Here is a 72,089-nt window from a genome sequence, read left to right as displayed (position 1 = left end):
CTTGGTCGTACAGCCTAGGTTGAAAGCTAGACGACCAGTGAGGCATCCCGATGATCACCATCCGCCACTCTTCCACGGGGAGTGATCGGCCAGGAGATGGCTCGCCCATGCAGCCCCCAAACGATCACTCGAAGATGGTTGTATGTGATGGTATTTTAAGACGCTTGGTCCGCGACTTATCCGGTCATGCTTTAAAACATCGATGCTTCATACATGATGATTGTTTGCGATGCATTACATGCATTGAGCATACACGATATTTCATAATTGTCTAATCCTTAGTTATTTTAGCATCACATGATACTTCCTACAGTGGGTCCCACGATCCACTCATTCGAGACATCAAACATGTCATAAACTGGGGGATACTTACTGAGGTATTGGTCTGGCGGTTTACAACATGCAGCATGCAACGCGCCATTACAAGAACGTGTCAGGAAAATATGGACGGTTAGCAGTGATAAGGGAAGTGGGAAAAGGTGTTATCGTGTGACAATCACCACTCCTACACGACCCCACTACTCCATCACTTCACCTCCTCCACTTCCTACGAGATGAGAGGTTGCACTCAATGACTTGTATAAATAGATCCATCACCTATTTCCAAATAACACAGGCAAGCACAGAAAACCAAGTGTTGTCATCTGTATCCAGAAAACACCAGAACTGATAGCTTACATTATTGCAAGCCAGTTATTCTTTCTAATACAAGTCATAAATAACTAATACCTCCACAATCTCAACACCTTCTTCGCTTGCCTCCCTAAGATCAACTCTATCTCCTTCACTTTGTGACCGAAGCAAGTCTGGAACGACCATTTCTTAGTTTAGGCCAGAATTGTATAGATTGATCTCTCGAATCAAAAAGCACTCCCGTGCAGTGCATTTGTTTAGGGTTTAGATTCGTTTCTCATCCACACACACCCAAATTTACCAAAAACAGCAGAAACAATTTTCACCCATAAACACCTGCTCTCAAAACGAAGTCCATTGATGACCTCCAAATACAATGTGTTCTGGAAGGGTAAGTTTCTCGCCCTTCATGGGTTTGTGAATGACGTGATGAAAGATCCCCGCGGCAGGACTTCCTCTTCGGTTTTGGTGGAACATCCATTGTTGAGGGAGCTTCCTACGGCGAAGCGAAAATCTCCCCGCCCGGATGTGGGCAGTCCCCAGAAAAAGTAGCGAAGGTCTAAAAACCGTGCGGGCGGTTTTCATTCGGATTCGACGGCTCTTGTGACTTTTAGTTCTTCCAATATGCGAGTACGTATGATTTTCTTCCTGACTTGGTCGTCTTGCATAAATATTCTGAATCGTTGCCAGTGAACATCTCTTCCCTTTTGATTCAGGGTCTCAACAAGATAAACGCCTTTACCAGACTTGCAAGTGGCCAATAGGTGATGCCTTCTGAAGAAAAGTCTGGCGATACTGAGCCTCTCAATAGTGAAGATGAATATGAAGAATAAGAAAACTCAGAGTCTGACGGTAATGGGGGAAGTTCTTCAGAGCGGGACAGCGAGTCCTCTTCTAACCCCAATGGGCCCACAGATGAGTCGGTGAGTCTCTCACACGTTTTCCTCTTGGACTTTTTATTTATACCGAACAGATATTCAATTGGTGGTGTTTACAGGAGGAGGCTGCTTCTGAAAATAATTTCGAGATGGAGATTCACGGCAACGAAGATATAATTGTGTCTCCAATCATGGAAATTGTACCCGCTGGTAATCTGGAGATGGAGATTGATCGTCGTGAATATGTTGTTGTGTCCATGACGATAGAAAACGCTCCCATGGCTGCAGGTGCGATTGTCTCCAAGGAAACCCTGCTGGTCGCGGAATCAATTGCAGGCGCCACTTTTTACCTTTCATTTTTGACTCCTCATGAAGGTCACGTGCTGATTGGAGGTTTCAGTGTATCAGTTAAGTATAAGGCGCTGTATACCAAGATATGGGAATGGTATGGACATATTGCCACATCCAAAAAGATCACTAGCCTATTTGTGCTGGTCAAGCGCGTGGAAGAAGCTTTATCCTCGATTCATGACATGTGCAATGTGACTGGCCATACTGTTTCTGAAGATGTAATCTCAAGATGGAATTTTCACAGGGACATGTGTGGGGGCTTTGAGTTCAACGTCTCCTGGTTCTGTGAAGGTCTTTCTGAGGTCCAAAGGTTGCAGGATTAAGCGGATGACGGCCCTTCCGTGGATTTGATTAATCAACATGAGGCAGAAGTCGAGAAGTTATCCTAGGAGTTGAAGCTGAAACAGGCGGCTCTCCAAAACGCGAAGGAGGCTTTCTCTAATAAGATCAATCCATTGCCGAATGATACTTCTTTTTGCTTAGTTTTTTTTTTTTGAAAGGCAAACGAAACACCTAGTTTATGGTTTGATTCTTTTTTTTTTTTGGATTGATAGATAATTGTTACCTATGAGGGTTTTGGATTATTCTTTGGAATGAATTTTTTTTTTTAGAATAATGCCGTTTTTGATCATGACTTCTAGTAGCACAAATATCCCAGGAGAGTCATGGAACCGTGAATGTTGTATGACGGTAGAAAGTATGGGATGAAATTTTGGGGATGACATGGCTATCGGTTCCCATTATCAACGTAAAAACTTGAAGTGGCAGATTATGTACTTTTTCTAACATGACTTACTCGCTTTTAGGGTTTCCCAACAAAATGGATCCTCTGGGCGTAAGTCCAGTTTCATGAGCAATGCCGTCCTGACCGCAAGAAGTCCCAAGTCATTCCTCGTCGTGATGATGGCTGATAACTGAGTCGATTGATAACTGAACCGCTAGATGACTGAGTTGTCGATCCCTGAGCGGATTGTTTGCTTCTATCGTCCTGAGACCTGAGTTGAAAAATGAAATCGGGGATTGAAGATTGATATTGTAACCAAGAGATTAATCTCCCATTGTGGCCGCCAATTGTTTGTGGGTGAAAACCGTTTCTGCTGATTTTGGTAATTTCGTGTGAGTGAGTGAGAACTTTGGTCTAAACCCTAAACAATGTACTGCATGGGAGTACTTTTGATTCGAGAGATAAATCTGTACAATGCCGGCCTAAACTAAGAAATGGCCGATCCAGTCTTGCTTCGGTCACAAAATGAATGAGAAGGGATGGTATTAGGGAGGGAAGCGAAGAAAGTGTTGAGACCAGAATCGTCGTTCTGGATGTGTGGGCGTTTGTGACTTGCATCAGAAAATTGGACTGGCTAGTTGAGTGAAAATCTATCAGGTGATTTCTGGATGTGTATTGTTCTCTGACCCCAAAAACTTGTTGTTTGGTGTAAGTAGGTGAGATCTATTTGTACAAGTTGCAATAAAACGTACCCTGGTCTCGTAGGAAGTGAAAACGGTTGAGTGGTGGAAGAAAAGAGTAATGGGTAACGCCTGGAATTGATGTTTCCATAATCAAAGATACGTTTCACCATTACTTCTTTCCATTACTAACCCCTTCGCTTTATGACACTTTCTTGTAACGGGCGTATTGCACGCCGCACGCTGTAAACCTCCAGAACAATACCCCGATGAGTATCCCCCAGTTTGTGACATGTTTTGATGTCTCGAGTGTTTTCGTGGAAAACATGTAGCACTTTGCTGCGTGTGGCAATTTGAAATTTAGAGGCTTGCCGCAGGTAAATAACATGTGATGTTATTAGGCTCGTCTTGGCTGGTCGCCTAAAACTTGTCACAAGCTCGCCGGCTTGGTGGCGAACTTGGATGGTTGAGATCGCATATTATGAAATAAGGGTAGTCGTTGATTGTGGCCACCTTGTATTGGCGCCTGAAGATGGCGCAGTGGCGTTTTGGTGCACGCCAGTAGCAATGCGGCATGGATCATGCATGCCAGTGTCACGGTGGTGCAAGTGGCGCTTGGTGTAGCCATGGCCATTAATTTTAGGCGGCTGGTCACTTGGAAGTTGCCAAAGGTCTGTCAGCTCGGTGGCGAACTTGGATGGATGAGGAAGGATAACCGTTGATTATGGCTATCCTCTGTCGGCGCCTGAAAACTTTGTCTAAATTAGGGTTTGGTACGCCGAAACCCTAACTAGCGTATATGGCATGCCGTTTGGCATGTGCGCCCGGCATGCGCGTTTGGCAAGTTTAGGCATGCCGTTTGACATGTGCGCCTGTCATGCGTGTTTTGGCGAGTTTGGCATGCCGATTAGCATGTGCATCTGGCATGCGCGTTTTGGCGGGTTTGGCATGATGCTTGGCATGTTTGGCATGCCGATTGGCATGTGCATCTGGAACGCCCGTTTTGGCGAGTTTGGCATGCTGCTTGGCATGTCGATTGGCATGTGTGTCTGGCACGCGCGTTTTTGAGGGTTTGACATGATGCTTGGAATGTTTGGCATGCCGATTGGCATGTCCGTCTGGCATGCACGTTTTGGTGAGTTTGGCATGCTTCTTGGCATGTGCGTATGACACGCGCGGTTGGTGAGTTCGGCGTGCTGCTTGGCATGTTTGGCATGTTGATTGGCATGTCCATATGGCACGTGCGCTTGGTGAGTTTCGCATGCTGCTTGGCATGTTTGGCATGCCGATTGGAAGGTTGGCGCGGGTTTTTGGGAAACTATCTTAGTATGGCAACCTCTTTTAAGGCTGCGGCGGGTTTGGAGCAACCTAATTGGTCAATAAAAGTAGGGGGTCGGCCAAGCATGGGCGTGGCTCCTCTTTTAGTGCGCGTGGCGGCTTTAAAGAGACCTGGTTGGTCGATCGGAAGTGGGGCCGGAAATCTAGGGCGTGTCCACACTTCCAGTGCGATGTGGCGGATTTAATTGCCTAGTTTGGCTAAGCATAGTGTGCTGCGCGGGGCGCGAAACCCTAATTTTTGCAAGTTAGTCAGGTTTATGAGTTTTTGGTGAGTCATCACAATAATTGGTTGGATTTTGTATGATGCCACAAAAATCCTTATTTACAGAATGCAGTGTGCTTTCCGTCTGAGCATTTTGTGCAATGGCCTTAATTTTGGTACTTGTAGGTTCATGCTACTCTGCTGTGAGCGAACACAAATCCGTCATGCCATACCGATATTAAGGGTTCTGCTAGGGAACATAGCACAAGAAAGTACTCAGTGAGTCTTGTATTGGCGAGGTGCCGAAATTTACAGAGCGTCTGGGATGGTTGCTACATTCGCCAGTCTGGATAAATTTCATGTAAATATATTGAATGGCTCAATAAGTATGCTGGTAGAGAGGTTAGCACTCACGACACCGTTTACTTGCATAGTGACGTCAGATGCAAGGTTTTACGATTTTGACCCTAAGATAAAAACCACCATCAACACTTGCATATCGGAGATTAAATCTCGATCAAATCTTTGAGAAGATAGTACTCAGATGATAGAATCGGGAAAAATCAGAACACGAAACTACAGAGAAAATAGTTGGGTCTGGCTTCACAGTACCAATGAAGTCTTCAAGTCATTAACCTACAGGGTCTCGTGAGAAACCTAAGGTTAAAGGAGAATCGACTCTAGTTATGCAACTAGTAACACACAGAAGTGTGGGGATTAGGTTTCCCAGTTGCTAGAGTTCTCCTTTATATAGTTTTTAAATCAGGGTTTGCAATCTAAGTTATCTTGGTAACAAATATTCAATGTTCACTGTTAGATGAAAAAACTGATTCAACCAAGATAATATCTTTCAACCGTTAAATCGAACTTATCTTGTTACACACAAATGAAATGTACCCTCATTTGGGTTTATGTAACCGTACCTAAACGTGTACACCATGTTGGCTCAACAATAGTTAACTGAAGTTAGCCATATGAACACTCTCACATCAACCTTGTTCATCTTAACCATAACTAGTTCAAATGACTCAAATGAAACTAGTTAAAGAGTTGTTCAATTGCTATATTATCATAGAAGTATAGAAGAACACAATTGAAGCAAAATCGGTTTGATTCACTCGAATCAATTGCAAAGATTGCATTCCTTATTATATAAATGTTTAAGTTCATGAACACAACAGATTTTAGTAATTTAACCTTCAAGTATGCAAACGGGTACCCATAATTGAAATACCCGGACCAAGATTGAGTTTTGCCAGTACGGAAACGGGTACGCGTACTTCCAATCCCAGCAGAAATATTCGTACATGAACCTTACGTCAGTACGAGAACGGGTACGCATACTTGGGTTCCCGAATTTCTCAAGCCAACAGGTACACATACGGGTACGTGTACTATGGTTCCCGTACATGGATTACATATGTGCAAGAGTACATAACATGTCATATCCAATAATGGTTAAGTTTCTAAACTCTTATTTCAATCATTGAAACTTTCTTAGAGGATGACAATAGACGTTTTCACACACTATTAGCATCAAAGCAATTTTTAAGTTATTGAAATAATCATAACGAAATATTCTAAGTCTACACCAAATGATTGTATCACACAAACCATGTAAGATGTTACTCGACAATTTTCACATGATCATCTTTTGACTTGCGTCAAGAATATAAGATGAACTTGGTCGAAGCGAAAGATTGCCAACACATATTTCGAGAAATATGTAAGCGAGTTAAACTCAGCTCGAAATCTCAAGTGTGTATAATAAAAAACTATATCGTAACACGACTTATGTCTCAATATAGGAGATAAAGTATAAATATACTTTCCAAGTGATAGATGAGTTTCAGTCTCCTCATACCTTTTGTTGATGAAGTTCCACAAGCTCTCCTTAGTAGTTCCTCGTCTTCAAATGATGAACGACGTGAAGTCTAAGGATCAACTACACAACCTATGTCCTAGACCGAGACATCTATAAGTAGACTAGAAATTAAGACTTACAGTTTTTATCACTAACGTTGACAAACATGCTTGAAATAGCAACGCATGCGAGTTCGACCGAGCAGTGCTCTAAAAATCTCCCCCTTTGTCAATTTTAGTGACAAAACTATCAATACATATAGATTACAAAATAAATAAAACTTTGTAGCTTCTCATCCAAATGCTTGATCTCCTTGGCATGTTCAACATGACTCCAAATCTTCGTCACTTCCAAGTAATCCATGATTCTAAACGTGTTCAACTCAGCATCATAGTTTTTGAATATCCGTAGCGATAACAATGAGAAAACAAATGCTCTCAATCATTGTTTTACAGTGTCATAGTATCATTACACAACATCAAAGTTCAATTTATCACAACTTTGACAACAATACTATGATGATATTTATCACTCCCCCTTAGTCAATAGTTCACCTCGACATGAAAACCACTCTCTCTTACATAATGATCCGTAAACCATATGTATTTGTAGTATGAGACTACACATTAATTCTCCTCCTTTTTGTCAATATAAATTAGCAAAGGTACGAAAACTAGTGGGATCCTCATGAAATTTTCATGGATATACTTTATTGTTAAAGCATTTCTCGGTGGAACTCGCATGCATTGCTATCTCAAGCATGTTTGTCAATGTTAGTGATCAAAACTATAACTCTTGATTTATAGTTTATTATAGCTAAGTCTCGGACTAGGATAGAAAGTGTAGTTGATCTCAAGGACTTCATGGCGATTCATCATACAAGTAGAAGAACTACTCAAGGAACCGGTGGAACTTCTCTACAAAAAGGTACGTGAAGACTTGAACTTATATATCACTCAAAAGTCAATTTACTCTATATCCTACTCTTTGAGACAAGAAGTCGTATGCTATATATATAGACTTTGATTATACACATTTGGTATTTCGATCCGAGTATACCTCGCCTATCTATATCTCGAAATATGAGTTGGTAAGCATTTCGCTTTAACCAAGTTTATCTTTACCATGTGAAGAAATTCATGATATGTTTCAATCATCTTGAGAATTGCTTTGACGAGAAATGGTGTAACAACTGTATAACGTCCTCTAAGAATGTTTCAATGATTGAAATGAGAGTTTAGATTACATAACCAATGGTGGACATAAGAATTATTGAGGAAACACATTTATGTATAAGTCCTATTTCTTGAACCAAAGTTTGCGAACTTTGTTGATCAAGAGAACCGGAAGACTGGCGAGAGCCAAGTCCGCGAACTGCCGAAGTTCTCAAACCCGAGAATTTCTGCTGGAGTTGACAAACTACTTGCGTGGAACTAAGTCCGCGAACTCAGTCCATGAAACCAGTTTAAGAACCGGCGAAGTTCTCATACCAGAGAATTTCTGCTGGAGTTTGTAAACTTTGCGCGATAACTTAAGTCCGTGAATCTAGTCTGCGAACTTGAGAAGGTTATAAATCTGAAGACGATTTCTGAACTTAAACTTAAAAAGTCTAAGGAATGCAGTTTTCAAACCGTGGCTATAAAAGTTCATGAACCGAGTCAAGTGAATCAAATCATCTTTGCTTCAATTGTGTCTTGTGTAGTACATGAGATTTCCTTGCAATTGAACAACTCTCTAACTAGTTCATTTGTAATCGTTTGAACTAGTTATGGTGAAGAATAACATGGTTGATATGGAATGCTCATCTGGATAACCATTGGTTAACTATTATTGAACCAACAAGTGCATACGTTTGGGTACGGCTAACAAACCTAGAAGCGTGCATTGTCAAGTGTGTGTAACAAGCTAAGTTTTCGATCTAACGGTTGAGAAATATTAGCTTGAATCTAAATTAGGTTTTCATCTAAAGGTGGATATTGATTGCTTTTTTACCAAGGTAACTTAATTGCAAACCCTGATTTGAAAGACTATATAAGGGGAACTCTAGTATTGTGCAAAACTAATCCCCACATCTTACGTGTGATACTAGTTTTCGTGCTAGAGTCGGTTCTCCTTTAACCTTTGGTTTTCTTCTTCTAAAACCAAGTTAACGACTTAAATACTTTACTGGGATTGTGAAGCCATATCGGTACTACTTTTATCGTAGTTGTGTGATATGATCTTGTATCTTCTATCGTACGATTACAATCATATTGATTGGCTTGAGATTGATATCTCCGATATGCAAGATATAAAAATTAATCACAAACATCTTCATCTCGTTGTTTGTGATTCCGCAACATCTTGTTTCGCTACCATACGTTTAAGATTGTTGCGAGGTGATTGATAACTCTAGGTTGTTCTTCGGGAATATAAGACCGGATTATCAATTGGTTAATGTTCACCTTGATTATTATCAAAGACGGAGCAAAACCTTTTAGGGTTTATCTGTGGGAGACAGATTGATCCTTTGATATACTTGTCTATGTGAAACGGATTTGTTTATTGTTAAGTCTTCGACTTTGTGTCATAGAAACTCTTGGTTGTGGATGAGATCAGCTAAGTGAATCAAGTGTGCAGTATCCTGCTGGGATCATAGGTGTAGGGAGTATAACTGTACCTTGGATCAGTTGGAGACTGATTGGGGTTCAACTACAGTCCAGTCCGAAGTTAGATTGGAGTAGGCTAGTGTCTGTAGCTTCTTAATACAGTGTGTATTCAATATGGACTAGGTCCCGGGGTTTTTCTGCATTTGCGGTTTCCTCGTTAACAAAATTTCTGGTGTATGTGTTATTTCTATTTTCGCATTATATTTTTTTATATAATTGAAATAATACAGGTTGTGCGTTTGAATAAATCAATTGGAAATCGGACCCTTGGTAGTTGATTGATATTAATTGATCCTTGGATATTGATCTTTGGTACCATCCAAGTTATTCCTTGTGTTTGATTAAGAACTCGCTGATTTCTATTAACTCGAGTAAATCAAAACAAGAGAGAGATATTAGCTCCTCGATATACTTAATCTAGATTGAGTCTGACTATCTAGTTGATTATCTAGCAAAGTATATTGGAGTTAGTCCATACAGATTGCTAAGGCGAAATATTGGGTGGTGTTGTTAGACCCCCGCTTTTTCAATTAGTATCAGAGCAGGCAAACACGGTCAAGACCTTACAAGTATGTGTTTGTAGCAATCTGACTCTATGGAAAGTTTTGCTATCTCAATAAATACACCACCAGATCCAGGGATTTCAGAATTCTCTTCCATGACTGATTTATTAAAATCTGTAGAAGAAATTCTATCTAAACCTCCACCAGATACAAAATCCCTTGAAATCTTTTCTGAAATTGAAAATAAACTTGAAAGCCTGTCTTCTGATATTGATATGTTTCTCCATAATGAGCAAGAATATCTTGAGAGGCTAAACCAAGCTATGAAAAATAATATTTATGTAGAGGTTGACATTGATTCAATTATCAATGAGAGTTGTGCTCCTCTTCTGGGATCTTCTAGCAATAACCCGCAAGTCCTGGTTCAAGAGGAGTTTAAATCTCAGTCACATAATTACCTCATTATGAATAAATTTTGTCATTACCCGATTCTTGATAATTATTCTCAAGATAGTTTCAGACAAAACTATTTTCAAGAACAATTTCTGATAGGATTGAAAAAGAGAAATCAGATCTTTAATTCCTTAATTCTGATAAAGCTCTTTGATAGTTCTATTATAATTATGTTCTGGGATGGTCTCAATACTTCGAGGTGTAAGAGCCGTTAGAGAGAACCTCTCTCATGGTTTTATGATATGCAAACATTGTTTTTAGACTAATGGTCCTCGGTGTACCAAACATGTCCTTAGTTGACACAAGTCGTTCACACATCTTGGTTCAGAAACCGTCTCATGTACGAATCCAGTACTCGAACGTGTCAAATTGGTTGCTTGACATCTTCAAAAGTTTTTTTCTTTCTCTTGTTTCTCATTCACTTCACCTTCTTCTTCAGTTCGAGAACTCAAAAGAAAAACCAACAGTTCGTATACCCTTCCTTTCTGATCATCCTTCTTCTCAATCTTTTTGCTAATTGGGTGTACCTTCGGAATCGTAAGAAGATGCTGCATCTTGGTTCAAAAACGGTTTGTTCTTATAAGCTCGTGTTTGTAATTCATTATTAGCACCAGTTCACAAACCAAGTAAGTTTTCGTTTTCGTTATTGTATTTTTTGCAATCATGAGTAGAATAAGAACTAGGCATGTAGGGAGTTCAATCCAACAAGCCAGAGATGAATCATTCTTTGACCCTAGTATCGGTGCTGGGTTCATCAACCCTTCCGCTCGCGAACTGTACCTAGTGCTCAAAAACAAAGCACCCATCTGTGAAAGGTACTATGATGCTTCCAAACTAGATGTTCCTGGTTTGGTCGGTTTTTTCAATAAGCATGATTGGGGAATAATTCATAAACCTTTAGAGAGTGTTCGTATTGATATGGTCGCTCAATTTTATGATATTATTCATGATGAAGACACTGCTCTCAGTTCATTCAAAATCATGGTTGGAGGCACTATTTTTACTGTGAATCGCTCTGTCATATCCGACCTGCTTAGTGTGCCTCTAGGTGGTGATAGTTATCCCCCTCATGAGTTTGGTAGACTTCCCTTAGGAGTGTTGTCAAACATCTTTGATAAATACCTCTCTCGGAATGATGGCAAGGTTTATGTAAGAGAAGCAGGATTGTTCCTCAAAGTTGCAGCTAAACTTATTGTGGAAAATATCATGCCCAGTACTTGTGACATCAACTCTTGGACCAGGGGGCTTACTGAGTTCATCTACTACATTTTTGAAGAGAGAAATATTGACTTCTGTGGAATTATCATTGATCAAATGATGAGTGTCAGACACAACACAGGAAAGAAACCAGGTTTCCCTTGTCTCATTTCAAGAATTTGTGCTAACTCTAATATTCCTGTCTTTGGCTCTGATATTGGAGGACCAACTGTGATGAGCTCAAGGACTTCATGGCGATTCATCATACAAGTAGAATAACTACTCAAGGAACCGGTGGAACTTCTCGACAAAAAGGTATGTGAAGACTTGAACTTATCCATCACTCAAAAGTTTATCTACTCTATCTCCTACTCTTTGAGACAAGAAGTCGTATGCTATATATATAGACTTTGATTATAGACATTTGGTATTTCGATCCGAGTATACCCGCCTATTTTTATCTCGAAATATGAGTTGGTAAGCTTTTCCCTTTAACCAAGTTTATCTTTACCATGTGACGAAAGTCATGATATGTTTTAATCATCTTGAAAATTGCTTTGACAAGAAATGGTGTAACAACTGTATAACGTCCTATAAGAATGTTTCAATGATTGAAATGAGAGTTTAGATTACATAACCAATAGTGGACATAAGCATTGTTGAGGAAACACATTTATGTATAAGTCCTATTCCTTGAACCAAAGTTTGTGAACTTTTTTGATCAAGAGAACCGGAAGAATGACGTGAGCCAAGTCCGCAAACTCAGTCCGCGAATTGCCGAAGTTCTCAAACCCGAGAATTTCTTCTAGATTTCACAAAATACTTGCGTGAAACTAAGTCCGGTAACTCAGTCCACGAACCGGCGAAGTTCTCATACCCGAGAATTTCTTCTGGAGTTTGTAAACTCTGCCCGGTAACTTAAGTCCGCGAACCTAGTCTGCGAACTTGAGAAGGTTATAAATCTGAAGATGATTTATGTACTTAAACTTAAAAAGACTAAGGAATGCAGTTTGCAAACCGTGTCTATAAAATTTCATGAACCGATTCAAGTGAATCAAATCATCTTTGCTTCAATTGTGTCTAGTGTAGTACATGAGATTTTCTTGCAATTGAACAACTCTCTAACTAGTTCATTAGAAATCATTTGAACTAGTTATGGTGAAGAAGAACATGGTTTATATAGAATGCTCATATGGCTAACCATTTGGTTAACTATTGTTGAACCAACAAGTGGAAACGTTTGGGTACGGTTAACAAACCTAGAAGCGTGCATTGTCAAGTGTGTATAACAAGCTAAGTTTTCGATCTAACGGTTGAGAAATTTTAGATTGAATCTAAATCAGGTTTTCATCTAACAGTGGATATTGATTGCTTTTTTACCAAGGTAATTTAATTGCAAACCCTGGTTTGAAAGACTATATAAGGGGAACTCTAGTATTGTGCAAAACTAATCCCCACACCTTACGTGTGATACTATTTTTCGTGCTACAGTCGGTTCTCCTTTAACCTTTGGTTTTCTTCTTCTAAAACCAGGTTAACGACTTAAAGACTTCATTGGGATTGTGAATCCAGACCGGTACTACTTTTATCGTAGTTGTGTGATCTTATCTTGCATCTTCTATCGTACAAGTACAATCAGATTGATTGGCTTGAGATTGATATCTCCGATAGGCAAGATATAAAAAGTAATCACAAACATCTTTGTCTCATTGTTTGTGATTTCGCAACATCTTGTTTCGCTACCATACGCCAAACATTATTGTGAGGTGATTGATAACTCTAGGCTGTTCTTCGAGAATATAAGACCGTATTATCAATTGGTTCCTGTTCACCTTGATTATTATCAAAAGACGGAGCAAAACCTTTTAGGGTTTATCTGTGGGAGACAGATTGATCCTTCGATAGACTTGTCTATGTGAGACAGATTTGCTTATTGTCAAAGCCTGCGATTTTGGGTCGTAGCAACTCTTAGTTGTGGGTGAGATCATCTAAGGGAATCAAGTGCACAGTATCCTGCTGGGATCAGAGGCGTAAGAAGTACAATTGTACCTTGGATCAGCGGGAGACTGATTGGGGTTCAACTACAGTCCAGTCCGAAGTTAGCTTGGAGTATGCTAGTGTTTGTAGCGGCTTAATACAATGTGTGTTCAATCTGGACTAGGTCCCGGGGTTTTTCTGCATTTGCTGTTTCCTCGTTAACAAAATTTCTGGTCTTTGTGTTATTTCAATTTCCGCACTATATTGTTTTATCTTTATAATTGAAATAATACTGGTTGTGCGTTAGATCATCAATTAGAGTAATCCAACCTTTGGTTGTTGATTGTCATTGAATGATCCTTGGATATTGGTCTTTGGTACCATCCAAGTTATTCCTTGTATTTGATTAGTACTCGCAGTTTCTGTTTGAGGAAATCAAATCAAGAGAGAGAGATATAAACTCGTTGATGTACTTTTAATTGATTGAGTATTGTTGATTCTCTTAAAAGTATATTTGAGTTTGTCCATACATATTTCTAAGCGAAATATTGGGCGGTGTTGTTAGACCCCCGCTTTTTCAATTGGTATCAGAGAAGGAAAACACGTTTAAGACCTTACAAGTATGTGTTTGTAGCGGTCTGACTCTATGGACAAAGATACTGTCTATATTAACATACCACCAGTCTTTGATGGCTCTAATTAGTTGTGGTGAAAAATTGCTATGCGATCTTTTCTTCAAGCGCGTGATTTTCAATCATGGGTATATGTTGTTAATGGCTATGATGCTCCCCTCGTGGAAATTGGAGATATAAACGTTCCCAAGAATATTGGTGAATATAGTCCTGCCGAGCTACTTGCTGCAAAGCAAAACTCCGACGGTTTGAATACCATCATACATGCCATTACCCCACACCTTCAGCACCTTGTGTCAAATTGCACTAGGTCTAAAGATGTTTGGGATATCTTAGAAAACATATTCGAAGGAACAGTGAAAAGGAAGCCAGACTTCAAAATCTGAATTCCAAATGGGAAAATATTCGTATGGAAGACAATGAATCGATTGATGATTTTTACCACAAAGTGTCTGAAATTATTAATGCATCATTTTCATTGAGTAAGACCATTCCTGAAAAGGACATTGTGATGAAAATCCTCAGATCACTGCCATCAAGATACGATTCTAAGAAGCATGCATATATTGAGGGAAATAACCCTGATACACTTTCCAAGACTTCACTAATTGGAAAGTTAAGAATTATTGATCAAGATACTGGAAAAACGTTCGCACTCAACACTGTGAACGAACCTGAGATGTCTTCCTCTCACCTATCCTGGGCTGATGAATGTGATCATTCACTAGTAGTCAAAGAGGTCAAGAATCTAATAAAAAGGAAGAATAAATTTGCAGGTTTTCCATCTTCTCTGGTTGCTGAAAATAATTCAACAGAAGACAATACTTCTCTATATAACTCAGATGAGTTTAACTGGTGCAATGGATTTACTTCCCTTACTTCAAATTCTCTTTCAACTTCAAATTCTGATTCGGAACTTGAATTTGACACTGAGTTGGTTGATCTCCTTAATAAAGAGATTCTTCAAGAGAACCTTCGTCTTAAAGCCTCCTTGAGGAATGTTGAATCATCACTCCAGACGAAAAATATTGAGATAGAGCATCTTCATATTAAATTCGTAAAAAAATGTCTCTAAAGGAAGAAGAGATTAAATCTCTCAGATATGACCTGCAAAGGCTGTCTGGAAGCTCTGACAAAATTGCAGCAATGTTGTTTGGTCAGAGATCCTTCGGGAACAATCATGGTTTAGAATTCAAAAGCAAAACAACAAAAGTGATGGATTCTGCAAATCAGGAAACAATGGTTGGGTGTTGTGTCAAACAGGAAAAATTACATGGAGATGAAAAAACCACATTGATCTGCTCCTTCTGTGGACACTCAAGGCATGATAAAGATACCTGTTGGAGATTCAAGAAAAGCAACAAAAGAGTCACCAAACTTCAAAAGAACATGCAAAGAGTGAGTCTGGATAAAGATAAGCAAGGTAAATATTCCAGAAGAAGTAAAAAATCTGTTAGCACAACCAACAATAATAAGCCACGAAAAAACAAGGGAAGTGGGCATTTGGCCCGTCCGGTCATCAACTGAATGGTGACGTTTGCCTTCTCATCTTTAACTTGGGAAAGATTCTCATCTTTGTGAATTTCAATTTGTGTAGGTAATCTTATTTTTAGATTCTTGGAAGACCATGTCAAAATGGTCTAGGGTTTGACACTTATAAATCTCCTTTTATTGTTTGTTTTCTCCTTCTTTAAATTACGTTCTCATAGCTCCTGTAACTAGAGGTACTACCAAAAGAGATGCAGTAGAAGCAGTCAATGTACATCTGTGCAAAGGAATCACTTCCTCGATAATGATAAAGAAGAAGTCAACAATCAATGGAGAAGGTTCTTCCTCTAACTGTCTCTTTTCTGTTTGTCGTGCTAGAGACATGGTGAAAGTTTTCATCAACAAGCGAAATGATTTAAAATCTCGAATCATTTCCTCTTTGGAAGAGATAAATCACTATGAACAAAGGTTGTCTCTGAACAAGAATACCCTGCGTGATCTAAAAAGAGAACTTAGTGAGTTAACTGATATTTCTAAGATCTAGAGGAATTGAACGATCCCATAATCAATGGGTTTTTCAATAATGAGAAGGAATTTTCTGTAGATGCTCTGAGAAAGATCTACAATGCCAAGTAAGTCTTCTTTTTGATTTAGTTGGAAGAATAACTAGTGCTCGAATAGCAATGATCGTGACTACACGTAGCTATTATTTTTTATATTCTTGTTCCTTTTTTTTTAGGTTTATTTGGTTTAAATTCTAAAAATATTTGTAGGATGATGGTTTGCAGTATTTAATCTGTATGATTTGTTATATTGCAATTTGTTATGGGATATTAGTGTTTACGTCCGTGAACTATGTTGTCCCATATTTTGTCAAAAGTAAAGTCGTTCATGATCGGTATTCATGTATTGATTAAAGGATGAATAGACTTTTGACATATACAAAAGTTAAGCCTATATTGTCAATTCTTTGATGGAAGATAGGTTAAAATCTTTTGTGTTCAAGGATTATGTCTATTAAAAAATTTTATGCAAATAGTGATGGAAGATAAAATGAATCTTTGTGCATTCCACAATATTGATCTTCACTGATCCATATTTTATGGAATACTGTGAGGCTCCGTAATGTGTCTTATGTTGAGCACGATACAACCAAGTTGATTAATTTTTGGTTATCTTTGTTGGTTGTTCCATAAGGTACTTTATGTTGAGCATTCTTGAACTAAATTAATCATCTTGTTTGGTTATTTAGTTATTGCTCCATAAGACTTTTTATGTCGAGCAAAACAAACGACAATTAAATTGATTACTTTTGTAATTAGTTTGGTTGTTTCCAATTAGATTAATTATGGATTCTCTTGTAAATAATCTAGTTGAGTATTTTCATACTCCGTAAGATTCCTCTTACGTTGAGTATATGAACGACTATCCTATTCATTTTCTAATGGTCATGTTAGTCGTATGCTCCGTAAGTTCTCTTATGTCGAGCATAATCAATTAAGTTGATCACTTTTGTGTTTAATTTGATTGCGTATTCCGATTAAATTAAGCATGGGTTTACTTGTGATTAATTTGATTGAGTTTTTGGATATAGAAAATCATTCTCATGGTTTTTGGTATCCAATCAAAATCCTTCTTTTCTTTTGAAATTAAGGTCGCTCTTGTTTTTCCTTTGGGAATGACATCAAATGGGGGAGAGTTCTATTGAACTTGTGCTTAATGGTCATATCTTGAGGGTGTGCCATTTCCACCGTTCCACGGACTGAAGCCATCAACGCCACCATCACCATTTGAAGCCAAAGTTCCAACGCTATTATCACCGCTTGGTAGTCAAAATCACCGCTTGATAGCCAAAGTTCCAGCGCTATCATCACCGCTTGGTAGCCAAAGTTCCATTGCCATCATAACCGTTTGGTAGCCAAAGTTCCAGCGCCATATTTTCACCATTCCGCGGACTGAATCCATTTTCCATCATTCCATGGACTGAAGCCAGTTTCAACCACTCCATGGACTGAAGCCAGTTTCCACCATTCCATGACCTAGCTAGCGTCATCTTAGCCGTCCAAAGCAGCGTCGTCTCCACTAGCCAAAGCGGCGCCATCTTAGCCGTTCAAAGCAGCGCCATCTTCACTAGCCGAAGCAGCGCCATCTCCGCCGTTCAAAACAGCGTCATCTCCGTACGTTCCTTGACCTAACTAGCCAACGCCTGTTCCGCGGACCAAATCGTGGTGCCATCTCTGCTAGCCAAATTTTCAGCGCTGACACCAACACCCTATGGCCGAGTCAGAATGATGCAGAGACGCCAACACAGGGATCACGGATTCCTCATGCGTTATGCTAAAGGTTATTTGAATTTCCTCGGCAATTTCTTCACGTCTTGCCCTTTCGATTTTACTCTTGTCTGTCATCCTCTCATGCTTACCCCGCAACAATGCCACTGTTACGTGCTAAGCAGGGGACTTAATGTTGATGGTGGTTTCTAGCTTAGGGTTAAAATCTTAAAACCTTGCATCTGACGTCACTCTACAAGGAAACGGTGTCGTGAGTGCTAACCTCTCCACCAGCATATTTATTGAGCCATTCAATATATTTACATGAAATTTATCCAGGCTGGCGAATGTAGCAACCATTCCAAACGATCTTTTAATTTCGGCACCTCGCCAATAAAAGACTCACTGAGTACTTTCTTGTGTTATGTTCCCCGTAAGAACCCTTAATATCGGTATGGCATAACGGATTTGTGTTCACTCGCAGCGGAGTAGCATGAACCTCCAAGTACCAAAGTTAAGGCCATCACACGAAATGCTCAGACAGAAAGCACACTGCATTCTGTATATAAGGATTTTTGTGTCAACACACAAAATCCAGCCAATTATTGTGATAACTCACAAAAAACTCATAAACCCGACTAATTTCCAAAATTAGGGTTTCGCGCCCCGCGCAATACACTAGACCCCGTTGGTCAAAAACTATGCTTAGCCAAACTAAGCGATTAAATCTGCCACAGCGCACTGGAAGTGTGGCCACGCCCTAGCTTGTCGGCCCCACTTCCCATCGCTCAATCAGGTCGCTTTAAATCCGCCACACTCACACAGAAGTGTAACCACGCCCATGCCTGGCCGGCCCTCTTACATTAACCAATCAGGTTACTTTAAACTCTCCACAGTGTTGAAAAGAAGGAAATCTCCCCAGATGGCCGCAAAGCCAATTGGCTTCCCAAAAACGCACCAGCATGCCAAACTTCCCAAACGCACATACCAGGCACACATGCCAAACGCGCCAAACATGGCCACTTACCCCATGCGACGTGCTATATAGGCTAATTAGGGTTTCGACAAACCAAACCCTAATTTAGGCAAGACTTACACACCAACGTTCCAAAATTTCAGTGGCTATGGATACGCGCGCAACCTTGTTAAAGGCATGCACGATCCAGGCCATCCATGCCGCAATACCGCTAGCACAAGTTAAAGGCGCCACTGCCAATTAAAGGTAGCCATGATCGACGACTACCTTTCCTCCTGAGATGCAATCTCATCCATCCAAGTTCGCCACCAAACTAACAGGCTTGTGGCAACTTTTGAGCGACCATGCCGCCAAACCATTTGTCCACGACATCAAATCCCATTCTTTCCACGACGCCTAATTTCGGCCACAGTGCCAAACCCTAGCCTTGGCCACGACGTCAATCCCTAACCTTGGACATGCCGCCAAGCCTTAAATTTAGTCACGAAGCCAAATCTTAACCTTGGGCATGATACAACACTAAAGACATGGCCATGCCACTGACATGCTGATATGCCACATCCACTGGCATGCCACCATGCCACAGCTACTAGCATGTTGCTATGCCACGGACACTGGCATGCCACCATGCCATATCTACTAGCATGCCGCCATGCCACGACTACTAGCATGTCGCTATGCCACGGCCACTGGCATGACACCATGCCACGACTACTAGCATGTCGCTATGCCACGACCACTGGCATGCCACCATGCTACGACTACTAGCATGTCGCTATGCCACGGCCACTGGCATGCCACCATGCCACGGCTACTAGCATGTCGCTATGCCACTGGCATGCCACCATGCCACGGATACTAGCATGTCGCTATGCCATGGACACTGGCATGCCACCATGCCACAGCCACTAGCATGCCGTTATGTTATGGCTCCACCAGGCGCTACTATGCCAATGGCGCCACTTCGCTATACAACAAGATGCGGCCATAATCAATGGCCACTCTTTCTCATGAGATGTAATCTCGGCCATCAAAATTCGACACCGAGCCGTTCAGCTCGTGACAAGTTTTAAGAGACTATCCAAAACGATCCTAGCATCACATATGCTATTTACCTACGGCAAGCCTCTCATTTTTAACTTGCCACACGTAGCAAAGTGCTACATGTTTTCCACGAAAACACTCGAGACATCAAAAAATGTCACAAACTGGGGGATACTCATCAGGGTATTGGTCTGGCGGTTTATAGTGTGCGGCGTGCAGTACGCCCGTTACAGAAAGTGTCATAAAGCGGGGCGGTTAGTAATGGAAAGAAGTAATAGTGTAAACGTATCTTTCATTATGGAAACATAAATTCCAGGCGTTACCCGTTACTCCCTTCTTCCACCACTCAATAGTTTCCACTTCCCAGGAGACCAGGGTACGTTTTGTTGCGACTTGTATAAATAGGTCTCACCTATTTTCCACCAAAAAAACAAGTTTTGGTCATGAGAAGAATACAACATCCAGAAATCATCTGATAGCTTTTCATTCAGCTAGCTAGTTCAATTTTCTGATACAAGTCACGAAACACCCTTACTTCCAGAATCAACTATTCTGGTCTCAACACTTTCTTCGCTTCCTTCCCTAAGACCAACCCTTCTCCTTCACTTTGTGACTGAAGCAAGCCTGGAACGACCACTTCTTGGTTTAGGCTAGGATTGTACAGATTAATCTCTCGAATCAAAAGTACTCTTGTGTAATACATTGTTTAGGGTTTAGAGTCGTTTCTCATCCACACACGAAATTACCAAAAACAGCAGAAACCGTTTTCACCCACAAACACACACAAACCATGTAAGATGTTACTTGGAAATATTCACATGATCATATTTTGACTTGTGTCAAGAATATAAGATGAACTTGGTCGAAGCGAAATCTTGCCAACACATATTCCGAGAAATATGTAAGCAAGTTAAACTCAGCTTGAAATCTCAAATGTGTATAATAGAAAACTATATCATAACACGACTTATGTCTCAATATAAGAGATATAGTAGAAATAGACTTTCCAAGTGATAGATGAGTTTTAGTCTCCACATACCTTTTGTTGATGAAGTTCCACAAGCTCTCGTTAGTAGTTCTTCGTCTTCAAATTATGAACGCCGTGAAGTCTAAGGCTAAACTACACAATCTATGTCCTAGTCCGAGACATCTATAAGTAGACTAGAAACCAAGACTTATAGTTTTGATCACTAACATTGACAAACATGCTTGAGATAGAAACGCATGCGAGTTCGACCGAGTAGTGCTCTAACATCTACGCATACTTAAATAGCCGGACTTGGACGGTGTTCGACAGTACACAAACGGGTAAGCATATTGTCACACATCCAAACATCAGTTTAAATCAACACGTGTACGGGTACGCATACCAAAGTTCCAGGACTTCAACTGAGTTCGCCAGTACGGTAAATATTCGATAAATTAATAATGTTGGGACAAAAGAAAATTATTATTTTAGCGAAGTTATTAATTTGTCGAGTTAAAATTTATCTTATAAAAGCCTAGTTGGGACCAGGGAATTTTATTATTTTAGTGAAGTAATTAATTTATCGAGGATTAATTTATCGAAGTTTTACTGTATGCATCGAGTAAGCATACTAAGGCTCCTGAATTTCACCTGACCTCGCCAGTACGCATACGGCTATGCATACTACACAGGTCTTGGATCAACATATATGCAAGTATGCATACTATGTCTATAATCCAATTAAGGTTAAGTGTTCTAAACTCCATTTCAATCATTCAAACATATTAGAAGACGATAATAGTTGTCTCACACAAACTATTAACTTCAAAGCAATTTTCAAGTGATCGAATGATCAATACGAAATATTCCGAGTCTACATCAAATGACTGTCTCACACAAATCATATAAGATGTTACCAGGCGATTTTCACATGATCATATTTTGACTTTCGTCAATAATATAAGATGAACTTGGTTAAAGCAAAAGCTTACCAATACATATTTCGAGAATATGTAAGCGAGTTAAACTTAGCTCGAAATATCAAATGTGTACAAATCGAAAACTATATAGTTATACGACTTTTGTCTCAAATAGGAGATAGAGTAGAAATAGACTTTCCGGGTGATAGATGAGTTTCAGTCTCCACATACATTTTATTGATGAAGTTCCACAATCTCTCCTTAGTAGTTCTTCGTCTTCAATTGATGAACTCTGTGAAGTCTAAAGCTCAACTATACAATCTATCCTAGTCCGAGACATCGCTATAAGTAGACTAGAAATCAAGACTTATAGTTTTGATCACTAAACTTTACAAACAAGGTTGAGATAGCAACACTTGCGAGTTCGACTAAGCAGTGCTCTAACATGTATTTCATAAGCAATTGCAATACATGAAATCAAAAAGATCAAATACTAGAAAAATCATCTTCCAAATAACTTTAGAATTTAAATAAATAAATCTAGAAACATTGAAAGATAAAAATCGTTGAAATAGCTATGTGTAATCACAATAAATGATATTCCAAACCCTAGTTCTCCTTCTTAATCATAAGAATAAATTCTCATAAGAAGTTTCATAGACATAAAAACGTCCAGACTTCTTTGATAACTTCATACCTCTCCATGACTCCATCATAAAAGTTATCGTTGGTATCATTGATTCTTTTGACCGTAGAAACTTCATGTTCATGAGTTAGAACATCACCTTTCGATCAACAATGTGATCAAGTTTCCTGGCCTTGATGCAGTTACTGATAAGTTTCTTCTGGTTCCGTATCAATACTTTTTGATTTTCAAGGATTTTGGTCTGACCATCAATTAGATGATTTATTTGTAGTTGAAGATTCGCAAATTCGACCTTTGAGTCATTCTGAAAATGAATTAAATTCTTGAATGATTCAGCAATCTAGGAGTTGTACTCTTTTCTTGTAATCATCTTTTTCAAAACAAGTTCTTGAACCGAGCTGCATCCTTTGATGTCTTCTTCCATATCAAGATCCATCACTTCCTGAGATCTTAAAGAGTTCTCCATATTTTTTTGATAGGGATGGAAAACAATATATATGTTCATGAATAAGAGAAGGAAAACCCTTGTTATGGAAACCCTATAGAAACTCTTAAGAAGAAGAATACACGGACGTTCGCGGACCGGTTACGGAAAGTTAATGGGTCAGCGAAGATCCAAAATAAGGAAATACACTACCTGTTTTCAGATATCTCTTATATTTTCATAGCTCAATAATTAGAAGATTCACTTTAAATTAGAGCAGATGAAAAAATAACAAAAAGATACATTAGTTACTAGGAGTCAAGATACGACTCAACATTTATATACAAAGAAAACAACTTTAATTCAAAGATAAAACACACAACCAGATAATATCATACAACTGACTTGAGTCTCCCACAAATAAGATCCTTGCAACTCTCAAGTTAGTTTCAAGGATGAAAATACCTAGAGACTAAGTAACATAATGAGATGTAATCCCATAATGTATATTGAGTGAAGAGTTGTAAATATGCCCTGGGTGTTTAAATCGTGTATTCCTTACCTTCCTTCGGTTAAATCCAGAAGATTTAGATATTGACCTTTTTTAATCTCTTCAAGAAGGATTTATCTGAGGATTAATTCTAGGACCTCTTGAGATCCGTTTTAGAGAATAAAGATTACGAGAATCCCATCTCCTAGACTTAGACCAACCAGACTTATTCTCATAACCATTTGGAACGTATACATAAGTGGTGTAAGGAGTCGCACCATTATGACGAACACGATTCCGGTAAAGGTTTTTATATAATATATCTTGGAAACCCTTTTTATAAGACTTCTCGTTCTCTGCAGGAATGTTATTCATTGTATATGTCGTCAGACAATTTACTTTGTCGAATGTAAAAAGAAGCAGATTTTGAAGATCAGAAATTTATTTCTTTCTAGCAAAACAATGTAGAATATTATGATTCTTTTTCCCGCAGAATGAACAGATTCGTGGATAAGAAACCATAGTAGAATCGCCCTTTTTACTCATAGATACTTCTGATATCTGCAAGTTACGTACATATTTCTTAGCAGATAATTCCTTAGGAGTAATTTTCTTCATGCTAGAAATAATTTACGAGTATTAGAAATAGGCATTGAAGAAGACTTACTTACTAAAGCAGCGTTTTCCTTTTTCAAAGAGTTACTTTGTTCCTGGGCTAGTAAAAGGGATGCAGCAAGTTTCTCTTTTTCAACACGGCAGTTATTCAATTTTGATGAGTGAGTCTTGATTAAGCGTTCGTCTCTAATTGAGTCTTCTTTAACAATATCTTCAAGCATACTAATCTTTTCATGCTGTAGAGTAGTTCCTTGAACAAGGTTTTTGATATTGTTAGAAAAATAATCAATGATACCATAGAGTTCACATTCTCTATGAAGAGATTTCTCAAGTTCATCAGTGAGCTGATCATATTTTTCCTCAAGGGATATAATTTTAGAAGATTGAACATCAATAATATCAACATAATTTTTCAAAGTTCTAGTGAGCTCCATCTCAGATTCTGACATAATGCTCTCAAGGATATGGGTAAAGTGTTAAAGAAGACTCAAAGCCCAACTGTCACTTTAGTGGGAATGTTATCTGAATCTGATAGCAAAAGTTTTCTATCTCGGGATTCAGAAGAATCTGCTAAGGATTTATCTTTTGAGGTAAACCCAAGACATTTGGCATAATCAAAAACTTAGGAAGACATTTCTATGCGCGTTAGAATGAGATAAACTTCTATCCACATAAATCATATTGCTACAAACACAGACTTATGAGGTCTTAGCGTGTTTTCCTGCTCTGATACCAATTGAAAAAGCGGGGGTATAGCAACCACACCCAATAATTCGTTCGGAAATCTATATAGTCTAAACTCCGATGTAATTCTGAGAGAACCAACTTAAACATGAGACTCACTCAAGAATTATATCAAAGAGTTTTTTATCTCTTTCTCAATACAATCAGCAAATCAAGCAAATAGAAATCTGCGAGCCTGATTGATATGAGAAATAACTTGGACGGTGTTAGAGAACTGATCGGTCGAACTCGCAAGCGTTGCTATCTCAAGATTTTTTGTCAAGTTTAGTGATCAAATATATAAGTTTTGATTTCTAGTCTACTTAGCGATGTCTCATATTAGGACAGATTGTGTAGTTGAGCTTTAGACTTCACGGCGTTCATCAATTGAAGACGGAGAACTACTAAGGAGAGCTTATTGAACTTCATCAACAAAAGTTATGTGGAGACTGAAACTCATTTATCACTTGGAAAGTCTATTTCTACTCTATCTTCGATATAGGACAAAAGTCGTATAGCTATATAGTATTTAATTTATACACATTTGATATTTAGAGACGAGTTTAACTCGCTTACATGTTTCTCGAAATATGTGCTAGTAAGCTTTCGCTTTAACCAAGTTCATCTTATATTCTTGAAAAAAGTCAAAAGATGATCATGTGAAAATCGCCTGGTAACATATTATATGATTTGTGTGAGACAATCATTTGATGTAGACTCAGAATATTTCGTATTGATCATTGGATCACTTGAAAATTGCTTTGAAGCTAATAGTTTGTGTGAGACAGCTATTGTCGTCTTCTAAGAATGTTTCAATGATTGACTTAACCTTAATTGGATTATAGACAAGGTATGCGTACTTACATATATGTTGATCCAAGACCGGTGTAATATGCATACCCGTATGCGTACTGGCAAGGTCAGGTGAAGACCAAGAGCCTTGGTATGCGTACATATATGCGTATTGGCGAACTCAGTTGAAGTCCGTGAACTTTGGTATGCGTACCCGTACGCGTACTGATTTCAACTGATATTTGGATGTGTGACAGTATGCGTACCCGTTTGCATACTGTCGAACACAGTCCAAGTCCGGCTACTTAAGTATGCGTACTCGTTTGCATACTTGAGTGAGTTATGTTCTAAAATCGGTTATGTCATGAACCAATATATTAATGAAATAAGGAATGCAGTATTTTTCAAATCGTGGCTATAATGTTCATGAATTGATTCGAGTGAATCAAACCGATTTTGTTTAAATTATCTCTTGTATACTTCTATGAGAATATAAGCAATTGAACAACTCTAGAACTAGTTTAATGTGAGTCATTTGAAATAGTTGTGGTTAAGATGAATAAGGTTGATGCGAAAGTGTTCATATGGCTAACTTCGGTTAACTATTGTTGAGCCAACAAGGTGCACACGTTTAGGTGCGGTTACTCTTATCTAAATGAAGGTACATTTCATTTGTGTGTAACAAGCTAAGTTCGATCTAACGGTTGAAAGATATTAGCTTGAGTCTAATCAGGTTTTCATCTAACGGTGAATATTGAATGCTTTTTTATCAAGGTAGCATTGATTCAAACCCTGATTTGAAAACTATATAAAGGATATCTCTAACAACCGGGAAAGCTAATCCCCGCACCTCCTGTGTGATACTAGTTGCGACCAGAATCGATTCTCCGTTAACCTTAGGTTTTTTCCAAAACCCTGTAAGTTAATGACTTGAAGACTTCATTGGGATTGTGAAGCCAGACCTAACTATTTTCTATGTAGTTGCGTGTTCTGATCTTGCCGGTTTCTATCGTATTGAGTACCATCTTCTCTAAGATTTTCTCGAGATTTAATCTCCGATAGGGAAGATAAAATGTAGTCATTGAAAAAGCGGGGGTCTAACAACACCACCCAATATTTCACTTAGCAATCTGTATGGACAAACTCGAATATACTTTTAAGGGAATCAACAAGACTCAATTAATTAAAAGTATATCAACGAGTTTATATCTCTCTTCTTGGTTTGATTTGCTCAAGAAAGAACCGCGAGTTCTAATCAAATACAAGAAATAACTTGGATGGTACCAAAGACCAATATCCAAGGATTAATCAATATCAATCAACAACCAAAGGTCGGATTTCCAATTGATTGATTCAAACACACAACCTGTATTATTTCAATTATATAAACAAATATAATGCGGAAATAGAAATAACACAGACACCAGAAATTTTGTTAACGAGGAAACCACAAATGCACAAAAACCTCGGGACCTAGTCCAGATTGAACACACATTATATTAAACCACTACAGACACTAGCCTACTCCATGCTAACTTCAGACTAGACTGTAGTTGAACCCCAATCAGTCTCCCACTGATCCAAGGTACAATTGTACTCCCTACGCCTCTGATCCAAGCAAGATACTGCGCACTTGATTTCCTTGGATGATCTCACCCACAACTAAGAGTTGCTACGACCCAAAATTGCAGGCTTTGACAATAAAAAAATCTGTCTCCCACAGACAAGTATATCAAAGGATCAATCTATCACCCACAAATAAATCATAAAGGTTTTGTTCCGTCTTTTGATAATAATCAAGGTGAACATGAACCAATTGATAATCCGGTCTTATATTCCCAAACAACAGCCTAGAGTTATCAATCACCTCACAACAATCTTAATTGTATGGTAGTGAAACAAGATGTTGCGGAATCACAAACCGTGAGACGAAGATGTTTGTGATTACTTTTTATATCTTTCTTATCGGAGTTATCAATCTCAAGCCAATCAATCTGATTGTACTCGTACGATACAAGATGAAAGATCATATCACACGACTACGATAAAAGTAGTATCGGTCTGGCTTCACAATCCCAATGAAGTCTTTAAGTCGTTAACCTGGTTTTAGAAGAAGAAAACCAAAGGTTAAAGGAGAACCGACTCTAGTATGCAAACTAGTATCACGCGTAAGGTGTGGGGATTAGTTTTGCACAATACTAGATGTCTCCTTTATATAGTCTTTCAAATCAGGTTTGCAATTAGGTTACCTTGGTAACAAAGCAATCAATATCCACCGTTAGATGAAAACCTGATTTAGATTCAAGCTAATATTTCACAACCGTTGGATCAAAAACTTAGCTTGTTATACGCACTTGACAATGTACGCTTCTAGGTTTGTTAACCGTACCCAAACGTATGCACTTGTTGGTTCAACAATAGTTAACCAAATAGTTAGCCATATGAGCATTTCATATCAACCATGTTCTTCTTCACCATAACTAGTTCAAATGACTTCAAATGAACTAGTTAGAGAGTTGTTCAATTGCAAGGAAATCTCATGTACTACACAAGACATAATTGAAGCAAAGATGATTTGATTAGATTGAATCGGTTCATGAAATTTTATAGCCACGGTTTGAAAACTGCATTCCTTAGTCTTTTTAAGTTTAAGTTTATAAATCATCTTCAGATATATAACCTTCTCAAGTTCGCAGACTAGGTTCGCGGACTTAAGTTACCGGGCAAAAAATTACAAACTCCAGCAGAAATTCTCGGGTTTGAGAACTTCGCCGGTTCGCGGACTGGGTTCGCGGACTTAGCTTTACGCAAGTAGTTTTTCAATTCCAGCAGAAATTCTCAGGTTTGAGAACTTCGACAGTTCGCGGACTTGGCTAACGGCATTCTTCCGGTTCTCTTAATCAAAAAAGTTCGCAAATTTTGGTTCAAGGAATAGGACTTATACATAAATGTGTTTCCACAACAATGCTTATGTCCACTATTGGTTATGTAATCTAAACTCTCATTTAAATCATTGAAACATTCTTAGAGGACGTTATATAGTTGTTACACAATTTCTCGTCAAAGCAATTTTCAAGATGGTTGAAACATATTATGAATTTCGTCACATGGGAAAGATAAACTCGGTTAAAGCGAAAATCTTAGCAACACATATTTCGAGATATAGATAGGCGAGGTATACTCGGCTCGAAATACCAAATATGTATAATCCAAGTCTATATATATAGCATACGACTTCTTGTCTCAAAGAGTAGGAGATAGAGTAGATAGACTTTTGAGTGACCGATAAGTTCAAGTCTTCACATACCTTTTTGTCGATAAGTTCCACCGGTTCCTTGAGTAGTTCTTCTACTTGTATGATTAATCACCATGAAGTCCTTGAGCTCAACTAGACTTTCTATCCTAGTCCGGGACTTAGCTATAATAGACTAGAAATCAAGACTTATAGTTTTGATCACTAACATTGACAAACATGCTTGAGATAGCAATGCATGCGAGTTCGACCGAGCAATGCTCTAACAATCTCCCCCTTTGTCAATTTTAGTGACAAAACTATCAATAAATATGGAACACAAAAAAGATAAATAAACTTTAGTATCTCCTATTCCACATGTCAAATCTTCAACATTCCTCGAAATCCTCGTCACTTCTAAGTACTCCAATGATCCCAAAGGTTGTAAGTTTAGCATCACCGCTGTTGAAGATCCGTAGCTATAACAATGAGAAAGCATCAGTCTCAATCATTGTTATACAGTGTCATAGTAATATTACACAGTGTCAAAGTCCAATTGTATCACAACTTCAACAATAATACTATGGTGATATGTATCACTCCCCCTTAGTCAATTCTCCATCTCACATGGAAACCACTCCCCCTTACACAATTATCCGAAAACCATATGTATTTATAGTGTGAACTACATATTAATTCTCCCCCTTTTTTCAACAAAATTGGCAAAGGTACAAAAACGGGATCATAATGAAATTTCCGAGAGAGACATTTCATGACCAAAGGAAAAATACATACCAACTAATTTAGATACAATCATAAAGACGAAGCTAAATGCATTCATCAAGGAGTTTAAAGATACAAGATAACCCCTCTAAAATTCCACAGCCGCACACCCCTCAAGATATGGCCATTAAGCACAAGTTCAAAAGAACTCTCCCCTATTTGATGTCATTCCCGAAAGAACAACAAGAGCGACCTTAATTTCAAAAGAAAATAAAGATTTTTATTGGACACCAATAACCATGATAATGATTTTCTATATCCAAAAAATCAATCAAATTAATCACAAGTAAACCCATGATTAATTTAATCGGGATACACAACCAAATTAAACACAAAAAGTGATCAATTCAATTGATTGTAATCAACATAAGAGAACATATGGAGACACGAAAATACTCAACTAGATTAATTACAAGAGAACCCATAATTAACCTAATTGGAATACACAACCAAACTAATTACAAAAGTAATCAATTTAATTGTCATTTGTTTTGCTCGACATAAGAATACTTACGGAGCAATAACTAAATAACCAAACAAGATGATTAATTTAGTTCATATGCTAGACATAACATATCTCACGGAATAACAACTAAGCTAAGAAAATCAACTTGGTTGTATAATGCTCAATATAAGATACATTACGGAGCCTCACAGTAATACATAAAAATATGGATCAGGGATGATCAATACTACGGAATACACAAGGATTCATTCTATCTTCAATCACTATTTGCATAACGACAATAATAGACATAATCCTTGAAAACAAAAGATTTTAACCTATCTTCCATCAAATATTTCACAATATAGACTTAACTTTTGTATTTTCCAAAAGTCCATTCATTCTTTTACCAGTATGTGAATACCGACCGCGAACGACTTTACTTTTGACAAAGTATGGGACAAATATAGTTCACGGATGTAAACACCAATCCCATAACCCATTGCAATATAACAAATCATAAAGATTAATACTGCAAAAACATCATCCTCCAAATATTTTTAGAATTGAATACCAATAAACCTAAAAAAACAAGAAGATGAAAATAATAGCTATGTGTAGTCACAATCATTGTTATTCAAAGCACTAGTTATTCTTCCAACTAAGCCAAAAAGAAGACATAATAGGCAACATAAATAAAACTTCAATGACACATTTCACTTAATTTGAGAATTCTTCTCATATTCCCTATATTCATCAAGATCATCTTCGATTAGATCAATCATAGATTCAAGATTATCCATCTTTTCTTCAAGTCTTTTGGAGGAAGCTTCGAGTTCACTTTTCAGAGCACGTACCTGATCCAAGACAAGATTCATGGTTAAATAGAGCTTATCAAATTGTGAGACTGAAGGATTCTCATCATAGGATGAGATACGCTTGTCATAACACATCTCGTTATTAGAAGAATCAAAACGAATCTTCTTAGAGGGAAACAAAACAGTCCATATATCACTTTCTTTGCTTGAAAGACTGGAGGAGGACATGATAGAGAAGGTAAATGAAATGATCATGCAGAAGAGGAGAAACTTCATTTTTAAAGGAATGAAGATGAAGAATTTCCAAAAAAGACCTTTTACCAAACCCTAACAGAATTCGTTTATCTCTAGAAAAAGTCTTTTAAAGAGCCAGAAACCGTAAATGAACAAAAAAAAAACGGTACAAGAGGAGAATAAACAAAAACCGAATACTCCTAGAAATTTAACAGATACATTCCAACATAACCCTCTCGAAAATCATGATTCTTTCCTAAGAGGGATAGACGAAAGAATCATAAACAACAAGATTACAGATCATAATCATTCCAATCCAATGTAGGACTGGGATATATCTCATGAAGGGGGGAATTATTTGTTAATCCACGTTTTTGCTTATTCTCTAGGAAATAAGAGTTATGCACATCATTCTTTTCCCTTTTAATCACAGTTTTCAAGAACTTGATTGTTGATTTGAGTAATTCATGCATCGTTCTAGAAATTACTTTTTGAGGTAAAAAGGATTTCATAGGAGATTTCTTCTTTTTCTTCTGTACACAGCGTTTAGCAGAGCAGGACTTCTTTTGATCATTCGTGCTAAGATGATCCTGATTTTTACACAAGGGAACCGAGAGTTTTGGTAGCATATTTTGTTTTTCTGTATCACCCTTGGTGTCAAGATGACTGGTGAGTGATACATAATTGGGTGACATTTGCTGACACCACTCATGAGACACAGTCAGAGTTATTCGACATGTCGTATAAGAATCACAATTGTGATTTTCAGCAAAGAGATTAAGAGAACAATCATAGATTTCATCCTCAGGACAATAATCAAGAGTATTCATCCATGCTTTAGTTATCTTATTCACCTCAGTATATGGACCTTTGGAAGTATGAACACTTTTACAGCACACGAGACTAGTTTCGCTAGTACAGTTTTTCTGAACTCTCTTATCCTCCTTTTTGATTGATCGAACTTCTTTTTGAGACTTTCTTTTACTTTTTCTAAGAATTTTCTTAAGCTGTTGTATAAACCGAGACAGCGTAGAAACAAAGCAATTCTCATTTTTCTTATCAATCACTTTAGGACAACGAGATTTTCCATCAGGAGTAGTAACATGACTACTAGACGAGTGATGTTTATCTCTTGATTTTAATTCGCGATCAAAAATTTTGAGCTTTACGACAAGCGTATTTCGCGAAAGAGTATCAAGATTATTTCCCTCAACGATGGTATGTTTTTCAGATTCGTATTTAGATGGAAGTGACTGAGAATCTTCATCACAATTTCCCTTTCAGGAATAGTCCTACCCAATGCACAGGATGCATTAACAATTTCAGACATTTTGTGATAAAATTCATCAAATGACTCTTCTTCTGAAATATGAAGGTTTTCCCATTCGGAGTTAAGGTTTTGAAGCCTAGCTTCCTTTTCGCTGGTGTTACCTTCAAATACAGTTTCTAAAGTATCCCAAGCATCTTTAGACGTGGAGCATGAAGCCACATGGTGTCGAAGATATAGGGTGATGGCATGCATGATGGCATTCAAACCGTCGGAGTTTTTCTTTACAACAAGTGACTCAGTAGCAGTATATGTACCGATGTTTTTAGGCATGGTAGCATTTTCAACTATAACGACGGGAACCTCATAGCCATTAACAACATAAACCCATGATTGGAAATCACGTGATTGAAGAAAAATACGCATAGAATTTTCCACCATAGGTAGTTTGAGCCATCGAAGACTGGTGGTACGTTTACTGAGATAGCACAACTATCCATAGAGTCAGATCGCTACAAACACAAACTTGTAAGGTCTTGAACGTGTTTGCCTGCTCTGATACCAATTGAAAAAGTGGGGGTCTAACAACACCACCCAATATTTCGCTTAGCAATCTGTATGGACAAACTCGAATATACTTTTAAGAGAATCAACAAGACTCAATCAATTAAAAGTATATCAACGAGTTTATATCTCTCTTCTTGGTTTGATTTACTCAAGCAAGAACTGCGAGTTCTAATCAAATACAAGGAATAACTTGGATGGTACCAAAGACCAATATCCAAGGATCAATCAATATCAATCAACAACCAAAGGTCGGATTTCCAATTGATTATTCAAATGCATAACCTGTATTATTTCAATTATATAAACAAATATAATGTGGAAATAGAAATAAAACAGACACCAGAAATTTTGTTAACGAGGAAACCGCAAATGCGGAAACACCCCGGGACCCAGTAAAGATTCAAGACACACTGAATTAAGCCGCTACAGACACTAGCCTACTCCAAGCTAACTTCGGACTGGACTGTAGTTGAACCCCAATCAGTCTCCCACTGATCCAAGGTACAGTTGTATTCCCTACGCATCTGATCCCAGCAGGATACTGCGCACTTGATTCCCTTAGTTGATCTCTCCCACAACTAAGATTTTCTACGACCCAAAATCGCAGGCTTTGACGATAAACAAATCTGTCTCCCATAGACAAGTCTATCAAAGGATCAACCTATCTCCCGCAGATAAACCCTAAAGGTTTTGTTCCGTCTTTTGATAATAATCAAGGTGAACAAGAACCAATTGATAATCCGGTCTTATATTACCGAAGAACAGCCTAGAGTTATCAATCACCTCACAACAATCTTAATTGTATGGTAGTGAAACAAGATGTTGCAGAATCACAAACAATGAGACGAAGATGTTTGTGATTACTTTTTATATCTTGCCTATCGGAGAATATCAATCTCAAGCCAATCAATCTGATTGTACTCGTACGATAGAAGATGAAAGATCAGATCACACGACTACGATAAAAGTAGTATCGGTCTGGCTTCACAATCCCAATGAAGTCTTTAAGTCGTTAACCTGGTTTTAGAAGAAGAAAACCAAAGGTTAAAGGAGAACCGACTATAGTATGCAAACTAGTATCACAAGTAAGGTGTGGGGATTAGTTTTTCACAATATTAGATGTCTCCTTTATATATTCTTTCAAATCAGGGTTTGCAATTAGGTTACCTTGGTAACAAAAAAATCAATATCCACCGTTAGATGAAAACCTGATTTAGATTAAAGCTAATATTTCTCAACCGTTAGATCAAAAACTTAGCTTGTTATACACACTTGACAGTGCACGTTTCTAGGTTTGTTAACCGTACCCAAACATATGCACTTGTTGGTTCAACAATAGTTAACCAAATGGTTAGCCATATGGGCATTTCATATCAACCATGTTCTTCTTCACCATAACTAGTTCAAATGACTTCAAACGAACTAGTTATAGATTTGTTCAATTGCAAGGAAATCTCACGTACTACACAAGACACAATTGAAGCAAAGATGATTTGATTCACTTGAATCGGTTCATGAACTTTTATAGCCACAGTTTGCAAACTGCATTCCTTAGTATTTTAAAGTTTAAATTCAGAAATCATCTTCAGATATATAACCTTCTCAAGTTCGTAGACTAGGTTCGCGGACTTAAGTTACCGGGCAAAAATTTACAAACTCCAGCAGAAATTCTCGGGTTTGAGAACTTCTCCGGTTCGTGGATTGGGTTCGCGGACTGAGTTCGCGAACTTAGATTCACGCAAGTAGTTTGTCAACTCCAGCAGAAATTCTCGGGTTTGAGAACTTCGGCAGTTCACGTACTTGGCTCACGCCATTCTTCCAGTTCTCTTGATAAACAAAGTTCACAAACTTTGGTTCAAGGAATAGAACTTATACATAAATGTGTTTCCACAACAATTCTTATGTCCACCATTGGTTATGTAATCTAAACTTTTATTTCAATCATTGAAACATTCTTAGAGGACATTATACAGTTGTTACACCATTTCTCGTCAAAGCAATTTTCCAGATGATTGAAACATATTATGACTTTCGTCACATGGTAATGATAAAATCGGTTAAAGCGAAAAGCTTACCAACACATATTTCGAGATATAGATAGGCGAGGTATACTCGGATCGAAATACCAAATGTGTATAATCCAAGTTTATATATATAGCATACGAATTCTTGTTTCAAAGAGTAGGAGATAGAGTAGATAGACTTTTGAGTGACAGATAAGTTCAAGTCTTCACATGCTTTTTTGTCGAGAAGTTCCACCGGTTCCTTGAGTAGTTCTTCTACTTTTATGATGAATCGCCATGAAGTCCTTGAGCTCAACTACACTTTCTATCCTAGTCCGAGACTTAGATATAATAAACTAGAAATGAAGAATTATAGTTTTGATTATTAACATTGACAAACATGCTTGATATAGGAACGCATGCGAGTTCGACCAAGCAATGCTCTAACAATAAACATATTCCTCTTAATGTTTGTGATTCCACAATATCTTGTTTCGTTTCTATTTGTGGGTGAAAACCGTTTCTGCTGATTTTGGTAATTTCGTGTGAGTGAGTGAGAAACTTGGTCTAAAACCTAAACAATGTACTGCACGGTACTCTTGATTCGAGAGATCAATCTGTACAATCCTGGCATAAACCAAGAAATGGTCGTTCCAGGCTTGCTTCCGTCACAAGTGAAGGAGAAGGGTTGGTCTTAGGGAGGGAAGTGAAGAAAGTGTTGAGACCAGAATCATTGATTCTGGAAGTGTGACGTTTTTGTGACTTGTATCAGAAAATTGGACTGGCTAGTTGAGTGAAAAGCTATCAGGTGATTTCTGAATGTGTATTGTTCTCTGACCAAAAACTTGTTGTTTGGTGGAAATAGGTAAGACCTATTTATACAAGTCGCAATAAAACGTACCATGGTCTCGTAGGAAGTGAAAACGGTTGAGTGGTGGAAGAAAAGAGTAACGGGTAACTCCTGGAATTGATGTTTCCATAATGAAGGATACGTTTCACCATTATTTCTTGTCATTACTAACCGCCTGGCTTTTTGACACTTTCTTGTAACTGGCGTATTGCACGCCGCACGCTGTAAAACGCCAAACCAATACCCTGATGAGTATCCCCCAGTTTGTGACATGTTTTTATGTCTCGAGTGTTTTCGTGGAAAACATGTAGCACTTTGATGCATGTGTCAAGTTGAAATTGAGAGGCTTGCCGCAGGTAAATAGCATGTGATGCTATTAGGATCGTTTTGGCTGGTCGCCTAAAACTTGTCACAAGGTCGCCGGTTTGGTGGCTAACTTTGATGGCTGAGATCGCATCTTATGAAATAAGGGTAGCCCTTGATTGTGGCTACCTTGTGTTGGCTATCTCAAGCTGATCTCACCCACAATTGAGAGTTGTTACGACCCAAAATCGAAGACTTTTAAATAAATCTGTCACCCACATATATGTTTATTCTTTATTCGGTTTTTGTTCCATCTTTTGATACAAAGATCAAGGTGAACATGAACCAACTAATAATCTGGTCTTATACTCCCGAGGAGAAGCCTAGAAATATTAGTCACCTCACAAAAATCTGAGACGAAGAACAGTTGTGATTACTTTCTATATATTACCTATCGAAGATAAATCTCGAGTAAATCTTAGAGAAGATAAAACTCAATATGATAGAACAAGTAAGATCAGAATACGCAACTACAGAGAAAATAGTTGGATCTGGATTCACGAAACACAAATGAAGTCTTCAAGTTATTGACCTAATAATGGTTTTGGAAAACCTAGGTTAAGGGAAAATCGGAGACAGGATAGTGTCGGGATTAGGTTTTCCAGTTGCTAGAGTTCTCCCTTATATAGTCTTTCAAATCAGGGTTGCTTACAATCAAAGCTAAGATGGCTTAGTAACAAAGCATTCAATATCCACCGTTAGATGAACTCCTTATTTAAGATTCAAGCTAAGTCTGCTTAGAAATAAAACAATCAATCTCCACCATTAGATGGTCTTAGCTTGTTACATACAAATGAAATATACTTATATTTAGATATGAGTTACCGTACTTAAACATGTATATTTAGTTGGCTCAAAATAGTTAACCGAAGTTAGCCATATGAACACTTTTGTCTTAGCCGTATTCATCTAACACTTCTAGATCAAATATGAAGATCAATCAATCATGAAAGATAATCAAATAAATCTAATTGTATTTCAAATAGTGTTGTTCAATTGTTCACTATCTCATAGAAATATATGTGAACAAGTTGAATCGAAATCGATTTGATTTGTAATCGTACAACGTACTTATACAAGAATCAATTCATGAACATTAGTCCACGGTTTGCGAAGTTTGCATTCCTTAAATCATAATTGTTTTAGTTCATGAGTATGAAAATTATACATAACCGATTTTAGAACTTAACCACTATATTCCCAAACCAGGTACCGAACAGCAGCTCCGGACCTTGGCCTAGTCAAGCCGTTCACAAACCCGGTTCACGAACAACTGTTCCGGACCCAACTCAGGTAAACCCGTTTTCATACTAGGTACGCAAACAAGAGTTTCGGACCTTCTCAGGTAAATACGTTCGCATACTAAGTACGCAAACAAGAGTTCCAGATCTGAATCAGAAACTTCCTGAGCTAACATCAAATGACTGTCTCACACAAATCATATAAGATGTTCAAGGTAATTTTCACATGATCATCTTTTGACTTAATATTTAGTTTCCAACAAATAGATTCTTTCCAACTAAACTCGTCAAGAATATGATGAACATAGCTAAAGCAAAAAGCTTCCGACATATATTTTGAGAAATAGATAATTGAGATAAACTCGGCTCGAAATATCAAATGTGTATAATGTAAAAGTTCATATAGCTACACGACATAGTATCATTAGAAGATAGAATGGAATAGACTTCTGAGTGATAGATAATTTTTAGTTTCCACATACTTTTTGTTGATGAAGTTCCTCCAAGCTCCTCAGTAGATATTTTTTTTCAATTGGTGAACGCCGTGAAGTCTAAAGCTCAACTACACATTCTATCATAATCCAAGACATAACTATAAGTAGACTAGAAATATGTATATAGTTTTGATCAACTAAACTTGACAAACAAGCTTTAGATAGCAATACTTGCGAGTTCGACCGAGCAGTGCTCTAACAAAATCAAAGCGAACTCAATGTGTAGAAAAGTTCAAAAAAGTACTTGTATTAGGACTGGAGTTAAAAATGATGATGCATAAGACTAATTACTTTGTACTTTTGACATGAAGAACAGAAGAACAGATTTGGGAAAAAGTAATTTGACTTGAACTTTTGACATGAAGAATAGATTTGGGGAGAAAAAAAACATATCATGTGAAAAAACATCTCAGATTCATACATGAACTTGAATTCTTCGTTATTGTATTCAAGGCGTCTTCAATTCTTCTTCTTACTTCAATTCTTCATTGTAACTGATTCTGAGAGATAGAAAGAAAAGAGAAGAGGAAGAAATGGAAACTCCATCTTTCACAATCCCTTTGTCACAATCCTAATGGCACATTAGTAATTTTTCTACTTAGAATGTGCCTTAACCGTTGATCACTTTCAATGGATGTAAAGTTTGATATGGACTAAATCAAGATGGTGGGGCTTAACAGAATTTTGGATGGATGGTGTATTTTAGCAATTTAGAAAAAAACAGGTGTACTTTAGGAAATATAATCCCACAGGACGTACGTTGTCAAAATCCCCAATTTAATACTCCCTCCGTCCCGCATTAGTTGAGCTATTTGGTTTTAGATTTTGTCCCACAAATAGATGAGTTATTTCACTAATCAAGGGATATTTCTAAAACTATCCTTTTAATTGATTATTGTTTCTATAAGGAATATGTATAATCTAATAGCCATGTTTATATTCTTTACGTAGGTGTTTTAAAATGCATTTGAATGGTATAAAGTTTACGAAAAACCGTGGTATAGTTTAAGAGATAAATCATTTCGAAGTTTTACAAATTATTATGTATAAGGGTATACTTATAAAAAATACTTAAACATACTCCCTTCTTTCCTTGCCTTAATAATTGTGCAAACTACCTCAACTAATTAGGGTTCGGCTTTAGCCTATCAAAGAAAAATATATATATAAATAGGGACAGAGGGAGTACGAGGAAAAAGTATAACAAATCCCTGCAAACTCTGGATGGGCACGGAGAATGCAAGAACAACAGGCACTAAATTAGTGCAACAAAAAAAAGAAACAAAGCCAACCAACCCTACACAAAAGATCAAAGCCAACACCAACCAAGAACTAATCTAGTGCAACTATGACCATTTGCCCAATACTGTGAGCTAACTAGGACCCAAATATTTTCATAACCGAAAACCATTTTCCTCTACCTAGATCCTGATTCCTAGAATCCTCCTCACACTTAGTTCCTGGAATCCTCCTTAGAAGCAAAAAATCATCTTGGTTAGGCTTCCGTAACCTGTCCTCCCCCAAAGATGAACATCGCGATAAGGGTCCAAATTCGTGCAAGCAAAAATATAAAGCAGTAAACCTTTCGACTACGGTACTGCTCGGCTATTACACAAGCCTCCAAATTTGTGCGAGCAATATATATAAGAGGAAAAAGCATAACAAATTCCTGCAAACGGATAACTCTAGAAGTGCATAGTATTAGGAGCAAAAATCATCTTGGTTAGGCTTCGGCGAGGTTAACAAAGCTGTATAAAGCCGTAACCTGTCCTCCCCCAAAGATGAACATCGCGACAAGGGTCTTCGAGGACGTATAAACGACAATGAAGTGAGTGTTAATCTGTGCCTATTCCTTCTCCAAGCTAACTGTATAGCCACAGCTGCCCATGTTCTCCATCCTGGTGAATAATACCTTGCACTCCTATTTACTTTCTCATTAACAAATGTGTACCGAAAATGTTGTGTTACGTATCTGACATCTTCGGCATCTAAACCAAATGCTTCTGTTGTTTCAAGTGTTACTAAAGTTGATGAAGATGGAGGTAAGCGTTCGATGAATGGTCTTCTAAGACACCATGAAAGAAGCTCGTCTCCGCTAAAGTTGCCTGGACCCAACATACAACAACTCTTTACTCCATCTCGTAGTACTTGGCTACTTTGTAAGTGACCTCTTACTACAAACAACATTCTCTGAACTGGATCTCCTTCTCTTGTTATCTGCATTCATCAGAAGAGTTAAGAAAACAAAGGGGTGGAGCCAGAAAATAAATAAATAACTGTGCCTAAAAGCTCGATCAATTTCTCTGTACACATTTTTGATTTTTCTACATTACTATTGCAAGGAATTTTGGTTTTCGGTGTTAGCTAGTTTACCTCTTCTCCCTTTGGGAATATGAGGGATTTCACTCTATCACATATGTTCTCTAACACGTGGTCATCCATATGCTGAAATAAGGGTACCTGAGAAACATATTCAAAAACAAAAATCTTCAGCTCATGATTCATCAAGGAAACACTCGAACACCACAATATTTCTTCCAGCCCAAGGATTTAGGAAAGCAGGACAATATTTGTTGATACATCTGTATAGCAAAACGTGCAAAATGGCTTGGTTGTAAGAGTGAAATCCAAATAAGAACTTACCTGTCTAACAAGGTCTAAGCAGAGATGATATTTGATATCCTTCCTGAGACCCTCAGGTAGGTTTCTGATCATTTCACATTCATCGACACCACGCATGGCCGCCCACCGTTGACGCTCATATCGCCGTACTCTCTGCCTGAAACCTTGTGGTAACTGCCTTCTTTTCATCCACCATTCGATATTCCTCATCTTCAAATGCATTGTTTGTTTCTTGGATGTAGTCGCGTAAAGGAAAACCTATCACACTCGATAGATTCAAATTTCTCATAGACGTATATACTGATCACACAACTCAATGACAGAATTTGCACTTGCTAGGAATGACATACTTGTTCGAGCAAAGTGATTAGGGATCCCATACCTTGATATTACCGATCAGCATTGTCACTAACATAAGCCCGCTAAGGATGATGATGATATTGAACACAACTTCTAGCCATTCTGTTGTGCTCTCAAGGTTCCCAAAAGTGCTGAAAAAGTATAACAAAAATAACTATCGTAACTCAACGCCGGTTCCAGCATGAAATAAAAGATCTAAAGAGAGTAGGGGATACCTTAGTGTCATTAAGCCCCAGAAAATGGGGAATAGAATCTTTTCAAGTCGGCTATCATTAGTAACAAGGGAAACAGTCCATTTATAAGCTCCATACTCAAAATTATCAGAACTCTCTAAACACACAGATCTAACATTTTTATTCTCAGCCCAAATCAATCTTGCTCTGTCCTTAAACATGGAAGATAATGTAGTCCCGTAATAGATAACGTTACCACAAGCCAATGTGCTTAATCCACATCCTTGTGTATTTCTGCATTGCTCGCTCAAACACTTTGCTGCCCTTTGAATCCCTAACAAGTACCAACATGCACCCGCTGCCTGCACAATATGATATCGACAAAACAGCATCGAATTCATGTCAAATAGTGCTAGCAGTTCATTTCACATTTCTCTAACATTAATCTTATCTGATGTGTCTTTGTGAAAAAAGAAAAAGAAAAAAAGAAGAGAGATGTAATGGCTTGTATACTGACATGGGAAGCCACAAAATACGCTAGCATGTTGAGAGCAATACCCCACCAAACAGTTCCGTAAATGTAACCGGAGAAGAAGCTTTGCATCTGTCGTAACAGACATACAGTATGATAGATCTTGGGTAAATACTGGAAAAGAAACATAATCAACAATACCGTCATTACTTCGGTGGTTGATCCTCTTTCCAATAGCCTCGGTATCACCACCCATAACACGACCTGTATGCACAATTTCTTTTTTATCATCTAAAATCATATACCATGACAGGCCAAACTTTTTATTTAATTCAATCCAAATAATATGAATTCTTTTTTTAACAAGCTGGAGAGCTTCATATCATGCAAAGTGTACGCCTCTTTGTAAACCAGATGTGTGGGTCCATTAAAAAGGATCTGGACATAGCAACTATATATCCGTAATCATAATTGTGTATCAGTATCACCCTGATGGCCTGATCTACAGATGTCATGCCCCAAATAGAACCCCTAAATACTACGCTACAAAATCTGTTACTAAAATAGATATTATCCTAAATATGGACCATGGATATTTTGCTTCTGTTGGGTTGAATGACTTAGGTTTTAGGGTTGTCCAAACGGATCAGCTCAGTTCGATGCTTCCAGCTACATATAACTGATCTTCTTGGATGCATAACCCAAAAAAAAAAAAAACAGTTATATTAAATGTCTCTAGCTTACTGAAAATTCACTTGTTGTCTCTAAGAGCACGCGTTAAATGTATTACCTGAGGCAAAGGAATGATTATGAAGAGATCGAAAAAGAAACCGTTCTTAGCCTTCAAGTAATCCAGTGCTACTGATCTAGCAGTACTAGTACTAGTAATCTTGTGATGGTGGTTGTCGGTATTATACCCAGTATTAGTTCTTACTTCTTGATCGTTGCCATCGCCAACGTGACCGTCTTTCTTGGTTTGATAATCTGATCGGTTTTTAACCAATTTGAACCGTAACCATATATTCCAAACATGTAAAGCATCACTCATACAACGAAGTGCAGTTACTGTAATGGCAAACCATCCATCGATGAACAGACACACATAAGTGTCACTTATTGACAAGGAGTAGAAGAATAACGGGTCTACGAATAATCCTATTACACTCACGAGTAAGAATACTCGCTTCCATTCTCGAATCCATATACTTCTTGGATCAAACAATTTCATTCCTGCAATACTATTATTAAACCAATAACCACCACCTCCTCTTCTTGTTAATCCGTGTGTAGTGTTTCTTCCGTTAAACCCGTATAAAGTACTCTGATGATCATCCTCTTCATCATCGAAATCTTCTATGTCGGTGATGACCTCTTCTTCGTCATCATCTTCATCGGTACTTAAATTATGCATGTTTAAAGTTCCTAGCTCATGACTTGCCATGCTTGGAATTAATTCCTCCAAAAGAGAAGAGAGGAGAAGAGATATTAAGGTAGAAAGACAGACAGACTAGACTCAAGACTATTAAATTATGGGTTTTCTGCTCTTGTAGAGGGAATAAATGGATAGTCTTTGGTCAGGGATGATTGACACAACAAATGTAGAGGTGAATGCAAAAAATACCAAAATATCCTTTTGTATACCCTAGAGAGATGAATGTTCTCTACCTAACTAATGCAAGATAATGAGACTCGTTTCATTTCTAGACTCTAATCTTGCGATCTTTTTTTTGTTCCTGATCTGCTTTGCTCAGTCATTCTCACTAGCTAAAACTCATATATCTTGTATAGTTTTACTGCCTCCTCTGTCATTAGATTCAAAACACGTACACTTCCACAAAGAATCCTGACAACAATATTTTTCAAATGAATAGCTTTTATTTTGAAGTTGACACTATTCGATTCCCAAATGGCAAATACGCTATATAGAGATGTACTGAATTATTAACAAGGACCTGGTACTAGTGTGAAAAAAGTTGACACCTGTTTATGTGCAGAGCTAACAGTCACACTTCATTTCGGTCAATGAATCTTCTGCGTCTTTGTTTGTGCCGTAAGTCTGTGTGGTGTAAATTTTGATCACTTTTTACTTCTTTTCTGAAAAACGGGTATTCTACCATTTCCATGAAAATGACCGTGCTTCTTAGAAGTTAGTGTTGGAATCTTGCAACAATAGAAGAAACGTTAGATGTATCAAACAATAAATATAAAGAACCGTATCAAACAACTTTACCACGAACAAAGTGATGAGGGCAGAATTAAAGGTTCAACAAGCTGTCCTTAACACATTAGTTCGCGGGTATACTCTGAAGTAATGCTAAACTCCAACGTGCGAAGATGTGTCCAGGATAAGACTGCCCGATATAACTTGAGTTAGCACAACGCAAGTTACCCACTCTTGAACTCAACAACAGGGATGGAAGTAAAACGCCGCACAAAAAATAAGAAGAAGAAGAAAAGTAGACCTAGAGATAGTCGCTACTTGTATGTTTTAAAAACAAAATTTCGAGTCATATTTATAGGATGAGATACTTGCAAATCAAGTTAAGTTTTGGTTTTCTTCAAAAACAAGTAAAACTCGTAAAAGGAATTTCCCATAAATAAAACTCTTAAGAAAATATTTTTGGAATTAATTTCGTCCCACCCGCTTCACCCACATTGTTTTACAACATATCCATGAGCACATGGTTATATACTTATATAGTGAAGCATCTCTTTAGTTTTCCACAATGTGGGACTAGAGGTTCCATTTCATTCACTCAAAAAATGAGGGAGTATCCTTAGACCCTTAGGTCATGAGATCAAACCACACCAAGACCAAAAATCCATTTATTAAATAGCTCATTTTCTCCAACAGTTAGAACTGTTTGCACACCGAGGCTAAGGCTGTCTTGGGACTTCGTAGTTCATAAATATTACTCCCTCCCCACCTATTATATAAGCGGAATTTTGAATTGAGTCCTATTTTCAAGATGAATTTTCTCATAAATACCATTATTTATTGTACATAGAAAATTGTGTTACTAATAAGACAAAGGGTAAAACAAGAAAAACATAAAAAGTGATGAATTTAAGGTAATTTTTTTGATCTAAGAGAATTGATCCCTCCGCCTATATATGTGATACGGAAGGAGTAGTACGTAATAAACAAGTGAAAATTTTTAAGGGGTAGCGAGAGAATCAGATGAGATTTTGGAAGCATTCCGCTACAAGATTCGAAAGAGTACAAGTTTCGTTGCAGCTTCCCAACTTTTGTTTTCTTGTAAATGGATCACTTAGAAAACGGTTCAGTTCCATAGTTGCACATAAAATCAAGAACCTTGCACTATACCGAATTTACAAGTCATTCCGATAGATCTAAATGAACGACTGATTTTAAATTTCTCGGTACCATTTTTGAGGGAAAAAGCAATACTAAAAATCTAAGCAAAAAATTATTCCTTCCAAGTTAACAACATTTTTCGTGTTGCGACTCTTGTGAGGTTGGTGTTAAGGATGGGAATTTTGAGGGCTCTTACAAGAAGACAAGGTAATGTCGGTATGCAATAACCCTTATCCTACAATTGTTCATAGTAGCTAACTGCCCTAGATTAAATGCTTGTGGTTTAGATTAAATGTTTGTGGTTTAGATTAAATTAGTGAATTTAATTTAATTTTTAGAGTTAATGAAGGGCATGTGCCCCCTCTTAGTTTCGCAGATTCATAAACTCGTTAATAGAAGTGGTGAATATTCAAGAAGAGGTTATAGATGTTGGATAGAAATAAAATCGTTGATGCTTATATAGTTAAGTGTGTGTTTGATTTTCTTTGCGACCAAGGCGATATTAACTTCCCAAATGAGATTATTTGGAGTCGATATTATTCGTATAAAGTAAAAAAAAATGTATAGTTTCTATACCATGAAAAAATAATGACGACAGATAGTCTTGTTAGAAAAGGTATCAATGTGGATAGGTGTGCCGGTTTTGTGAAGAAGAAGATGAAACAAGTGCCCATTTATTCTATGATTGTTGGCATATAAAGTGAATTTGGGATTATTTTGCCGAAGGATGCAACCTTAATTGGAATTATGATAGTACTATAAAAGCTTGGAGTCATGATTGGGGTGATGAAAGACTTGACCTTATATGGAACAACTTACCGGTTGCATATAAAGTGAAACAAGTTCTAATTTATTCTATGATTGTTGGCATATAAAGAGAATTTGGGATTATTTTGTCGAAGGATGCAACCTTAATTGGAATTATGATAGTAATATTTCCGCGACTATAAAAGCTTGGAGTCATGATTGGGGTGATGAAAGACTTGACTGTATATGGAACAACTTACCGGTTGCAATGTGGTGGTGCATTTGTAAAAAAATGAATTCTAGAGCTTTCAATCACAAAATGAAAAATTTGGAAAGTATAATTCGAGATATTAAGATTCAAGTATATTATTGGGTGGAGTCAAACACTAACATGTTGGGTTTAACGGCTAACATGGTGATAACTTTATGAGACTCGTATTTCCATCGGCCGCTTTGATTGGATATGAGAGGTTTGGTGTATGTTTTGTTTGTTAATTTTTTTTTGGCTCTTTGTTCTCTGTTCTCTTCTTTGGGTGATCGATTCTAAACTCGATCTCCCTTTTTCGAGTAGGTTCTCTTTTTCAATAAATCTTTTCCTATTCACCGATCAGAAAAAAAAAATCCAATTTCAGGAGTTTCTCCTACGTCGTAGGAGTTCATCATTTGCTAGCCATAGAAATCGTATACGACTAGGAATTTCAATTATGATTTGACAATAGGTTTTTACTTATGGTATAAGCTTATACTCATTCTTGTATAATGATACTCATTCTTAGATTGAGTATTTTTATTTTGGATAGTTTATGTCTACGATAAGGAAACACTACTTGTCGTCAGGAATGTTGCTGTTAATTTTCAAAAACTAATGAAATTATTAGTTACAATTAGGAGTTTAATAAAAATTACTAATCATATAAGACCTTCATCCAAGTTACAGCTAGCAGTTCGCATCATTTGCTAGTTGTAGGTGCTAGAAAAACAAGCTTACGACTAGGAAATTATTGTTCTACCTAGCCGTAGGTGGTTCTGGAAAAAGAAAAAAACGCCAGAGGTTAGAATTAGCAGGGCTTAATTGGGGCCCTGGAAAAATAATTAGGGGCCCTAGACTCCTATCCCCACTCATATGAAGAGGATAAGGGGTGTCTAAATACCATGAAAAGACTAGATTATCCTAACCCTTGGGATTGTGACACATGTCAACCTATTAATTTTTTTTATTTTATTTTTAATTTTTTTAATCTTTTTTTTTAGTTTTAATTTTTTTTATTTGTTATTCTTTTTTTAATTTTTTAATTTTTTTTTGCCGAGATTTGTATGAAAAATCGTCGTGGTAGTGAAGTGTTTCATTGACGACTCTCAAGAGTCGTTACTATTTTAAAAACGACCCTCAAGGGTCGTCATTGTTTCATTGACGACCCTCAACATTCGTTAATGATTGAAAAACGACCCTCAAGAGTCGTCATTGTTTGAATGACGACTCTAAACTGTCGTTATTGCATATAAAATGGTCATTATCTTCTCCGGAAAAATATATCAAAGGGTCGTCATGGTCTTATTCAATACTATTACGATCCTTTAATGTATTTCCGCCATTAATAACTCTCCGAAAATAATAACGACTCTTTTATATGGGTTAACGACTGTTTAGAGTCGTCATTGAAACAATGACGACTCTTGAGGGTCGTTTTTCTATCATCAACGACTCTTGAGGGTCTCCATGACGATTTTTCATACAATTCTCGGCAAAGAAAAGTTTAAAGAAAGAAATTGCAAACAAAAAATTTGAAAAAATAAAGGTTAAAATCAAATTAAGTAAAATTAACAACTAATCAACTCAATTAACACTAATGGTTTGGGGGTAGTTTAGCCATTTAAAAAAAATGAGATAAGGGATAACCCTCAATTACTATTTCATGACCTTTTGTCATGTAGCTAGGGGTCCCCAAATTATTTTTCCAGGGCCCCCAATTCAGCCCTGTAGAATTAATAGAGTAGGTTTTGATTTTGGGTTTCCTGATTAAGAAAGGATTTTAAGAGAAAGGGCTATTGTAGTAAGTTTTTATTTTGAAAGGCAACTTAGGGCCTTAGAGCAACCACAATGGACGACCAAACCTATAAATTTGTTCTAAAAACGAGACACGGTGGGACTGAATAAAGATTAAAAGCCGGACCAAAACCAAATTCCAGACTATATTTGGTCTGCGATCAAGACCACCAAATATAGTCGAGCAAACGTATAGTGCATGTAGGCCTGTCAATGGATACCGATTTTCCGTTATCCGATACCGTTAATCCGTTAGCCGTTACTGCTACCATCCGACATAGCGGTAAACGGATATCCGATACCGATAAGCTAACGGATAATCCCTTCTTAACGTAACGGTAGTGGCAGAGCCTATTTCCGTTAGGTTTAGTTCCGTTATCCGTTAACGTGCGTACTGCACGTGTAAATTTTTATACGTTATGTATTGTTTGGCTCATTCTTCTGTTCTTCACTTCGAGTTTCGACACAACAGAGAAGTTCTCACTTCTCAGAGAGAAAAAGAGAGAAACTACGGATGCTGAATCAAGCATCGTCTTCTCTGCCTTAGAAATCATCATCTTCTCTGTGTGATTACTGATTAGAAACTAGGGTTATCTTCTTCAATTTCCTTTGAGTTTAATTTCAATCTTCAAAACTCAATTTCAATTTAGGGTTTCTGAAATTAGGGTTCACAATTTCAGATTTGTGAAATTAATCATGTCCCAAAGCGAAAGAGGAGCATCAAACCATGTTGGGTCTTCACAAAATCTCTCTATTTCAGTTGCATCACTATTACCTGCTGCTGCTGCATCCAACCAAGTTCAAGCTTCTGGAGTGAATTCAACACCTGCTTCTATTACACCTGCAATTCGTCCTAGAGAAGAAGAAGATGTAGAAGTAGATGAAGACCCAGTTATAGTTGAAGAGAAGAAAAAAATGCGCTCAGTAAGGTCTGATGTATGGGTTGATTTTGAAAGGAATGTTGGAAAGAAGACAGTAAAATGTGGGAAGGAGGTTGGGGTATTGATAGCTGAATGAAAACACTGTCACAAGAGAATACCTGCTCCCAGTAACCAAGGAACCAGCCTCTTGCATTACCATGCCAGAATCTGCAAAGAAAAGCCTGACAATAAGAAAGGACAAAGCAAGATTACTTCTCTCAAAACAGGTAATGCTCAAACCAAGTTAGCAAATTGGAAGTTTGATCCTGTTGTTACTAGGACACTAGTTGCCAAAATGATTGCTAAACATGGTTATCCAATCACTATAGTTGAGCATCCTTATTTTAGAGAGTTTGTTAAGTCTTTGAATCCTACTGCTAAGCTTTACACTAGGAATACAGTTAGGGAAGACATCATGAGACTAACAACTGAGTTCAAACTGCAATTACAAGAACAATTTGAGAATATTACATCTAAATGTAGTTTAACAACAAATATGTGGTCATGTAAGCATACAAAGGATGGTTATTGTTGTGTGACACTGCATTACATAGATGAGGAGTGGAAACTGGTTAAGAAAACACTAGCATATACTTTAGTGCCATCACCACACTCTGGAGAGGTTCTAGCATCTGTAGTGAAATCAGTGTGTCTAGAATGGAACATAGACAATAAGCTTTTTGCTGTAGCTGCTGACAATGCTAGCTCCAACAATGTTATGATGGAACAGCTGAAGAAATGGCTTGATAGCAAAGACTGTTTAGTTATTAATGGGAATATGTTCCAAATGAGGTGTTGTAATCATATATTGCACTTAATTGTTGGGTGGGGAATGAGAGTAGCTGCTCCATTTATAGATGCAGTTAGAGAGTGTGTAAAATATGTCAAGTCAAGTCAGGCTAGAAAAGAGAGATTTGAATGTGCAATTTCCCAAGTTAAGCTTCCTGCTTCAAGGTCTGTCGGTTTAGATGTGGATACCAGGTGGAACTCCACCTTTAAGATGCTAAAGGATGCAATTTTTTTTAGACAAGCTTTTGCTAGGCTAGCTGATTTGGATGATGACTTCAAGATACTACCAACCTCTAAGGAGTGGCAACAAGGAGTACACATATGTGAATGTTTGGAATTGTTTGATGTCCTTTCAACCAAATTTGCTGGGATTAAGTATCCCACAACAAATTTGTATTATAATGGGGTTCAAGAAGTTAATAGATGCATTAAGCTATGGGAATCAAGTGAGCATGAGTATATCAGAGACATGGACAAGAATATGAGGATGAAATTTGATAGCTACTGGAAAGAAAGTAACACTTTGATGGGAATTGGAGTTGTTTTGGATCCTAGGTACAAATCTAAATGGGTGGAGTTTGTTATGAAGAGAGTATATGGTGTGGAACACTATAAAAGTCACTATAACAAATTTGAGCTTGAACTCAATGCTCTTTTCTGTGCTTATGAAACTAACACTACAGCTCCAGATTACTTTGATACTGGAATGCATTCAACTGCAATTGAGAGCTCTGCAGGTACAACAACATCATATGAATTTGGTTATGATGATTTCATTATGGAAAACAATATGTTTGAGGTTGAGAAGTCAAAATTGGAGACATACTTAGCAGAACCAGTTCTTCCTAAAGGCACAACCACTGAAGAAATGAGGTTTGATATCTTAAGTTGGTGGAAGAATAATGCTCCTAAGTACCCAATTCTATCAAGGATTGCAAGAGATGTATTGGCAGTTCCAGTGACAAGTGTAGCATCAGAATCTATGTTTAGTATTGGTGGCAGAGTTCTCACATCTCACAGGAGTTCATTATCTCCAGATCTTGTTGAAGCTTTGCTTTGTTTGGGTGATTGGCTGCCAGATCTCACTCTCAGTGACAGTGATAGTTGTGTTACAGGTACATCTTAATCTTTCTTTTTTTTGCAATTTATTGGCTTATTGCACTGACAATGACATTGCCAGCTTAAAATGTCTAACACTTTTGATTTTTCTTTCAAAATACAGAAGTTCAGGACTAAGGAGTAAGGTAAATGCATTTGCAGATGCAGTTGGCACTTGGGACTTGGCAGAGGAGAATCTGGAGATGGAGGAGGAATGCATTTGCAAAAAAAAACATGAAGATTATGAACTTGTTTTCTTGTGTGGCAATGGCATGAACATCTGTATGTCTTTTTTTGGTGTGGCATGGATTTAGAACATGTTTTGTTGGATTTTAAAGCTGTTATGTGTACTTGTTCAGTTGTTCTGTAACTTCTGTGTTTTTAGCCTGTTTTGTGGATGTCCTGTGACTTACCGGATGGCAGCGGAAAAATATCCGTTATCCGGTAAGTCAAACGTAACGGTAACGTTTTTGAATTTCTTATTTCCGCCGGAAATGAACAGTAACGGATATCCGCTAAATTTTAACGGAAACGGCAGCGGCAGAGCCTATTTCCGTTACGTTAGCATCCATTGACAGCCCTAAGTGTATGTTTGATAGTAGGAGAAATTATAAAGTACGCTTCACAAGAAGTGGATGTATAATCCTCGTTCCATGATGAGGCGTGTATATAAACTTCGCTTGAATGGAGCGGGGGTGAGATGTACGCCCCACTAGGCGTTGGTGAAATCTACGCCTCATGATAGGCGGAGGTATTAGTTTGGCCCCAATGAGACGAACAGAAGTATTATAGTGAGCGGAGATATAATGCTGGCCTCTTTTAACTCCCAAATGTGTTAGTTACGTGTGCATATAGTGAGCGGATATATAAAGCTCGCTTGCTTTCAGACGTTTATATGAACAAACGCCCCATAACGCGCGTAATGTATATGTAAGCCCCATTTGGAAGAACTTTATAACTTCGCTTCATAGTTAACGAGGACTATATAAGACTATATAACCTCTCCACTAAATAATTCGACTACCGTAGCGTCACACTACATAATAAACTCAAATTTGGTCGTTTTTTTGGTCTTTGATCTTCGGTTTTGATCGCACCATTGCAGTTGCTCTTAGGCATTCGGTATATATATCAAGTCCCCAACATTCATGATACTTGAATCTTAACGCACTCCTAAAAAAATCATGCAGTTCAATTATATCAGGGAGGTCGTCAAATAAGAAATCTACATATTTCCATAAAATCTACATTTTTTATTTGAGTGACTCATGAAGATTCTCTAAAAACCTAGAGATTTCTAGTGATTTTATGAGAGTATTACAGAGAGTCTTTGTGACTCATAGATATAACTTATAGAGACAAAAAAAATATATCTAGTCAAAAATACAAAATATCTACCAACTTTTTTATTATGCAAATGTTAAATCGATTGTCAATTTATTATTTTAATATATGTATCACACTATATGTGTTTTCTTTTCTTATCTTTCTTCGCTTTTTTCTATCAATATTTTCTTCTCTTGGCCATGACAGAATACTATCACGCGACAAATGGAAGGTAATGAGTACAATGAATATAAAATAGTTAGAGTCTGCCTGATAGACCATTGTAAAATAAATAAAAAGAAGTGTACATGATTTTGATGCTTATGAGAAAAATAATCCAAATTTCAAAGTCTCCGGAAACTTATCTAGGAGAGATTTTTGTTATGCCTATTTTCTTAGGAAAATCTTCCAAAGTCGCAAAAGTCTACAAATCCGTGACTTATAAATATAAATCAAATAACAAAGATGTTAGTGTGACTCTTAACACATCTCAGTCCAATTACTTGGAGTCATGGAGAATCGGAAAGACTTTGAAAAAAATATCTATCCACTAACAAGGGAGATCAAGAGACTCTATGATCTCTATTAACTAATAGTAGATTACAGAACTCTATGAAAATCCTTCAAATTCCCGTTTGATTGCCTCCAAGTAAGTTTCTTGACTTAGCATTTAACACGATCATAGATGTACAACGCGACCCAGTAGCCCATTTCCAACTACTGTAATATTAGGTATTCAATGAGGGGCCTCTGGGCAGGCCAACAAATACTGTCAACAAAAGGAAAGAATTGTCGTTGTCAATATATAAATTCTTTAGCATATACCGTCAGAAGTACAAGAGATCTCTGCACACTAGTTTGTATCTTTGCCCATCACAAGATTCACAACTCAAAAATGGAGTGCTATTCAGTGATATGTGAACGTCCACTGGATATCTTCGATGCATCCCGTGCGGGGCCTAGAATTTATTGGTTGCTTATTGGCCATTAAGATTTCATCACTGTAACCAGGCAGATCGATATGGAGTTAATAGTTTGTTGCATATTGAAGTTCATGTCCGACTTCTTCAGAAAATGACTGGCGAATATATTATTATAGCCCGAAATGAGCGATTTCATTATCAATAAAGAATAACCACTGCGATTGGACGGTGATCCTTCCTATACAGAACTCAGTAACAGCGAAGGTATTTACTTTGGATACTGCATAGTAAAAAACAATACAGGTGCTCATCAGAATGATGGAAGGATAAAATGAGCTACTTCTGTAAGCAAAATGCAAATTACTTGACAGCCATCTCTATGGTAAGCCAAAAAAGATGAGCAAAATTTATGAAAAGTACAAACTGAAATAGGAAAGCAGGACAGATGTTTTTTCCCGACTACATACACCCCAAAATTGTTCCATGATGAAATATGCGTAATTTCCTTAGATACCGCTGGAGTCTCTTCCAAAAATGAATCGCCTGCCCCAATCAGACACCACCAACATCCTTGTACGCCAACTGACTTGTTTGCTGGATTCACAAAAACAAAAATAAAGTTACACTCAGCGAACTACAATGACACCAGATGAACAAAGGATAATAAGTCTTCAAACATAACGACGCGGCGACATAAAGCTGGCACCTGCTGTTATCAATTATGTGTTTCATGTGTTTCATGTGTTGCACATTCATAAATTCTTATACCACTTTTATGCTGGTTCATAGTTACTCTGTTGTAAACTTACAAAGCAGGAGCTCAAAAATTTACCTGGCATAAACAGAGTACCAGATCCACTGTGAACTGTGACCAATGGAAACCCAATCACCAGGAAGTTGTGCTGCTGTTTGCTCTCCTCCCAATGGAGCAAACTGCCCAAGATGCCTATACCTTTTGATGGAGAAACAAAAATATTAGGAACAGATTTACAGAATATATATATATATGTTCCGCCTTAGCTCTCGCACTAACCTAAATCAGCTAGCATTCAAAGGATATTGGAAAGTGTACAATACCGAGCTTGCCATATCTATTTCTAATCATTTCTATTAGCAAGGGAAATGGATCACATGACATAAATGGATATCCAAAGCCTCGTTAAAAATGGACGATTATGTTCTTCAAAAATTATATAATAAGAGCATGGTAAACAAAGACTAGGTAAACAAAAGAAAAATTTGCTGAACATGGTTTATTAATGAAGACATACCTAAAGGGATGGAATCGATGACGCCCAACTCCCCTGAACCTCGGAGGACCTTCTGGATTCTTCGTACGCTCTTCCATCTCATTGAAACACCTTGCAAGATATTTTCCTTGTTGAGCAGCTACCTGATTGCAGGATAAGATTACACATCGTAGAGGGGTCGGTTAGTGGCGACAATTCAGTTGATACTCATGAAGATATTTTGAGAATTCAACAATACCCAGCAAGATTGATGAACGAAGTTCCGCAAAAGTTACCTGAGCTGTTGCAGGAAGGAACTTCACTTTTGAATCCACTTGGGAAAGAGCTGACTTGAACCCTTCTATAACCATTTCAAGTGTTTCTTTTTTATCATTTCCCTTGGAATCCTTCAAAAGATCCACTATGTTTTTCACTTGCTTATCCTTCAAGTAAAGCTCCACTTGTGGGTACCTCTCACAGATATCATCCAGAGCATCTTGGAATTCTTTTGTTGTAAGAGTACCTGATTGGTCTTTATCTGCCTTGTTGAAAATTGCAGAAATGTCCTCCTAAAAGAGTTCAGATAAAGGAAAAGGAGAAATTTTTTAGCATATATTGACCTTTCAAGGAATCAGGGCTGTTAAAATAAAGGCACTACACAATCTTTTAGTTATAAAGGGCTAAAGGAAAACTTAAGACTTTCTAAATGTTATTCTACTGCGGAATAAGAAATTGTCACTATCAACTCAGCTTGGATTTTCTCTGTATAGAATGAACACTAGTGGCAAGGAGCTCATTCAATCACAACCTCTATAACTTAGATGCATGCATAACATCCCACAAGAGTGCAAGTAAAGCAAGATACGTCCGCAAAAATATTATGATAAACGGACAAAATGATGCACTTACCATGACTTTGCGTTGATTAATGGTGGCACAATCACCAAGTGCATATATGCTATCACATCCTTCAACTCGAAGCCATTCATCAGTGGCCAAAACACGCCTATTAGACTGTTGCCAGATAAAAAGATGATCTTAATACATGGCATATCCTTCTTTTGTTTAGGATAAATTACTTTATAGTGAACAAAACAGTTGCCATAACGTGAAACCCAAAAGGTAAACACAGAGGAGGTGCAAAACATGGATATCAAACAAGTAAAAGGTTGAGTCTTAACCTGACCAATTTGCTTCATAAAGTCCGTAACAACAGGACGGGTCCCGATACCAGTTGACCAGACAACCATTCCATATGGTATAGAAGAGATTTCTCCGGTTCCTCTGTCCTTTGTACAGATGTCCTTGTCAGTTACCTTGACGACCATTGACCCTGTTTTCAAGTTAATACCATCTCTCTGAAACTTCTCTTCAGCAAAAGCAGTTATTCTTTTGTCAAACCTGAAAAGAAGCACACGGATAAGAACCTAGTTACTTCAAAAAGCTAAACTGATAAAAGAGACACAAAAGAAATGGTCCAACTTTGATGTAAAACACTGGAGGAGCTAATAAGATTATATTTGCTAAGTTCTAACACTAGCCGTAAACATAACTGTTCTTTCTTACATGGTCAGAATATGATCTCCTGCCTCAAGGAGAGTTATTTTAACTAGGTCTTTGGCGGTAGGATATAGCTTGACCAAATCTTCGCTGATAAAATCGTGCAGTGCTGCTGAAAACTCCACTCCTGTTGGACCACCACCAACAACTACAAAATGAAGATGCTTCTTTCTTTCATCCTCACTTAGATTTGGGAGGCAGGACTTCTCAAAACAGTCAATCACATTCCTGCGGATTTTTTGAGCATCCTCGACTTCCTGCAGGTGCATATTCATGAAGAAACAATACAAATGACTTTTCCAAACATGAAAGGAAAGAAAACAAGATGCCTCTCTGGAGTGATAAAGATGTTGGGTGTTGATACTTGATACCCACACCTGAGTTTGAAAGTCATCACCACCCTAATTCCTACCGACTGACAAAACGGGGGAAGCAAAACATTATTAGCAGTGCCATTTGTCCCCAACATATCTATAAACCTGGATGATAGATATAACAACATCAAGATCCAGGTATAGATCAGACACCCATCTGGAAACCCTATTATTAATTAGATCTTACATGAAGCTGGCAAATATATAAGATAGCTACTAGCTAATAGAATTTACCTTTAAGAAATGACAATTCTCCTCAACACCAGGTGTGTTGAACGTATTTGATCGGGCTCCCATGGCGACCACCAAGTAGTCATAATCAACGATAAATTCCTCTTTCCCTTCAGGAGACTCACGCTGAACAGGCCTGCAATGAACTTTCTTATTCTTTCCATCAATCTTGAAACATTCAGCTTCCCAAAAGCTATAGTCTCCATCTTTCTGGCAAACAAACAGAAAACAATGACAGACCTTACTCAGCAAGTAAATAGAAAATGGTCCACAAAAAAGTCAGATATCCCCATAGATAATACATCGAGAGGTTCGGGGGATTAACCTTCCTAATGATGTTGCGTATTGGTTCAACAACACTACGTGCTTCGACTGTCCCACATGTGACACTTGGTAATAATGGAGTAAATGCAAAATAGTTACGAGGTGAAATCACATGAACATCATATGTTGCACTATCCAAATTCTTCAAGAAACTTGTGCCAGCCCACCCAGTGCCAAGCACCACAACCCTCTTTTTATTGGCGGCCGTTGGAGAAGATTCGACCACATTGACAGCATTGTGTGGTTTCGCATCAGAATATGCCACAAGACCCCCACCTCTACAGTTAAAGAACACAGACAGTACATCAATGAAAATAAGATAGATAGGAAATAAGAAAACCACTTCAACATTAAACATAAGCAATTAGTATGCAAGATCTTTTAAGCAGATGATATAATATAACTCCCTCCTTGTTACATTACAGATCATTAATAAATGAATTTAGTAATGAAAAACTAAAACAAAATTCATTTCAAGATCCCCATAGAAGCATTAAATGTGCCAATGGCATACAAATCCCAATGACAACACAACATTGAAATGCAAATCTTACATTGAAGCACAACCGAAAAGCAAAGTATAGACAGGTAAGAATCAAACAGAAGTAGTTCAAGATGGTGGATCAGACGAATTGTGTATTTCATCCTCTGTCCCTCATAAATCTCATAAAACTAGTAATAACTCTAAACAGAACAGAGTTTGGTGTATAACCAAAATAATGAAGAAAATTAGATATTTATTCAATTCATTCACCATAGGCAAACTTCCCAACAAATGAGATCTACTTATGTCTAAAATTACAACTCATTAGAAAAGCTCAAACCAACTTTACTCTTCAAGTCAGTAGAAATAAATGTTACCAATTCTCTTACAGCCAGTAATTAATGCAACTATAAAATTTTCATAATCTATTCTCAAATCAGAAATACATGTTCTTGTAACATTCAATTCACTAGATTCCACCGCGGCAATTAGGTTACCAACAATTAATAATTCTTTTTTAATATTTCAAGTCAGCATCAAACCGAATAAGCACGAAATTACTCAAAAATTATATACACAATAACCAACTAAAACCATGAAAATCCTCATTGTTCACCTAATTCTTTAGCCATAACCTGAAATCAAACGAAGGTGACACTTTATTTTCATGCCATATCTATAGTAGCAGAACTCGATCTAATTGAGGACTTAACATTCCAACAAAAATTACTTAAAATCTTAAAACATAAAGTTCAAACAAACTCGATCAAAACTCAAAAACGACATGAATCAAACCCAATCAACAAATACAACATAAAAATGAACCAAAATAATGTTGAAAAAATCAGAGAAAAATGATTACCCGACGGTGGCAACAACAAGGATTTTAGATAGAGAAGGATAATCTTTAAAAGCACGAGAAGCTCGTTCGTAGAACGATAAAATCCTCATTTCTGATATCTCTGATCAGAAATTTTCTGTAGATCTGAAAATTGAAACAAAATTTCGCTCTCTTTTTGTTTGGTGTTTTCAGGTTTTCTTTAGAGAGAGCGAGAAAATGAAAGTCCAGAAAAGCAGGAAATGCGTGAACTTCCTTATATAGACGCGATTCTTTTCTCTTTCTAGACTTGCCTTCCAAGAAAATTGCCACGTGTTTTTTTTAGTAGAATCAAATAGATTCACTACTCCAGTTGTATAGTTGTGAGTTTCACTCCTTGGTGACACGTGTCACGATTGCTGATGAAAATTGCTTTCTTTGGCGTGAGCGTGACCCTACGGTCAAAGGGAGTGGGACGACAAGGAAGGTAGGTTGTCAGGTGGAGCCAGACTCTATTTATCATTTTCTATCATTTTGCATCCGCAATCCGCAATGCTATTCAATCCGCAATGCTATTCAACTCTATATTATCCACTTCCTTATTTATTTTCCTACAATCTAAACCCCATATTAAGAGGATGATGAATCCCACTTGAATCTGAATGCGGATCTCGATAAAAATATAGGACTTAGATTAGAGAGAGGTGGAGAATAGGAAAGTGAATAGCATTTCCGATTTTGCATTGAGCCATTGTTGACCGTCGGAGGCTTCTTCTTCTTTTATTTTTTTTCTTTTTTTTAATATTATGATCCGCGAAGAGGAGTTTTATTGATCAAAAAATAGACGGTATAAAGGTTGTAAAGGTTTGACCGTCAGATTAATGGTTAAACGCTAGTATTTTTTGTTTGTTTTGTTTTGGTGTGAATGGGACTTGGGTTTCTATCCAAGTTGCAACAGAGCCGGTGGAGTGTGAACCAGATCATATACGGAAATTATATGTGGAGCCTAATTTCTGTTTCCCCGAAAGCACAAACCAAACATTGTGTTGCTGTCGGGTTAGTTTCGTCTACTCTCGCAAAGATGCTGCTATGCTTGTTAGTTGTTACATGTGATTTTTTTAGCCTTTCCTGCTTACTAAGTGAGTTCATGGCCCTCTCAATATGTACTAGTGCCATAAGTAGGAATGAGATTTGGAAGGTAAAGTTTGGCAAAAAAGATAGGAGACATTTTTTATTTTATTTTTTTTCGTAAAATGATATTGCCGTTGTCCTCGCCGTATCACGCGCATGTTGGTGACGTAACGACTCACGATCAACGACTTTTAGTTAGGCTTCTCAGTGCAAAATTCAAGAGGACCATCCCTTTGCAAATTCTTATGGAAATTGACTTACACGCCACTTGAGAAACAGTTAATCCAACCGTCATCAATTGCCAGCCTAAAACGTACGTCATAGTTGGTTGCATTGCACACTGGTTACTACACGCTCTCTTCTTCTTCTTTTATTTTTTGAAAAACCTTTTAGTATTTCGCCCCTTCAGCTTAGAATTACTCCCTTCAGCTTCTCCAAACGCGTTTAAAATTGAATCCAATTTAATTGAATACATGATTCAATGATTGTCTTGTGTTGACACCATGCTTTTGAATTTTTGTTAATGTACAGAAATTAAAAAGGGCATTCGTCTACTAACATGACAGAACATGCTACATGGCACATGGGTGTGCTCTACTGGAAGCCTGGAAAAGTGCATACTTGGTACAACATTGGAATATCCTTGGTTGGACCAATACAGATCTTTTTGTTGCGGTTGCCAAATCGAAACTTCTTTCTGAGTTGTCATTTGCTTGCGTAACAAGCTCAACTTATATAAAAAAACTCTTAGAAATTATTCCCGCTTTGATAATTCAACTACAATCACAAAATCTCCATATAAAAATCGCCGCCTCAATTTTATATTCCCCGACTTTTCTATTCAATTTTTCAAACGTGGGTGTCTCTTACTTGGTGAGAAACCAACTTGTGCTCGTACCGATTTCGAAATCAGGTCGCATGTATCGCAAGAAGCGTCTGATTTTAGATCGTGCAATTTAGTTTGACTCGTCTCAATCCCAATGCCATTTACGGATCGGTAACAGTCATGATTTTCTTTTATTCCTTTTCGGAAAGATGTTTTACTCAAGTTCAAAGTACTAAAGAAAATTCTATTTCTCTCTTTCCTGACGGTTAAATAGAAATTTTATTGAAAACAAATATTTAAGTGCATAACTCAATGATTACAACCGAACAAAAAGGAGAACTGAAAGGGGGTTTAGCTACCCAAGTAAAAACCCAAAAAGTTTCGGAGACCGGTATAATGTATCCCATAAAGAAATCACCATATTTATCTTAAGGCGTAACATTCTTGTATTCGATTCGGCCCAAAAGAATGCTTGTAATTTGATATCTCTAATACAAATTACAAAGCCTAACATTCTTGTCATAATGAGGCTTGCCAAAATTTTCTTTTTGTATCTAAGGTTTTTGCATTTCAATCTTTCCAAATACACCACCATATATCAACCGGAATGTTATTTCATATTTGACTAAGTCTTTGGTATCCCCAATTAAACTTCTAAGCCTTCATAGATGCAATGACATTGGGGTCGCATGACCATCCAAAGTGGCACCCTTCAATAAAGTAATCCCTTATTCTTCGGATTCTCCAACAACCGTAAAACAAGTGGGAACTCTATTCATCGTCTTCCTCACAAAATCAATAAACACTAGAGACATTTATACCTCTTCTTAAAAGTTTATCCGCCGCCATTACCCGATCATGAGAGAGAATCCAAAGAAAGAAATTGATTTTGTGAAGGTACTCAGTACTCCAAACAACATTGATTGGATTACCCGACTCACCTTTACCGTTGTTGTCTTTAATTCCATCCTTAACCGTATATTGACCATGATCACTACCAACCTAAATTCGGGTATCCATAACTTCTTCTTGAATAGAGATGGAATAAAGAAGATTTGATATAGATAACACTTCACTTGTAATGGTTTGAGAGTATCTTTGCATAGACATAAATGCCCACCTTACACCACCTTCCCTAACTTCATACATACTAGCCACCACAAACTCCTTGGTCCTTGAAGCTTCATAAGCCAAAAGAAACATATCACATAATCTTTCATCACCAAGCCAAAAATCTTCCCAAAATCTAGTTTCCTTACCCGCTCCAATATTGAATCTAATACTTTTGTTGAAATCTTCAAGCTACCATTTTTCGATCCTTTGGGTTGGAGAGTTTCCAAGCCGGTAAAGGTTTCGCCAAATTTTTCAACTATGATCTTCCTTCACAATGCATCTTTCTCTATGCCAAAGCGCCACCACCATTTTTTAGCAAAGCCGAGTTCACTTTCTTAGTTCTTCTTATACCAAGACCACATTTTTCTTTTGGTTTTAAAGATAATTTCCAGCCAATATTATGAACTCTTTTCTTATTTTGATCATCCCTTAAGAAATTTCTCACAACTCTATCAATTTTCTTAGTTATGGAGCAAGGAGCAAGAAAAATAGAAAGATAATAAATGGGTAGACTAGATAAAACACTTTTGATGAGAGTTAACTTACCTCCTCTTTCTATTGTTTTTCCATTCCAAGAAGTAACTATTTTCCCACAAATTTCAAGTGTTTTTCCCATTTTTGAGTGCCTCCTACTGTTAGAGTACTGCTCGGTCGAACACGCACGCGTTGCTATCTCAAGTTTGTTTGTCAAGTTTAGTTGCCAAAAGTATAAGTCTTGATTTCTAGTCTACTTATAGCTAAGTCTCGGATTATGATAGAAAGTGTAGTTGAGCTTTAGACTTCACGACGTTCATCAATTGAAGATGAGGAACTACTAAGGGGAGCTTGTGGAACTTCATCAACAAAAGGTATGTGGAGACTTGAACTCATCTATCACTCAAAAGTCTATCTACTCTATCTGCTATTTGAGACAAAAGTCGTATAGCTATATACACTTCGATTATACACATTTGATATTTCGAGCTGAGTTAAACTCGCTTACATATTTCTCGAAATATGTGTTGGTAAGCTTTCGCTTTAACCAAGTTCATCTTATATTCTTGACGAAAGTCAAAAGATGATCATGTGAAAATCGCCTGTTAACATCTTACATGATTTGTGTAAGACAGTCATTTGATGTAGACTCAGAATGTTTCATATTGATTTATCGATCACTTGAAAATTGCTTTGAAGCTAATAGTTTGTGTGAGACAGCTATTGTCATCTTCTAAGAATGCTTCAATGATTGAAATGTGAGTTTAAAATAATTAACCATGATTGGATATAACACGGTATGCGTACTTGTATGCTAACTGTTGCAAGTTATTCCATGTTCGGGAACCATAGTATGCATCCCCGTATGCGTACTGGTTGGTTAGTTGAAAGTCCGGGAGCTTAGTATGCATACCCGTATGTGTACCGGCGTAAGTTCAAGTCCGAAATTCAACTGAGTTTGGTGGTGTACGATAAACCAAGTCCGGCCATTTAGGTATGCATACCCGTTTGCATACTTGAGTAGGTTATGTTCTAAAATCGGTATGTTCATGAACTAATATATTTATAAATTAAGGAATGCAATATTTTGAAAACCGTGGCTATAATGTTCATGAATTGATTCGGGTGAATCAAAATCGATTTTGCTTCAGTTATGTCTTGTATACTTCTATGAGAATATAAACAATTGAACAACTCTATAACCAGTTTCATTTGAGTCATTTGAACTAGTTGTGATAAAGATGAATAAGGTTGATATGAAAGTGTTCATATGGATAACTTCGGTTAAATATTGTTGAGCCAACAAGGTATACATGTTTAGGTTTGGTTACCCATATCTAAATGAAGTCACTTTTCATTTGTATGTAACTAGGTAAGTTCGATCTAACGGTTGAAAGATATTAGATTGAGTTTAATCAGGTTTTCATCTAACGGTGAATATTAAATGCTTTTTTACCAAGGTAACATTGATTGCAAACCCTGATTTGAAGACTATATAAGGGAGAACTCTAGCAACTGGGAAACCTAATCCCCATACATCCTGTGTGATACTAGTTGCGACTAGAGTCGATTCTTCTTTAACCTAGGTTATTCCTAAAACCATTATAGGTTAACGACTTAAATACTTCATTGGGATTGTGAAGCCAAACCCAAGTATTTTCTATATCGTTGCATGTTATGATCTTGATGTATTTTATCGTGTTGAATACTATCTTCTCTAAGATTTGCTCAAGATTTAATCTACGATAGGCAAGATAAAAAGTAATCACAAGCATCTTCGTCTCATCGTTTTTGATTCCATAATATCTTGTTTCGCTACCATATGATTAAGATTATTGTGAGGTGATTGATATTACTAGGATGTTCTTCGGGAATATAAGTCTGGTGTATCAATTAGTTCCTGTTCACCTTGATCTATCAAAAGACGGAACAAAACTCATAGGTATTTCTGTGGGAGACAGATTTATCTATTCAATAGACTTTTCTGTGTGATACAGATTTATTTATTCAATAGACTTTTCTGTGGGAGACAGATTTATCAAGTCTTCGACTTTGGGTCGTAGCAACTCTTAGTTGTAGGTGAGATCTGCTAAGGGAATCAAGTGCGTAGAGTCCTGCTGCGATTCAAAGGCGTGAGGAGCGCGATTGTACCTTGATCAGTATGAGATTGGTTAGGTCTCAACTATATTCCAGACCAAAGTTAACTTGTAGTGGGCTAGTGTCTGTAGTATCTTAATACAGTATGGTGTTCAAATCTGGACTAGGTCCCAGGGTTTTTCTGCATTTGCAGTTTCTGTTAGAGCACTGCTCGGTCGAACTCGCATGCGTTGATATCTCAAGCACGTTTGTCAATGTTAGTAATCAAAGCTATAAGTCTTGATTTCTAGTCTACTTATAGCTAAGTCTCATACTAGGATGAAAAATGTAGTTGAGATCAAGACTCCATAGCGATCATCATACAAAGACGAAGAACTAATCAAGGAACTGTTGGAACTTCATCGAATAAAAGGTATGTGGAGACTTGAACTTATCTATCACTCAAAAGTCTATCTACTTTATCTCCTATATTGAGACAAAAGTCGTTTTGCTATATAGACTTTGATTATTTGCTATTTAGACCCGAGTTTATCTCGCTTATCTATTTCTCGAAATATGTGTTGGTAAGCTTTCGCTTTGGCCAAGTTCATCTTTACTAGTGACGAAAGTCATATTAAGTTTCAATTACTTAAAAATTGCTTTGACGAAAAATAGTATGTGAACAACAACTATATAACGTCCTCTCAGAATGTTTCAATGATTGAAATGAGAATTTAGATTATATAACCATGGTTGGATATAAACATTGTGTGGTAACTCATATGTGTATAAGTCCTTATTCCTTGAACCAAAGTATGCGTACTTTGCTTCTCAGGAAAACTGGAACTAGAATCCGCGTACCAAGTCCGCGTACCAACGGAGGTTCTCATCCCGAGAATTTCTGCTGGAGTTTGTGAGCTGAAAACAAACTTATTCCGGGTACTTAAGTCCGCGTACCAGTCCGCGTACTTAAGTTGGTTATTTTCTAAAAACGATTATTCGTGAACTTAAACTTATATTAACTAAGGAATGCAAGTTTGCAAACCGTGGCTATAAAGTTCATGAATCGATTCGAGTGAATCAAATCATTTTTGCGTCGACTGTGTCTTGTATACTTCTATAAGATCTAAGCAATTGAACGACGCTTTAACTAGTTCATTTGAGTCATTTGAACTATTTATGGTAAAGAAGAATATGGTTGATATGAAAGTGCTCATATGGCTAACCATTTGGTTAACTACTGTGGGACCAACTAGATGTACATGTTTGGGTACGGTTACACAAACCTAAATAAATGTGCATTTCATTTGTGTGTAACAAGATAAGTTTCGATATAATGGTTGAAAGATATTATCTTGAATCTAATCAGTTTCATCTAATGGTGAATATTGAATGTTTTTTTACTAAATTAACATTGATTGCAAACCCTGATTTGAAAGACTATATAAGGGAGAACTCTAGCAACTAGGAAACCTAATCCGCACACCTCCTGTGTGATACTGGTTGTATTAGCTAGAGTTGATTCTCCTTTAACCTTAGGTTTCTATCGAGACACTGTAGGTTAACGACTTGAAAACTTCATTGGGATTGTGAAGCCAGACCGATACTACTTTCTTGTAGTTGTGTGATCTGATATTGTTGTTTATATCGTACTAAGTACAATCGTAATATTGGCTCGAGATTGATTTCTCCGATAGGCAAGATATAAAAGAAGTCACAAACATCTTTGTCTCATCGTTTGTGATTCCGCAATATCTTCTTTCGCTAGTCGATTAAAATTATTTTGAGGTGATTGATAATACTAGGATGTTCTTCAGGAATATAAGTTTGTGTTATCAATGGGTTCCCGTTCACCTTGATTTATCAAAAGACAGAACAAAAACTCGTATGTATTTCTGTGAGAGACAAATTTATCTATTATCGTAGAATTTTTTGTATGATACATATTTTTTTATCAAATTCTTCGACTCTGGGTCGTAGAAACTCTTAGTTGTGGGTGAGATCATCTAAGGGAATCAAGTGCGTAGTATCCTGCTGGGATCAGAGACGTATGGAGCGCAACTGTACCTTGGATCATTGTGATATTGATTGGGGTTTAACTACAGTCCAGACCGAAGTTAGTTTGTAGTAGGCTAGTGTCTGTACCGGCTTAATACATTGTGTGTTCAATCTGGACTAGTTCCCGGGGTTTTTCTGCATTTGCAGTTTCCTCGTTAACAAAATTTATGGTGTCTGTGTTATTTATTTTCCGCATTATATTTTGTTGTATAATTGAAATATCACAGGTTGTGCGCTGAGTCAATCAATTGGGAAATCCAACCTTTGGTTGTTGAACATTGGTCTTTGGTACCGTTCAAGTGATTTCTCTTGTATTCAATTAGACTCGCAGATTTCTATTTGCTTGAGTAAGTATTGAATCGAGAAAGTGAGATATAACTCTTTGATATACTTTTATTAAGATTGAGTCTGACTGTCTAGTTGATTCTCTTAAAAGTATATTGGAGTTAGTCCATACAGATTGCTAATAGAAATATTGGGTGTGGTTGTTAAGCCCCCGTTTTTTCAATTGGTAGCAGAGACGACAAACAAATTAAAGACCTTATAAGTCTGTGTTTATAGCGATCTGAATATGGATAGTAGTGCTATCTCAATAAATGCACCACCAGATCTAGGGATTGCAGAATTTTCTTCTATGACTGATTTAATAAAATCTGTAGAAGAAATTCTAGCTAAACCTCCACCAGGTTTAAAATCCCTTGATGTGTTTTCAGGGCTTGAAAAGAAACTTGAAAGCTTATCTCTTGATGTTGAGTTATACCTCCAGAAAGAACAAGAATCTCTTGACAATCTAAATCAAGTTATGAGGAATAATATTCATGTTGAAGTCGACATTTATTTACTAATTAGTGAGAGCAATGCTCCTCCTCTGCGTAATTCAATTAATTGTAACAAACTAAACAAATTACAAGAGGAGTTTAAATCGCAGTCATTTGAGTATATCACTTCAAAGCATGAATCGATTCATTGCTCAATTACTGATACTTCCTATCAAGATAGTAGTATTGTCTTCTTTTATGAAGAAGCTAGGACGTCTCCTTTTATCAAAAAAGTTTCCCTTCGCAGTACTAAAAACTATCTGCAGAAACTGTTTTTTATAAGTTGGAAAACAAGAAATCAGAAACACAAATCTTTTTTGGGTTCTCTGGAAGTTCTTTGATAGACTTATAAAAACAGTTCCTTGGGTGTTTCTCAACACTACAAGATGTAAGTGTTGCTGGAATGAAACTCTTTCTTAGTGCGATGGTGAGCAAGACATTGTTCACCTCAACACAGCCTGATTGTGTTGAAAGTGCATGCTCACCCACAAATTCCCTGTTATGTATAAGGTGAGGGAAGCACAAGAATTGAGGCACACATATTAAGTTGGATATGATTTTAAATGTTTAGTAACGCTGTAGAATTCAATCAGAATCTTTTAAAAAGGTATGTCTCTATACTTGAGCAAGTTTTATGATGATCTATGTACCTTGTGTATCGTTCATATCTACCTAACTTGATTTGTGTTTAAGGTTCTTAAATATCTCGGTTTGAAAATAGTTGTTCGGGATGTTTTGGCCTTCATGGTACACTTCAGGTATGCATACCTGTTTGCATACCAGTTTACAAATGAGTTTTGTAATAAAATCCAGGGAAATTCGTTTGCATACTAAAAATCCGTTTGCATACACGTATGCGTATTTTCCTGTAGACGTCGATATTCGGGAAACCTGTTTTGGCCGTATCTTCTTCGTCTGAACTCGGAATGACCTCATTCTGTTTGAATTCTCTTTCTCTTTGAGTTCTCTTCGAAATGGAGATGAGAATTATTGAATTTGGATGAGTTAAGATTGGTATTTATCCTGTCTCTTGTTTTTGAGTGTTTTTCTCCATTTCGTGGCACTTGTTCCACTTCTCTTGGACTTGGGAACTTGGATTCTTTGAGTAATACTCTTCTAAGCTCATTTGTAGCTTCTACAAGAATGTTATTGGTGAATCACAAAGAAGGAAGTTCAAGAATGGACAGTAGTATGCACTGCTATGGGATTCTTGAATGTTCACAATAATTTTATGTGAACTATGGTGCATGGTCATTAATGACTTTATCTGTTCTTCTTTGTTAATAATTTTTTTTATATGCCTTTGGTAGATATTCTTGGTGTAAATACATGCGAAAAAGATTGATTCTACCCTCCAAGGACAAATCATCTTATATGTGCATTACGGGTTTGTCTTGATGTCTAGGAAACTTCTTATGAGAATTTTATTCTTGTGTGTTTTATAAGGATTACTAGGATTTGGAATAGCAATTATTGTGATTACACATATCTATGTCCAACGTTTTCATCTTCATTGTTTTTTAGGTTTATTTGTTTAAATTCTAAAAGTTGTTTGGAAGATGATTTTTGCAGTATTAATCTTTATGGTTTTATATATTGCAAATTTATTATGGGATATTTATGTTTGCTTCCGTGAACTATGATTGTCCCATACCTTGTCAAAAGTTAGGTCTTTCATGATGTATTGATAAAAGAATGAATGAACTTTTGACATTACAAAAGCTTTAAGACTATTATATGCCATTATGTAAATATTGATGGAAGATAGGATGAACTTTTATTTAAAAGGATTATGTCTATTGTATGTCATTGTGCAAATAGTGATGTAAAATAGAATGAATCCTTGTCTATTCTGCCGTATTGATCTTCCTTGATCCATATTTTATGTGTATACTGTGCGGCTCCGTAAATTTTCTTATGTTGAGCATTTCCAATTGAGTATTTTTGGATTCAAATTCATATTCGTATGTGATTTGTTAAGTCCAAAGAAATCCTTCTTTTCTTATGAAAGTAAGGTCGCTCTTGTTGTTCTTTCGGGAATGACATTTTATGGGGGAGAGTTCTTAATTGAACTTGTGCTTAATTGCCAAATCTTTGTGGGGAGTGTGGCTTTGGAATATTATAGGGGTTATCTTGTATCTTTATAAACTCCTTGATGAAAGCATTTAGCTTCGGCTATATGATTGCATCTAAAAAGTTGATATGTGCTTTCTTTTGGTCGTGAAATGTCTCTATGGAAATTTCATTAGGATCTCACTAGTTTTCGTACCTTTGCCAATTTTATTGACAAAAAGGGGGAGAATTAATGTATATTTCACACTACAAATACATATGGTTTTCGGGTCATTATGTAAGGGGGATTGGTTTCCATGTGAGATGGAGTATTGACCAAGGGGGAGTGATACATATCACCATAGTATTGTTGTCGAAGTTGTGATACAATTGAACTTTGATGCTGTGTAATAATACTATGACATTGTATAACAATGATTGAGAATTCTTGTTTTCTCATTGTTATGACTACGGATTTTCAACAACAGTGATACTAAACTTACAACCTTTGGGAACATTGGAGTACTTGGAATTGACGAAGATTTCGAGTAATGTTGAAGAACCAAGTGTTGATGGTGGTTTTTAGCTCAGCGCGAAAACTGTAAAAGTTTGTCTACCTGACCCAGCATCAGAAGTAGTAGACCTCGATATATCTATATTCTGCAGGGAATTTGGAGAATATATCAGAATCTAATGAGCGCCTATGTCTCTCTTTATATTACATTGAAACTCAATCTCCTAGATGAACTGTTCACTAGTATAGAGCCTAATGAGTATTTTTAAGCTCCTAGATGCATTACTCACTAATGCCAGATCCCGCCTAGTATTTTCCTATGCTATGTTCCCCAGCTGAACTTTCAATGTTGGCATGACATGATGATTAATGTTCACTCGCAGCAGAGTAGCACGAATCTCCCGAAGTGTCAATATTGAAATCTGCATGAAAACACTTGCGTAGGCTACACTACTCTCTTATAAACAGATCAACGTGTTTATACACCTTTTAACTAAAAGTTAGCGTGATCGGACGCGTTTGAATTCCTTAAGGAAAACCTAGACTGTCCATTCAGTCTTATAAGCAATCACGGCCATATGATTTGGCCAGTCGATCCAACAATCTTAACCTCTTCCTAGCGGACCTAGGCAATCTCCATAGTTTCCACCGATGAGCCTACTATTACCACAGCCGATCGAGATACTTTTAGTTCACCCGCAGCATCCCTGGTCGTTAGCCAGAAGTTAGGCTGATCACGTTGTTGAAAAATAGCTCAAACGAACTAAGACCGACAAAAAAAGGTCTCAAAAATATCACGAACGTCCAACTTCTCTATCCTAGTTGGACGTCTTAGATCTTCCCTCGAATGATCAACAGGGTACTAGCGTGATCACCGACGACCTAACTACATTCTTGGCCAAATGACTTGCCCGCGGCAAACCAGAAACGCGTTGAATCACGCGCCCAAAGAAGGGTGATTGCACGACTTTTAAAACCCTAAATTGAATAAGCGACGTTATACAACTGCTGCAAATCAATCGTGTCTGATCATCTTCGCCGGCCTAGTCGGATGACCTAGATCCAGTTTCAGGCGACCAACGAGGTGCTAGCGCGTTCACTTGTGACCTAGCTCCATACCTGGTTGATCGAACTACACATAGCCATCCAAGAGCGCGTCAAACTGTTTGCCCAAAGTAGCGCGATCGCGCACTCTTTAAACCCTAAAATTGAATCAACAGTAGTATGCAACTGCCGCAAATCATCTTCGCAGTCCAACTTCGCCAAACGAGTCGACCGGCCTAGATTTCATTTCAGGTGACCAACAAGATGTTCTCGTGATCACCATCCACTCCTCTTTCATGAGGAACGATCGGCCAAGCAACAACTAGCCCATAAGGATCCCAAACGATCGCCCAAAGGTAACTAGTTGCGCTGCTTGCATGTAATTCAACAACAGTCATTAACTGCCGCAAATCGTCTCTCCACTCAAATTGGCTAGCCGATTTAAGCGGTCCAGATCTAACCTGGATCGACCGATAGGATTTTAGAATGGCTACGAGTCGCCACTCTCCTAGAGGGACTGATCGGCCACTTCCTGGGATGCGTGCGTAACACCTACCAACTCCCTGAAATAGGGAGGTCATGCTCCTTTTAAAACATTGAGCTCCGCGTCTGACTTAGACGAGCTTAGAAATTATTTTTTAGGAATTCAGTTGATGAATGACACGTTAGAATTAATCTATTTGCAGAACCGAGATATGAGATAATTGAAGCATCATATTCATTCTGAGGTGTGCATAGTCAGAGAACAACGGGCGGTGTGACGTTCTGAAGGCGTTAAGCTCTCTAACAAACATCATATCTAGGGAACCGCTGATATGTAATCGATCAAGGGTACCTAGAGTAAGTGTTTCTTAATAGGAAGTTAGGAAGAACACAAAGAAAGATAACATAATACAAAGAAAAAAAAAACATGATTGATTCTTCTAACTTCTTCTTCTTCTATTTCTTTGAAAGAAAAACTCCATTACAAACCAAAACTACGGTTGCACTCTCTCTCGTTTTTCTCTACATTTCTAACCTACAAGTCACCTCCTTTTATATGGGTGTAAACTTGCTGAAAAAGAAAATAAAGCTCTGAGTTTTAGAACTCATCTAAACTAGGAATCCTGTCTAAAGTAGGAAACCTCAAACTTCTAGGCTCAGTTATCAAACTTCCACCTCTTCTAGTACCTTCTAAATACTCTCTAGTTGTAATATGGCTCAATTAAACCTAGGATAATGATTAGACTCATCTGGCAGCCTTACCTGTCCCTATGCTTCTGTTATTTGCGTGTGTGAATATAATCTTCACACCACTTAAGTTATGTGCATATGATCTGCACATCTAACTATCTAGCCGTTGATACGGCTCTGTGAAGATAACCTTCATGTCACTCTTCTAGTCTTAATACGTCTCAACTTCTGTTACAATACTCTTGTATCATGGCTCCCCCATTTTGGGAAGTTGGAACTCCTGTGTAATCTCTAAACTGAAGGTGAGAAAAACTCAGTCTCCCCATGTTCTTTGTTGAACCACCTTGCTTTACGTAGGTTAAAAACCCATTACCCTCTATATTCCGCAGATTAAAACTTACTTTCTAGCTCAGTTGTCTCGAGCTCATTATCTAGTACTCTTGCGTAATATCCAGCTGACTTCCCACGGTCATAAACAAAACCCAAACCTTTGCTTCTAGTATTGAGCTTAGTTACACTAATAGAAAACATCCTCTCCTTCTTCCTGTCTTTAAAATCTGAACATATTAATCTCTGGTCACCATTTTCTGTTTTGAAACCAGTGACCTCCATATTTATTTTCGTCTTTCCTTGATCAAGAACAAATATCATAGCCTTAGAGATCCTAAGACGCAATAAGCAAGGAATAATGTCCAACGTATCATAAGATATCTTTGCTGCTTTCCCACGATCGAACACAACATCCACGTTAATTTGATTATCATTTGCTGTGTTTGCGTATTGCACATTCATCATAATAGTTGCATTCAGAACAATCATCTGAACCAACCAATTAGTGCTGCAAGTTTGCAACTCTTTCTCCCTATTGAGTACTACTTGAATAACTTCAATTCGTAAGGCTGTAGTTAGAAACATAAGCCAAAAAGTGACCAGACTCTCTAGGATAATGAACAATAACCTGTATCATTTTTTTGCGTATAACAAGGTTGTTAGGATATACCCTTGTGTTGACTGGAGAAACCAATGATCTCCTCCGATACTGATCCACAAATCTGGCAATGTATCATATGTGCCTAAGTTGTTTTGTTCCTCTATTACTAATGTCGAGCGACTAACCATCCTCTCCATCTCTCGCCCAGCTGATATATTCTTTACATGGTCATCAATTGCGCTCTTGTGCAACAGAAGTCTACAAACAAGCATCTTATTGAATATAGCGAGTAACTTTAGGACATCAACTGTCGTTGATGTAGTTGAAGACTGTAA

At 37.4% G+C, this 72,089-nt stretch overlaps 2 protein-coding genes across 4 annotated transcripts; both read right to left on the bottom strand.

The window, feature by feature from the left end:
• Positions 1-39,433: 39,433 nt before the first annotated feature.
• On the bottom strand, positions 39,434-42,800 carry LOC113290850 (cyclic nucleotide-gated ion channel 4-like). Its single transcript, XM_026540440.1, has 7 exons — positions 42,150-42,800; positions 41,405-41,623; positions 40,930-41,249; positions 40,737-40,845; positions 40,376-40,612; positions 40,106-40,192; positions 39,434-39,949 (listed from the first exon to the last, which is right to left on the bottom strand). Exons 1-7 carry the CDS (start codon positions 42,798-42,800, stop codon positions 39,434-39,436), a joined length of 2,139 nt encoding a protein of 712 aa, XP_026396225.1.
• Positions 42,801-52,668: 9,868 nt separating this feature from the next.
• LOC113287756 (external alternative NAD(P)H-ubiquinone oxidoreductase B2, mitochondrial-like) lies at positions 52,669-57,781 on the bottom strand. Of its 3 annotated transcripts, none has more exons than XR_003330290.1 (11): positions 57,590-57,781; positions 56,245-56,521; positions 55,923-56,129; positions 55,321-55,571; positions 54,936-55,155; positions 54,664-54,768; positions 54,051-54,323; positions 53,797-53,918; positions 53,358-53,477; positions 52,950-53,119; positions 52,669-52,805 (listed from the first exon to the last, which is right to left on the bottom strand). XR_003330290.1 is itself a non-coding variant. In XM_026536592.1 (11 exons), the coding sequence occupies exons 1-10, from the start codon at positions 57,676-57,678 to the stop codon at positions 53,032-53,034; spliced, it is 1,752 nt and encodes a 583-aa protein (XP_026392377.1). In that variant the 5' UTR covers positions 57,679-57,781; the 3' UTR covers positions 52,669-52,805; positions 52,993-53,031. The 3 variants fall into 3 exon arrangements, 2 of the variants coding, with proteins under 2 accessions (XP_026392377.1, XP_026392376.1); XM_026536592.1 differs by having other exon boundaries at positions 52,993-53,119; XM_026536591.1 differs by having other exon boundaries at positions 52,669-53,119.
• Between the last annotated feature and the right edge of the window lie 14,308 nt (positions 57,782-72,089).

Source organism: Papaver somniferum, chromosome 6 (genome assembly GCF_003573695.1).
Source record: "Papaver somniferum cultivar HN1 chromosome 6, ASM357369v1, whole genome shotgun sequence".
NCBI classification, from domain to species: Eukaryota; Viridiplantae; Streptophyta; class Magnoliopsida; order Ranunculales; family Papaveraceae; genus Papaver; species Papaver somniferum.
The sequence above is the reverse complement of the archived record's forward strand: the minus strand, read 5'-3'. Positions and strand labels throughout refer to the sequence as shown.

What these genes read in the sequence shown, in the direction of transcription:
- LOC113290850 (XM_026540440.1), bottom strand. Translation starts at nt 42,800, where the DNA reads ATGGCAAGTCATGAGCTAGGAACTTTAAACATGCATAATTTAAGTACC. An exon ending in TGCTGATCGGTAATATCAAG is followed by an intron (nt 40,613 to 40,736) that starts GTATGGGATCCC and finishes CGAGTGTGATAG; the next exon opens with GTTTTCCTTTACGCGACTAC. An exon ending in TATTCCCAAAGGGAGAAGAG is followed by an intron (nt 39,950 to 40,105) that starts GTAAACTAGCTA and finishes TGATGAATGCAG; the next exon opens with ATAACAAGAGAAGGAGATCC.
- LOC113287756 (XM_026536591.1), bottom strand. Translation starts at nt 57,678, where the DNA reads ATGAGGATTTTATCGTTCTACGAACGAGCTTCTCGTGCTTTTAAAGAT. An exon ending in TTAATCAACGCAAAGTCATG is followed by an intron (nt 54,324 to 54,663) that starts GTAAGTGCATCA and finishes GAACTCTTTTAG; the next exon opens with GAGGACATTTCTGCAATTTT. An exon ending in CATCGATTCCATCCCTTTAG is followed by an intron (nt 53,478 to 53,796) that starts GTATGTCTTCAT and finishes CTCCATCAAAAG; the next exon opens with GTATAGGCATCTTGGGCAGT.